The 72,089-nt window shown below is 38.6% G+C and overlaps 1 protein-coding gene across 2 annotated transcripts; it reads left to right on the plus strand.

The window, feature by feature from the left end:
* Positions 1-18,785: 18,785 nt before the first annotated feature.
* Positions 18,786-59,444, plus strand: BTC (betacellulin). 2 transcript variants are annotated; one of them, XM_033105306.1, is made up of 6 exons: positions 18,791-19,225; positions 40,571-40,669; positions 49,373-49,490; positions 54,380-54,526; positions 56,080-56,175; positions 57,541-59,434. In XM_033105306.1, exons 1-5 carry the CDS (start codon positions 19,162-19,164, stop codon positions 56,171-56,173), a joined length of 522 nt encoding a protein of 173 aa, XP_032961197.1. In that variant the 5' UTR covers positions 18,791-19,161; the 3' UTR covers positions 56,174-56,175; positions 57,541-59,434. The 2 variants fall into 2 exon arrangements, with proteins under 2 accessions (XP_032961198.1, XP_032961197.1); XM_033105307.1 differs by lacking the exon at positions 40,571-40,669 and having other exon boundaries at positions 18,786-19,225; positions 57,541-59,444.
* Positions 59,445-72,089: the final 12,645 nt, after the last annotated feature.

Raw genomic sequence — 72,089 nt, forward strand, 5'->3', positions numbered from 1 at the left:
TAGCAATGTATTATTTGCACATTTAAAATGCTCATCTTCTCTACTAAAGAACAAAATTGTAGGGGCACAATCTAACTCTAGTTCATTTTTTATCCTGAGTTCTTGGCACTATGCTATATATATAGTAAATGCTGAATATTCACCGGATGAGTAAATAAACTTATTCAGCTTTTTATTATAGTTATTGTGTATGTGTGTTTTCTCTTACTTGACTAAATTCACTGTCTATTCTTGTCCTCTCTACCCTCTCTGTATTTTGAACAATTTTGTGTATGTGTCCTTTGTCAATGTTCAGTAATATTTAATCAGTTGAATTAGAATCTGAACGTTGTTAACAAAAATGATGACTTTGATTTCAAACACGTAACTGAAGCCACATGAGATGATGATATTACCATGAAAAAAGAAAAGACACTGCTCATGACGTATAATTTTCAATGTATTGGAAAAGTTTAACACTAATATCTCCCCTATGATTTTTTAAAAATATGATTTCTTTGTGATCGTAAAGGTAAACACCTGCCAAGTCCATGCCTAAATGGCAACAAATTCTAGATTGGTGGGGCTTAAGTTAATAAACTTCCATTGAATTCAAAAGACTTGAGTAGTGATTGCTTCAGCAACACACGTACTAAAAGACTTGAGTAATCTGGAGTTAATTTTGGTTATCAGAAAAGTATTTTTTAAATTACATCGATATATGTAAAACTTTACTATTTGTAAAAGGTTCAGGAACAGCAAAACTGCTACCTCTTCATATCCTTTGTGGTTTGAAAAATTATTTTGGCCACACAAAATGAAAAGCTCTCCAATAAAAACATGGTATGCATACCTTACGTTAGTGTTCATACCATGTTGCTCACTCTATATGTGTTTTAGTCAATGTCATTTTCCCCCATTTCTAGATGTTTTAATTTAAAAAAATTAATCCTGTTAAATCTGGTTAAAAGGTTGAATTTTGGGAAAAAAAAATACTCAACTGATTGCTACATAATCCTTATTTTATTCCTCCAGTTTTCACTTTTTTAAATGTCTCAAAGCTTTGTCAACCACATAGTCTTAGTAATCATTTATTTAGCCATTTGACAGAGTCCCAAACAACACATTTTTTATTCTGCACACATCTTACAAGAAAAGCTACACTTGCCACAAAAAGCAACATTAAGGAGTTCTGTGTTTGTGCAGAATTTTGTTTGTTTGACTTCTTTTAAACAAAATGAAGACAGGGGAAAACAAAGAAAACAACTCTTGAAGTAGCTCAGTTGCACATTTTTTTGGTAACTTAAACTTGACTAGAATAATAAAATGTGGAGGAAAAAGTCTTTAAAAACATGCTTAGTTAACATTTCTTTAATAATACAAGTACTAACTGTAATTATAGATTAAATATTCCTAGATATCCACATCCTAAATAGAAGAAACATTCCTAATAATTTGTCTCTTGAAAAGAATTGCTGAAGTAGTTTTTGGAGTTATATAGCTAGTTTAGTTTCCTAATATAGAATTTCAGACTACTTCAAACACTAATGGCTGACAGGTCCTGAGTTTACAGAAGTGCCAAATAGATGTTGTTATAAGTTACACATTCCCAGGAACCAGTAACGTTAGCCAACACGCAAGAATAGACTATTGCACGTTGTGTTCCAGCATTAACGCTCAGCTGCCAAAGATGATCACATGGGAACAGGTTCCTTTGCAGAAAAATGCTTTGAAGCATAGAGGATTCTTTGAAGAAGAACAGATGCCCAAATGTAAAACCCATAGGCATCAGCCATAGCAAAATAAATAAATAAATAAATAAATAAATAATACTCCAAGACTTTCATACCAAAGAAATATAGTTATACATTTTTGCTCTTAATGATTATTAAAATATGTAAATTATTTGGGGTCAAAGGAAACCTGCTGGTCTTACCTTATACTGAGTTCTTCTGTCAGTGCCCACCTTGAGTTAGGATAAGTTAAAAGTTTGATGACAAAGTCATTTGGGTAACATTACTTCTTGGATTAGCCCTATTATAAATTCTATGACATGAAAGATGATATCCATTAAAATATAAGCTCCATGAGGTGACAGATTTATTTTAAGCATTTTGTTCATTGATAAAGCCCTATTACCTAAGGTACTTGGGACTTAGTAGGTACTTAGTAAGTATTTTTGAATGAATTCATAACTATGAGCAGAATGTACTAAAATGTAGGTCTCCTTAAGGCAATAGCTTGGTCTTAAAAGCCATAGGCACTGAAATATGGCCTGACCTTCCCTTCCAGAATTTTGCACAAACCAGGGCCTAATCCAAATAGCAAGTTATCCAACCCAGCCAACTCAATTTAATAAACAGACTGATAAGAATTATATAGTGTGCAAATATGACATAGGACAATGTGAGAACAGACATAAGAAAACCAAGTGAGCCTCTGGATATGTTAATTAAGTGGTCAGATCCATTAAGAAATATGCTAGATCTCTGGAGTGCAGTCCAGTTTCTCAAAGGATGAATTCAAAATTAATAAAACAGACCATTTCCTAGTTCAGGCCAACCTGGCATTATAAAAACTCCTTTCAGCCATAAAGGAGGTAAAATCAAAAATTATCTTTTAGTTTTATAGTTAAAAGACGTCCTGCAGATTATGTGGTATATTCCTTTCATTTTCCAGGAAATGAAATTAAAGGTTTAAGATGTTAAGAAATTTGTGCAAAGTCTCAGAGGTATTCAATGGCAGAGCTGGGACAAAAATCAGACTCCCAGAAGCTCCTCTAGTGTTTTTCTCCCTTGAAGGTTGTGGAGAAAGGAATCATGAGACGCCCTCTTCTGGTCTGTACCACAGCCCAGAATCAATTGGAACAGTTTAGGAGGCTGCACTCGCTTCTCAAGACGAGAAAATAGCACTTGAAGAAAATGCCTTTTTAGCATGCTACCTGGAATTCTGGTTTTATAAACAATTTCATGGGTTTCCCAAAGAAACTAACTTCAGAATTGTACCAAGCCATCTGTCTCAGAGAAAAAGCAAGGTGTTTCTTGAGTCCCAAAGTTATGGTGTATAACAAAAAGTAGAAGACAAGAAAAAGAGTGTAAATAGCTTTTGTATATGAAATTTACTATTTTAACATAGCCAAGGAAAAAATGTTTTGTTTGTTTGCTTCTATTTTTCAAAGTTACTATGTCATAGTATAGCTTAAGGAAATAAAAGTCTCATTTACCCTACCAACAAAATCATATAAAATATGACTGACTTTAGGACTAAATAATTGGCTTTTTATAAATTAGGAGACTTACATAAACTTTGTTTCAAATTACAATAGTTGTGCTCACTAAAACAACAAATATCATGTATCATGGGTTTTATTATAATAAATATTTCAATATAAATGATGGCAAAACTGGAAGAGTGATTTATTTAAATCAAAGCAAAAAGGAAGAGTAAAGGTAGGGAGGAGGGAAGGAAAGAAAAGAGTCAGTAAGACATAATTTCTCAGATTTACTTAAAATTAAATTTAAAAATACTGACAAGTGCAGACACCAACAACCAAAATGATAAAAGTCACCATAATTGCTATCAAACAAATCACCCAAATCTGTCCTGTATCTCCTCTTAGGTTTAAAAAAAAAAAAGTTAACTGTCACACATCTTGCCCTAGCAAAGCCCTCATCACAGCTGGAAAAATAAAGCATGAAGGTGGCAACATGGTAAAAAACACAAGACTTTTAAGAATCTCTACTATTTCCTTTTTGAAGAAACTAACATTCTTTTCATTACTTGGAATTAATAAAGGACATACTTCCCTTAAAAAAATTTTAAAAGCTGTACCGCACTATATTCAGGAGTAATTTCTCTTTCTTTGCTTTGCTGAAAACTTGTCATCACTTGAACATTATCAGCAATATGTCTAATTTAAATGAGCAGGGATTTTTGAAAATTTACTAAAATTTAGTTTGAAATTTTAGATTCTGAGTTTGAAAGACAGGAGATTATAAAATTCCCTCCACAAAATTGGATGCCAAGCACATCCAGGACAAGCAATTCAAAATCTCTAGGATTTCCCATTTCATCGTAGGACAATATGAACAGTTTCAGTGTGCCCAAGTTCTCCTATTATATTTTAAAATTATATGATCAAACATAGTGATATGTGTGAAAGTTTGTAGATAGGTGCCTACACATGGAAAGATCCATAATTGTTATTCATCAGGATTCATTTCTGTCTCTCTCCCTCCATCCTTCCTTCCCTCACCGCCTTTCTCCCTCCTTCCCTCTTTCTTTCTCCCTATAACTTCCACTCATCATTTATTCTGCTTACAGGAGTCACAGATTAAGTAACACCCTCTTCTATTGCTATTCTAGTCACCACCTCCCCAACTACATCACCCAAAACACAACAGGTCTTATCCTCTCTGATTCAGGTTTCTGGTTCCTCTTTCTCATCCTCTAAGACCACATTTTCAGATCTGGACACCACTCCCTCTACTCTCTTCTAAATGGCCTCCCTTTCTCCATGGTCTTCATGGAGCGGTGCAGTGACCAGAAACCAAAAGTTCTTCCAATGGGGAACTTTTCCCTCATTCCCTCCATTCTCTAGCAATACAGTCTTAGGATTCACCTCAGCTCGGTGGGTGCCCCAAGTCTTAGGTTACAGTTAAAGTGGGTGTCCCAGGAAATAAAATTAAAGGTTATGACCAAGCCAAGATTTTTTCTGAACCATGCTCAAGGAGCTCAAGGCTCAGTTTTTGGGGGACGATCCATAGTATTCTCTGAATTGTGTCAAATATAATATTTAAAGATATGAAAGAAATTTGAGGACATTTAAAACCAAAATTATATGTAGTAGTATCAGTACCTTTGCATTAACAAATATTTTCTTTTATCTCCTCATACTCCTTCAAAACACAAAGAGACAGTTGTCATGCATATAATATTTTAATCTCAAAGAAAGGAAATTCAACTTCTTAAAAATATTTCTGTGAAAATTCTGTTTTTTTTTTGTTGATGGTGTAGCTTATTTGATTTTTTGTTTTTAAGAATTTTATTATTATTATTATTATTATTATTATTATTATTACTATTTAAAGAAGGGCTGGGAGAGAGATCCAAGATGGTGGAGTAGATACACACTGTGCTTGCCTCAGCCCGTGAACACATCAAAAGACAACTAAATTATAGAACAATCAACCTGGAAAACCATCTGAAGTCTAGCTGAACAGAAGTTTTATAACTAAGAATATAAAAAATAATCCACTTCGAGACTAGTAGGAGGAGTTGAGATGTGAAACCAGCTGACCCCAAACCTCCGTGTGGCAGCTGAAAACTGGGAGGGATATCTCAGCCACAGAGGTTCCCCATGGAGAAGCAAGCGACCCCAGCTCCACACCAGCCTCCCCACCCCAGAGTACTGGTGTCAGGAAGAGGAGCCCTGACAATATCTAGCTGTGAAAAAACGTAGAAATTCTGACCATCCGGGTAGGATGGAAGGCAGCAGGAAAATCAAACATCCTCATAAACAGCCCATGTACAGATTCATCTGCTCGCAGGCACTCACCTTAGGCTCCAGTGGAGGGATGGTGACTCGGGGGGGTCTCAGAAGCATACAGGGGCAGGCTGAGGTGTGTGGCTTCAGGACAAGGGCTGGAGGACAATCAGCATTGTGTGGCATCCTTCTCCAGTGCAGCCGTGCAGCCAGAAGGCAGGCGCCATCTTTTCTGTGTTGAGCCCACCCCCTCACGGCCAAGTCTGAATCTGATTGGTCAGGTGAACTCCGCTGCACCATCCTTCTGACTGGGACCCCGCCCCACCCAACTTCCCCAACACTGGAGGCACTTTCTCCCCAGCAGCCAGCCCTGCCCACATTGAACTCTTTCTTGGAAAATGCTCCACGTCTGAGGGCCCCAGGTGGGCAGTGACTGGCCTCGGTGTGCTCTGAGACTTTTGCTGAGTAGCTCCAGATTCAGCACTGGCACCAAACCACAGTCTACTTTAACCTGATGACAGCAACACTTCCCACTGTACGGATTCCCTGAGACCCTGCATCACTCAACACGTGCATTGCACAAGGCTTTATCAGTGGCTGAAACTTAAGGGAGCTGGCAGGTGGCAGCAGGCCTCGGGATGACTTGGCTTTTTGCAGAGGTACCCCAGGCCCAGTACTGGTGGCAGCCATCCTCGGTTCCCAACATGGCCTCGCCCAGGTGCTTCCAACTTTAGCACAGGCAGCGAATAACCACTGCCAGCGAATAGCACTGGCAGCGAATAACTACAGATTGCTCTGTAGCTACTATCAGGTAGTCCCCAGGCTACAGGTGACCTGGACCTGCACCAGAGCCCCTCCCAAGAGGCCTCAGCACCAACGTGCTTGGAGGTTAGCTTCAGACCACAGCAGAGCACTACTCAATTAGCTCCACAAACGGCACACAAAAAGGGTGCTCTCAACAGGCACTAGAGCCCGCTGGGACAAATCCCACTCAGTCAGGTATACAGTACATAGCACAGCAACACAGTCAATAATATTGTCATAACTATGTATGGTGTCAGATGTGTACTAGATTTATTGGGGTGATAGATGGAAGGGGGTTGGGGAGCAGGGTAAAAAAGATGAAGGAAATAAGAAGTACAAATGGTAGTTACAAAATAGTCTTGGGGAGTAAAGTAAAGCATAGGGAATATAGTCGATAAAATGGTAATACCTATGTATAGCACTTAGGAGAGTACTAGACTAGTCAGGAGGATTACATCTTAAATTATACAAATGTCTAACCACTATGCTATACACCTGAAATTAATACAAAATAATATTGGATGTTAACTGTAACTGAAAATGATAAAAGGGGGGAAAGGTGAAGGGGAATAAAAGGTTCAAATTTTCAGGTATAAAACAATCGTGGGGATGTAACTTACAGCATGGGGAATATAGTCAATAATATTGTGATAACATGGTATGGTGCCAGATGGTTGCTGGGCTTATTGTGATCACTTCTTTAGATATATAAATAATGAACAAGTACAGTGTAGACATGAAACTGATATATTGTATGTTAGTTATACTTTTTAATAAAAATCTTTAAAAAAATAAGAGAAAAAAGAAAGGGTCAATTGCCAGGCCATTCTATAGTATAAGATTGACAAGAGCCAAAGAAGTTAATTCCCACAAAACTTATATTTCTCAAGTAAGGAGATCTCTTAATGCCAATACTGTAGCTGATAACAAAACAAAACAAAAAAACAACCTCAGTCACAAGCACGAGTTGAATATTGAGGCTGAATGCAAGTACAGGAGAAAGACACCTAATGCCCTCTATTGCAAAAAGACTCCACGATATAGTAGGAAGAATTACTTCCTGCAAGAAAGCTAGATATCTTCATTGCACTGTTAAAATAAAAGGAAGAGAGCTTAGAAATATCTTGAAATACCAAAAATTCGTTGCACATAAGACTGTGACTGGTGGCAAAAGCACTTTGAATTGCATAAGTGAGATGAAGATTTTTTTTAAAATCTTCAAGGTGATAATTAAATTCTTACAAACATTGTATCTTTCAAATAGCTTATGTGTTTGTGTAACAAATTTACTAAAAATGACATTTTTAAACAATAACTTTGTTCATAAAATATACAGCAATTCCTTCTGCTCATTTAGAATGTTTTTCTAATTGTAAGTTCTGGGTTTATTGGCTTCGCTATGCTTTAGTTGAATTTCTCAGCAGTACTTTCTGCGAGATATAACCCAAGAAGACATGCTAGAAGGTAAAACCTTAACATAACCAGTTATAATGGCTCTCAAGTTATTTGACTTCTCATTCAACTAATACCCTACATGATGATGGTCATTTCAATGGGACAGAAAGAGACAAGATGTTTAGTAAATGCTAAATAATTGAATAAATGAGCTTTTATGTAACAAACACTTTATAAAATAAAATTTTAAATAATTTTTAAAGGTGCCCAGGAACCTTGAGGACTCTGCAAAATCGAACTTGGGATCACTTTTCTGAAATAAAAACCAGACAGCATTCTAAGAGTTTCATAAGTGTTAACTCAATTAATTCCTAGAACAACCTTTTAGGTAGGTGCTATTAGTAGCCCATTTTAAAGATGGAGAAACTGCAATATAGAGAAATTAAGTGAGTGGGACTAGGATTCAAATGAAAGAAGTTTGGCTCCCAAGTTTATGCTCATCCACATGCAACACCACCGAAAAGAACTGTGCTGCATAAATGAATAAAAATTATTCATCTGGAAACAAATCATCTCCATTTCAAGAACATACTGAGAAGATTAATGCAGGATTGGAGTCATTTGAAACTACTCTATTTTTTTAATGTAGTAACAGGAACCCACAAACTCCTGTGATGCCAAGAAGAAGGAGATATGTCTGGTTCCGAGGACAGCACAGGACACGGGCAGGACAGTTTTGACTGAATCCGGGCTACACCAAGGCACCTAAAGTTCAAGCCTAGGTTCAGTATCTCCCACTCACCTCATGTACATTTTATGGAACACCTACTCTATGCTGGGTACCATGATAAGTATTTTTGCTTAATATATTTATTTTGCAACATTTTTAACACTTGAGAGGAAGCTATTATGCTCCAGAAAGGTAACTGACCCATTGTTAACACTGCTTATAATTGGTGGAAACATCTTAACTTATGTCTATCTGATTCCAAAATCTGTGTCCTGACCCTTGTTCTTTTCCCATTGATTCTGTATCATTCCCGCCCTAAGAAGGTGTTCCTGGTTCAGATTGAAGCCGTGCTTTTGAAACTTAGCATAGCATTAGGTAGACTGTGATAGAGGGACTTAGTCACTTATTCATCAGTCATTTCATGAGCACCCAGTAAATTCAGGCACTGGACTTGGCACTGGCACACAAAAATGGAGAAACCGTGAGCCCTGCCCTATCCACCTGCACAGTCACAGAAGGGACATTCAAAGAAAGAGACGTTTGTTCTGCAGGGGAAATGTGTTGTCATAGAAGTGGGACGAGGTCACAGAGAAAGGACACCTGACTCACACTGGTATGTGTGTGAGAAGAGGGAAGTTAATGCAGGGGTCCAGGGAGAGGGGATGTTTGAGTCACATCGTGAAACACCAGTAAGAGTAAGCTTTGCAGACTATGAGAAGAGGTTGAGTGATAAACCATGCAAAGAAACGTAGGCTTTAGAGGAACATTTGGGACTGTAATAAGAGATATGATTAGAAAGTGAAGCCAGGATCCCAGGAGCTATGGAGGCCAAGGAAGTAAGTTTTCACCTCAGATTGAAGGGGACAGGCTGCGTATTGATCTCAGGCAGGTAGATTACACTGTGGTTTTCATTTTAGAAAGCAGCAGTGTTAAAGAACAATAAATCTATAGACATGGGACCAGTTAGAAAAATGCACTAGGTTAAAGGGCATTCATATTTTAAAAACTCAATATGTTCTCCCAAGCCAGTGAGCAAACTAAATGAAATTTTTTAAAAAATTAGTTCTTTCTCAACACACACTGAGGCACATTTTCCTTGCATTAACAATTCTTAGCCCACTCTAAGTTTTATCCACGTATATTTATTTTTTTAATTAAATTTAAATATAATTAAATTTTAAAGAAGTCCATGACTTTTAAACTTTCCACACTTTCCACTAAGTTAAGGTTTGGAGCCACTGTTCTGAGATACTTATATTAAAAATGTGTCCTGGGGTTACTACACAGAATTTAATAATTCTCTGAACTGGAGGTCAAAATTATACTTTGAAAATTGCTTTGCTCCTCTATGAGATAAGGTCTCAGAGCACTTTGGAGGGACATCTCTATAAAAGAAAATGAATATTTAAAATATGCAAAAAGGTTATTTGTGCCTGGTTAAATGAAACTTGAACTCCTCATTTACTATGCGTTTGGAAAGGGAATTTTTCTCCCAGTTCTATGCTCTATTAACAAGATTTAGAAATCTCCTTTAATATAAATAGAACTGGTTTCCTTTCACATAATTGACACCTGCAAAAGTAGCTTTTAATTTGGCAGAAATTCCTTCATAATTAAATTAATTACAAACCACACAACAAATTCCAGAAGGATCCCTTTCCATTCAAACCACATGGGAGATGAATGAGCTTCTGAAAGTATATTTAACGCTGGGCAGAAAGTTTTGCTTGTATAATCTAGCAGAATGTGCAGCCTTGCCTGCAAGCAGGTGGGATGTGCGTCAGTTCTGCGAAAGAGCTGCCGAAGCAGCCCCTAAAAAGTGCTGGGGCAGGACCAGGGGAACTATGTCCTGACAGATGGCTTCAGATGGCTTCATTAGCTCAGACTTTCCAGTCCTGCTGAGTCTCAGGCCAGCACCATTCTGCACCCCTTTGGTTGCTGGCTCAGGGCACTCCACTTACAGGCATGAGGGCGTCTGCAGGGCCACCACGAAGCGACATCTCCCATTGATGCAGTAATGCTCATATTTCTTGGGGCACAGAGGGTAATGGCCACTCCACTTTGTGTGGTGGTAGTTGAAAAATGAGAATAAGTTCACTAAATCAACTCACTTTAAATACACATCTGTAAGTAGAATTTAAATTAATATTACTATCTTTCCTCACAGTTTTTCTGTACAACATACTACTCCTTTTTCCTTCTCTCTATACTGGAACGTCAGGCATTTGTGGCCCAATAATAGCCCTAGAGATTGGGTCATTGATATTATGGTGGGGATATTTCATATTTTAACTAAGATTTATACGCAACGTACCTCCCAGAAGCATTAGTGCTGTTTAAAGAGTAAAGAATAGGTGTCATGGTAAAAGCTATTCTTTCTGTGAAGATGGTCAGAGCCATGGAGCTGAAGGCATTGAAAAGATAGCAGAGTTTATTCTTTTCCTGTGTGCGTGTGTGTGTGTGTGTGTGTGTGTTTAACTTAGACACTTGCATAGCATATACTGAGTGTCAGATGCTGGTCTATGTACTTTATACATATTAACTAATTAAAGGCTTGTAACACCTTGTCAGGTGAGCATCATTCTAATCTCCTCTTGATGGATGACCAAAGCACAATACGTAAAGGCTAAGGCCCCTTCCAGGATCGCACAGCAGGGACGCGGCAGAAAGGGGACTCAGACCCAGGCAGTCTTGCCCCAAGTGTCCGTGCTCCTGACCGCTCCACTCTGGTGCTCTGTCAGGACAGCTGTTCAGCAGGTCCCTGTCATCCACTTCCAGCCTGAGGCACCCAGAAGTTGTCCTTGCCTAAATGGGAGAGTCTCCTTCTCATTTGACCCTGGGAGATGTCTCTAGACATGAAGAAGGAAGAAAATACTGGAAGCTTCATATCCAGGATTTCAATCCTACATGACTTTCTTGTCTTACCTTTTACAGTCTTGATTGCCTAATTGTTCCCCTGGGGACAGTAATATGCAACCATTTCCTCATCATTCACACATAGAAAGTTTCAATAAGAAAGGATTGTCAGGAGGAACAGTACAGAAACACTAACTGGGTGTTCCCTGTGTTGATTCACGACAGACACGTGTCCAGCCAGAGAAAACAGCTAACCAGCCAGCACCAGCCAGGTTGGACTTTTCCTATTCATGGTATGACCAGCAGCTTGCAGGCCTCAGACACCTGCGGAGCCACAAAGACCACGGTGATCACGTGATCACGTCAGGAGGGCATGACACACCAGGTTTGGTATGGCACCTGGCACCCCAGTGAGATCAAACAATCCTTTTTTTCATAGCAGTGGCTACTCAACTTCTTCAATATTATGAAACGAGTGCGTATAATTGCTCAGGGCCATCAGAGAGAGGAATCGCACAGAGCCCTGGATGATCTATACACAGCAAATGCCTGTGATGCCAGGTCACATTTCTGGGGGTGGCAGAATGTTGCTGAGGAACTGGCTGACCTGGTTTTGTTGGTGACTTGATTACCAGCCATGCTCACTGCTTCTACGTGCCAGGGATTTGCTCCCATGCACGCCAGTCCATGGGACTCTTGTTGAAACTTCTGCCAGAAATAAATGCAAAGTGCCTCAAAGGCAACAACCTATGTATTGTGGCAAATAGATGGATCAGTCAGCTTCCATTCCTTGAGCACTTTCTATTTCCAGAGTCCTGTAGCAGGCATTGCAAAACATCAAAGAAATAAAGGATGTCCTAGCTCTCCCTCCAAATCGGTACAATAGAACAAATTCAAGACACCAGTGAGCAACCAACCGGTAACAACAACCATAGTAACTGTATGAGCAGTTGTGGTAAACTGGAAACAGTGGAAAGAACACTGGATTAGGAGGAAGGAAATTCATGTTTCATTTCCAGCTCTGCCTTTCATTAGCCAGACGGGTCTGGAAAACAAATTAAGTTACCTGAGCCTCAGTTTCCTCATCTGCAAACCGAAGATGATAACATCTACCTTAAAGGGATGCTGAGATACTCAAAGAAAAAATGCATGTGGAATTTCCCAAATGCAGAGTGCCTGGGATAATTAAATCCTCAGTAAATGAGCTGATTCTAAAAGCTAGAGAAATAATTCTAATTGAATTAAAACAACATTCTGGAAAATATAGATTTTTTTTTTTTTTGAGAGCTAAGCAGGCAACTGAATATTGAGAATGTCAAGAGCAAAAGCTCAGGGTCAGGAATATGCCAGCCTAATGCAGGGGCTGAGAGGCATACTGCATGCCAATGGAAAGGACATGGAAGGGAGCAGCCAAGGATGGCTGTGAATGGGAGTTAGAGACCTCAAATTGTCAGCCAGCTGAGAATGTACACTGAAATTCAAGGCAGGAAAGAGCTGAAGAAGGGTCTTGTGGATTAACTGCAGTAGTCTGTGTGAAAACTAAACTGGGTAGCATTTTATCAACATATTAGATAGGAGAGTGCGGGCTGTAGTAGAGCAGTGAGAGGCTGGGGCGGCAAGGAGAGAACTAAGGTCCACCAGGGCCATGCAGACATGTGTGATGTGGGCCTGGGGCAGGGGGGTGGGGGCCGAGGAGAGGAATTTAAGAAGCGATAAGACTGAATGACAGGTCTGCTGTGCTCCACAAAGGTCTTTATACTTTGCAAAACACACCTGACTTTAAATATAAGCTGTATGGCTCTGTATCCTGAATTCACTAATTGCTCCAGCTGTTGTGCCCCTTTCGATGTAGCCAGCCTTCTCATAAACACCACATGACGAGCCATGATGACAAAAAGCACCTTAACCAGCAGCTGCTGGATGCAGTGGTTTGATCAGCCTGGGTTCACCCAGCAGCACACACCCATGCCAGGGAAAAGGTTGCCAGGCCCTGTTTTGATGTGTCGCAGAGCTCTCTCCTTTGCCAGATAAGCATGCTCTTAAATATTCCCAGCATTATTTGGATTTAAAAACACTTCCATGCCACCGAGCAGAAAATGTCCAGTGATATCTCTATGGGAACTTCAAAACCTGGGAGAAAATCAATCACACATACTACCTTCCAAAAGCCAGATAGGATCCCATCTTCCTCTCTCACGGAAAGTAAAGGCTTACTAGCATTTCCCCTTTGGAAGTGCACCTATAATTCCAGTCACTTTCATCTAACTTCACCAAGGTCACATTATCTGAAAGTTGAACAACCATGAACTCTAAATTCTGCGCATTATGAGTCCTGACGATTTACAGCAGGGGATGGCAAAAGTCTACCATTCCATTCCAGGGATGTGTCTCAAGAAGGAAAGTTGATTTTATGATAAAAGAATGTTTAGTCTTATGAATTATGTTTCTATGTTCAGTCTTGAATATGTAACAGGCCTGAAGATTCCTCTGATACTGGCGGTGGTGAAATTAATTGATCTTTTCCCCGCCCACCTTACTCTTTTCTAACCCACATCCCCAAAATCACAACATTCTTCTGGGAATGAGTCTGTCCCAAAAAACTGCAGTTGGAAAACTACAACCACCAGTGGGCCAGGTCACAACACAATCTCATACAAATGGATGGGCACCCCAGATAATATATCTCAATCTCTTCAATGACACACTATATTCCAAAGATTGTAAAGTCAATTAATTAAGAAACCACAAGGGTTATTGCAGGTCAGTGTATGTCAAAATCTGATTATAAGAGTTAGCAAAAGGGAACAGAAGTAAGAATATCTGTCTTCGGTCATATGGGCAGATAGACAAGTAGTAGTCATCTTCCTTGGGTCATATCATATGTATAGTTAGGAGAGATATGATGGATTCTCTTGAGCCACACTCAAGTGGAGGAATACAGCAGACACGCAAACGACTTCGTTTAAATATATAATAGAATTTCCCTCAATTTGATAGATGTGTTGATTAAGTAGCAATGTTCCTTAGTCTTTCTGTACATGATACTGACGCTCAAGTCAAATAGGCTTTGTGATACTTCTATGTCTAAAATTCTCCATATTGAAGCATTAGGCTTATTTATTATAAAACCTTCTCTTACTTATTCCAATAGTGCTCATTACAAATCTATGTAATGGTTTTGGAAATGATATTAATATCAGCTGCTCTTCTGAAATCAACTCTAAGGGTAATGTACTATTATTATTGCAATTCTTTTTTTATAATCATTACAATGTTTATAGCCACATAGTCTCTAAGCCATAATTAGAAACATAGTTAAATCTCTACGTAACATTAAAAGTGGTCTCAGCAGAGTTTGGAGAATAGTTTCTTCCTACTCTGTGAAGTAGAGGCTAAGGCTTCAATCTTCTGTCCTTGGCTTCTAGGTTTCTTCCCAGTAGGAGTTTCCTCATTTTACAGCTTTCTTAAGAGGTTAGGAAAGAAGTTTTTCATTTTTAAGTTAATTATCCTTCTTGCCAACATCTCCCTGAGACAGAGATTATAAATTCAAGATACCCTTGAATAAGTGCAAAATTTGACATCTATTGTTTTTGAGGAATCCCGTTTGTCTTACATCCAAAGCCATTTCCTATAGTAAAGTGAAAGGATAGGCTACTTCAGAAAAAGAAGAATAGATCTCACAGATGTTTCTGTTATGCTTCCTGTGTTACTAGAACATGCTTGTAGTACAGGGGCTAGTAAGACCTGAGCAGCACGTCTTTTAATCTGGAGGGCTGTGCCAACCATTTCTAGGCTGATAGGAGAGGGCCTTCACTTATTCTCCTTTTTCCATTCTATACTTTTCAAGGTAGAAAAAAAAATCCAGTGTTGAGTGTGAGTGTATTTGCATATGTATCTAAAATTATTCATAGCTGATGGGGCAAACAAAGAACAATGGACAGAAGGAAAACTTGTATTTCTTTTGTTTTCCAAGAGTTCGCCGTATGAAATTCTTATGCCTATGATGCCTCCTTTGCTTGTTTTTTTTTCCATCTCCCCCAACCTCTAAATTTTGCAATGTATTGGGGCTTAATGCTTTCTCATCTCTTCTCCTCTCTTCACTTCGTCCCTTGGTGTTTCTTGGCTTGAAAAATCTTTATGGTAACAATTCCTAAATTTATGTTTCCATCCTAGATTTCTCCTCTTACTTCCAGCTACCCAACTAATATTCCTGAGACTTGGATGTCTAACTGGAATTTCAACTTAACACTTCCAAAATGAAACACCTGATTTTTCCTCTCAGATCTGGTCTTCATGTGAGTAAATGGTATCTATATTCTTTCTGTTATTCAGGCCAAAAATCTTGGCCTCATCTTGACTTCCTTCTCTTATACTCTACATCCAATTCCTTAGATAATCCAACTGGTTGTATGCAAATTATATGCAGACTCTTTCCTCCATCTCTACTACCCTGGTCTAACTCTAACATCATCTCTAGACTGGAAGTAGTCTCCACGGCAACAATCCCTAACCAGTTTCCCTTGCTACAATAATACAACAACTAAAATACACTGAATAATTTCTAATCTGCAAAGGTTTTGCCGTAGAGATATATAACATGGTGAATCATGAAAACTGTGCGAATCATTACCATCACATTTTATAGATGAGGGAAGTGAAACTCGGAAAGGTAATTTGTGATTTAGGCATTCTGTGACATAGCTCCAATTTGAACAGACTAAACAGACTCCAAAACCAATTGTATATAATAGCCCACCCCTGTTTTCCCACCCAGAGGATAGTCTACACTGAGGGAAATCTGGGACCATGTAGGAGAGGATGAAGCCACCATGACGGGCGTATTAGGTAAAGGTGTTTAGAGCCTTGTCATATTATAGTATTAAAATTATGACACTTAGCTGCTTGCCTACATAGTCTACAACTAGGGCCAGTACAAAAGCCCAGACTTATTTTTAAAAATCATAAGTTAAGTTTTTGGAGTATGTGTGAATATGGTCAAAGAAAAAGATCATAATGCTGATCTGAAAGTAATAGCAATAATATTACAGGAAAGATTATCTCTGAAATTTATTAAAGTTCTATCAAGCTGCCACTTAAAAAAGTGAGCAAGTCAAACAAATTGAGGCCTAACATTAAAAAAAAAAAAAATGGATCCATAAAAGATTGGAAAGGAAAGTTCAATAAAAATTGGTAACAAAAAAAGAAAAAAAAAAATCGCTTTCCCCCAGAAAAGCTAGACTGTAAAACCAAAGCATTGGAATATAGCTTTTCGAGCAGTGATTTTTTCACTGGTTTTCCTTAGAGACTAAAAGTTCTTCATCATTGATATTTCTTTCCATTCACCCACTCGTACTGAATTAAATAATGTTAATGACCATGAGGAAATCTTCCTATATTACCGAACACCTTAAAGTGATAATTTGAAGAATACAGGCTTACCTAGAATGAATACATTCCAAAAATTTCCTTTCTACCACCACATGCATCTGTTTACATGTTGTGCCCCACAAATAACCACAAGCTTACACTGCACAGAGGAAGGGGGGAGAATGTTCCTGCTGAAGACTGCCCTGTGTAGGAAGGAAAAAGACGGATGCTTACAGGCCCTCCAAAGGAATTCATTTAAGCTTCATACCAGATTTGGGAGGGCTGGTTTTACCTGCCTAAAGTTGGCATAGGCAAGACACCATTCTAGCAATCCCTAAGTTGAGTATAGTGGGCATACAAGTTCTACCGTGTGACTCCAGTGTAGCTTTGACCCATTCTTCTCTTAGCAACAGTTCAACTTACAACAGTTCTACTTAACAATCTAAAACATTGAGACACACCTCGTTATGTGAATGAGGCCCCAGGAAGGTCAATTTTTACCTTCTGCTCTTCCACAGTTCACAGTTGGATCCCAGATTTACCTTCCCCCACAGTGAATGAATTGAGAGAGAGAGAGGAGGGAGAGGAGGAGGAAGAGAAAGAAGTAAAGGAGGGAAAGAAGGAGGGAGGGAAGGAGGGAGGGAGGGAGGAAGGGAGGGAGGGAGGAAGGGAAGAAGGAAGGAAGGAAGTTGCTTGACCTTGAAAAGATTGGACCTTCAAGGGTCAGGAAATTTGGAAGGCATAGTCTCCAGAGCACTTATTTTATTTTTGGTAGTAAATAAAGCCCTTAGGGAAGATTATTAATTATCTGGCCTATTTAGTATATTAAGCTATATTATTTCTTACTCTAGTGGCCTGACAAATTAATTTAACATTTGAATGGCATGAATAATGAATACTTACACCAAGTCCTGGCACTTTACAAAACTAGACAAAGATTTAATATGTTTTGCTTAGGTGTGCTTTATTTTTTATCAGTATCAATGGAAAAGAAAACTAAAAGAGTAATATTCTATTAGGGATATTAGGACTGCTGCTGGCTAGGGTGTCATCTCAGAGTGAAAGATGCCGTAACATAGGGCTCTGATCAGAAAGGAAGAGGGAGATGGTGACAAATCCTTGGCTTCTTGTGCTCCTCTCCTTTTTATCTGGGTACAGCAATGGTCTATCCCACAAACTTGGTTTTCTCGAAACCCCATACCAGTCCTCTATCTGTCATGTGGGGGCTGGCATGGGATTCTGAAAATTAACAGCTGATTTTTATTCCTCTGGATACATCAGTGGCTTGGAGCACTAAAATGATGTGGATCGGTTTTGAAATGAAATGTCATGTGTGCAAGAACAGTGCATAATAATTTGTTTAATTTAAATAATTGGGAGGAAGGGGCAGAATTCTGAACTGCCTTTTATAGGTAAATGAATGTTTGTTGGACTTTTGGATGCTATGGAAATACTATTTCTGAGGATGCATGATTCTACATACTGATCTTGAAAAAGGAATATATATCAGGCTGTAAAACATCCATGCCCCTTAGTTATTTTGGAGGCAATCACAAGTATATTAATCATGTATGGCAACGATGGATGCTTTCTGTCCTTGAAAGTTATGAGGATGTCATTGTGTTCGAGAAAGTGCTTGGTGCACAACCATCAGATTCCATCTCTCCATCAAAGAGGAGGTGTGATGAAGTAGAGACAGCACGTGGCAAGCCACAAGCCAACAGCATTCTCCTTATTTTTACAGATCTGATAGAGTAAAAGAATTAAATTATTTACTGAAAACATAAAGAATAAACAAGTAAATGGATAAATAAAAATATAAATGAAATTTCTGAAGTAGCTCTCGGTGAGCCCAAACCCCCATATATTCAACATATTGTATCTGTAAATGACAGACTTGTAAATTGTCAAATGCCTGAGGTTAACCACAGTGAATGCGCGCTCTCCTCCCTCCAAGCAATTGGCTGAAATAAGGGAAGTTAGAATTCCAGGGCTCCTTTGGGTCTCTGATTCTCCTTGTGGGTTCCTGGCGTTTTAGCAGGCTTTTTTTCCATGCTGCCTGCAGGCCCTGTAGGGCAAACCTGACACCTCTCTAGTGCATTCCTTCCCTTCTCCCTTCCCACCTGGTTACTCCCCAAGGCGGAGGGACACTAACAGTCAGGTGCGACCCAGCAGGTGGAGTGGCTGAGCCGGCCCTAGGGCAACCCCAATATGCACTTGGCTGTGGGTGTGGGGTAATTTGGGTGGGAGCAACCTGGAGACTACCACCCCCGAGTCCTGCGCCTCGCTGGTGGGGTGTGTGCAGAAAGAGCGAGAATAAATAGGAGGTTTCCTCCGCCCAGCGACACTCACGGAGCCGGCGGCCGCCGCCCTGGGTGTTTGCCTGCCCTGTAGTCGGGGTTCCAGCCTGAGGAGTAGTTTCGTTTCCTGCTGGCTGCGGGATTAGTTTCCAGGCACTCCCGCGGACGCCCGAGGCCTGGAAAAGGGGCGCAGGAGGAGACGGGAGACTCTTCTAGGGGCTGCCTGGCCCCGCAGCGCGGGGTTGATGGAACGGACCGCCCCGGGCAGCGGCGCTAGCTCCCAGCCATTGCTCTTGGCCTTCGCCCTGGGTAAGTGGCCGCGCTGGGCTCTGAAGACCCAGGAGGAAAGTCTGGGGTGGAGTCGCCAGGAAGGCGAACCCTGATCCGTTCTTGCATCTGGACCTGAGGGCACACTGGTGCTGACTGGGGCGGGTCGGAGAACTTGGACGACTGGGAGAACGCTAGGTTAAGGGTCAGCCAACTGGGCACCTGTTGGGGCTGTCCCTGAGCGAGTGGGAAGACCCGAGGGCGGAAGCAATCCCGGGAACCCCGTCGCGGGTGCTGCAAACGTGGGCGCAGAACGGAGGACCCGGTGCGTTGGGCTGGGGGGCCTTCCAAGCCTTAGGGGCTCCGTGGGGGCGCCGTGTCCGCGAGTGCGTAGGAGGGAAATCCGCCAAAGAAGTAGCATGGGAGACTGGACCCAGCTGGGTATCCCGGGAGGAATTGGAAAGGGAACTCCTTGGCTTAAGATGCAAGCGGGAAGCACCCCTCAAGGTGGAGGGCAATTTGATTGGTGTTTGCGTTCCAGAGGTAGGCGTATGACCCCTGGAGAGACAGAGGAGCTGGCCATAGCCTGGGAAGGAATTATTACACCTATTTCTTGCTGGGGCAATTGGGAGGAGCTGGAGAAAAGAAGACAAATGCTGAGACCTGAGTCTCCTGTCGCTGATAGGGAAGAGAAGGAAAGGAAAATGGCATGTTTCACTTAGGGAACTATCCGTGAGACACATCGATGCTTTTCTTGGAGTACAGTCATGTGCCACTTAACAAGGGGATGTGTTCTAAGAAATGCCACCTTAGGCGACTTGCTCATTGTGCGAACATCATCGATGTGCTTACACAAACCTAGATGGTAGAGCCTACTACACACCTAGGCCATACGGTGTAACTTATCATTATCAATATTATGTACTGTACGTAATTGTATGTGTTATATTTTTATAAGACTGGCAATGCCGTTTTATTTACACCAGCATCTGTATATTATTTCCTGTTTTAAGGAGAAATGGGGCCGGGGGGGGGGTGCTTTTCTTCTCTTTGAAGGTTTAATCTGGTTTGTTAAGGACCATTAGGTGTGGACACCTGGTATAAGGGGAGACTGGCTGGTGGGAGGAGTAGCAGGATGCTGGAACCCACTAGAGGCCCTCCTAACCACCTTGGGTGTCGGCGGCGCTGGCAGAGAGAGAAATGGAACTTCGGGTGCTGGGCAAGGTTTACGCAGCTGGAAGCAAGGCTCCCCTCGCCCTCCAGTGTGGTAAGGGAGCAGGAAAATCCTACTACTTCAAGGTACCCCCTCTACATCATGGTCATTTTGTAGAGGGGGGAAGGGAAGGGAAACTGGCAGTATTTTGTAGTCTTAGATGGGCTGGGCTTGAGGCACTAACGTGGGAGGAGGAAGAGTCTTCACAGCTGAAATGTCTACAGCTTAAAGCCTGGGTAGGGCTGGGATTTCCCTTATGGAGGTAAAATAAATGGAATCTAAATGGGAACTTTTATTTGGCTGTGTCCTTGGAGTTAGAGAGGTGGCTAAAATGGTATCGTGATCTTGGTTGGAAGTGGATGAGACTTAGAAGCACGGTTAGAGAGAAGGGACTGACGTAACAAATCCTGCAGAGGAAGAAGTGATGTGGAGCCTAAAGAGCAATGGGTCTGAGAATTAGGCCCAGAAACAGTACTGATGCTTTGCCAGTACTGGATGAACGTGGCATTCTCTCCCTCCACCTTGTCTGGACTGTCTAACAGTCAAAGTACGTATTTACTGAGAATCTGCTACAGTCAGCAAGATACTAGAGTACAGGGGACAGGGGTGGGATGAGAGCTCAAGAAATTCCTAAGACATAGTTTCTAAGACGTGATTCCTGCCCTAAGAGATGCTATGTTGAATTTGGGCATGCAAGACTCACAGCTATGACACAATTAGAGAAAAGTCGTGAAACCAGGGAAGGGAGAGCTACCTCCTACCTAAGCTTCCACAGTGAGGGATGGAGTAGTTGGGAACAGCTGCATGGAGGATGGGAGTAGGTGCCTTGAAGCTTTGGTAGGATTTGAAATAATAGGGAAGAGAGACATATGATAGAAAAGGGGAAAAGCATTTAGTGAAGTGCTGGCGATGGAAATAAGACTGCTTTACTGGAGAGACAGGTAATCAGCCTGCCAGAAAGTAGAATTTATGGGATGCAAAGAGATTTTGAAGAGCCAAAAAAACCACATTAAAATATTTGGACACGAATCAATAAACAGTTAAACACACACCATCATAGTTCTTGAATACAGGAGTGATATGATGCAAACAAAGATTTAAGGAGATAAATCTGGTGTGGGGGCGGGGGCAGGTGCAGTGCAGGAGGAAGGGAGGGCAGCTGTGGGCCAGAGGACCTGATTGTCTCATAGGTGTGATCCAGGCATGAGCTAGTCCAGGCCTAGATTAGGATGATGTGCCAGCAGAAATGTTATGGTAGAAATGATTATTCCAAGTTGATGGACATTCTTTCCCCTTTACTATCACACAGTGCTTTATTTTTTTCTCAAAACCGGTCAAAAGGCAGGAATGAAAAAATAAAAATCTTTAAATCTAGTACTATTGTATACTCAGGGTAACCTAAATGTAAACTGCCCCGTTGAATTGAATCCAGTCTTTTTAGATCCCCTAAAAGCTCCACTCCTTGCAAAATGTAGTTTGTTGGCATCAGTGTTTCAAGTGGTCTTCTTTCTCCCATGCACACTTTACTTTTAATTCTCATTCTTAATTTAAATCTCATGTTATTTTACTTATTTTTTGAAAGGAATGTGAGCAATGTGCTGTGTGATCCTCGTGTGTGTGTGTGTGTATGTGTGTCACAGTGAAAAGTGCCTTGAAAATCGGCACTGAGCAGACATGAGACCTGGTTCCCACTCTGCACTCCAGAACCCTAATATACATGTAAATTATAGCTTTCTGGGCATTGTTTTTCTTATTTGTAAAATGAAGGGGTTGCTTTAGATGAAACTAAGGTTCTTACCACTTGACATTCTACTGATCTTTAACCAACATTTCTATTGGGAAATTTAAGAGAAAACCTTTTTACAATAGTATTTAGCTTCCATTTACTTTGTAATGGGATCTTTGTTTCATGCAAATGTTTTCATCACAGAAAGACTCATGCATGCTTGATTCTTTAAGAAATATGGTAACGGTGAAATAACTTTGTTTCAAATGGTTTTTTTTTTTTTACCTTAAAGAAATTGGATCATTCACTGTAATTCTGTTTTTTTGTGTTTTTTTTTTTCAGTTTCTCCCTCTCATCCACTTGCTATATAACACTAAATCTAAAATTATAACCAGTGACAAAGGGGGAAAATGTTTCTTAAAAAAAAGTGTGAGTTTTAAGGTCAAAAATATGTTTTCCTTATTAAAATCTAGGACATCAATGTTTGTAAGTTGGTTTTAAGTTCTGCTTGAAAACATGAATTCATTCATGATGTAATATTTAGCTCTCAAGTTTCAAAGCAGGTGGTGGCAGCAGGTAAAATTCCCATTGTTACAAATGAAGTAACGGAAGCCCCAAACTCTGAAAGATTTGCCTCTTCAGATGTAATTTTGGCTCAGAAGAGCCTTGGGAGTTGTTATCTTTTTCCTGTTCAAAAACCTTAGCTGTCACAGGCCACACTTGTATATTCTAACAACTGTTACAAATCACTTTTTGCTACTGCTCCATTCCTACTTGTTGTGTGGAAATTCCCAAATAATTCTGGAAAACCCCAATACTGCAGGCACAACTTTGTGGCGCCCTCTCAAGGTGTCCTTCTGATGCTTGGCCTTCCAATGTCTGTGCCCAAATTGAAGATGCAGAGGACAGAGAGGACTTACAACTGTCCCACGGGCCCAAGCCTCTGGCACTGCATCATGTCTGTGGAGACTGCCCACCCCAATCTTCCTGTGCTCCTTACGTCCACAGAGAGCCCAGTGGGAAAACCTAATCTTGGTTTTTTTCGCCCTTTTATTGTAGTCAGCTCATGTCAGGACATAGACATGAATGTGACCCGGAGGCTGGGCCAGGGGATGGTCAGAGGGACAGACACTAAGCTGTACCCCGTGTCACCCCTCTGGTCCATGAACCATGCTTGTAAGCGTCATCTTTAGAATCAGTGTCTTCCCAGGAGGATCCAGACAAGCCAGAATACGGGCAGCATGCAGTTTACGTGTAAGCCCTGATCGTGATACACTTCCAAAAACTGCTCTGACAGACCCCTGGATCCACACAGAATTCGTAGTCCAGTTGGTCAGGAGTACTCCAAAGTAAATAAGAGGAAAGCAATCTGATTAAAATAGGTATGCTTTCTACTGCTCATTACTGCTAGTTTTCCCAGGCATATTTGTATTTTAAAATAGGGATCTCAGTGTCTCAAATGAATTTCTAGTTGTCAAATTCAAAGAAATAAGGAGAGAATTTTTTAGATGGTTGAGGAGAGATGGGGTATTTAATCTTAATTCCCATCAGTTAGGTAATGACCTACTTTGATTATCAGCAAGGCTGAATCAAATAGCCATGAAATGCTTAAATTCATTCTTTACATTTTTTTTGAGGCTATATAGTATATTATTTACCTGACCTATAGACTAGAAGTATTAATTCCAAAACAGTGACAAAAAAGTATAACAATGTTTGTGTTCAGCCTTCTTACCGGGATTTCAGAGTACCCAAGTTGGTTGTATAAGAGCCTGACTTACTAATACAAACTTTCCCTCTGCAAAATCATGGATTTATTAATTCATTTAGCCTTACTTAATAATGTCATGCCAGGGGGCCTTTTCTTGGGAGTGTAATACTCCTGGATAATGGGTAGCTGTTGTGGTATTTTTCAATATGGGAATATTACAGATCATGCAGTGGTTTAAATACTGGTTTTACTGTGCAGAGTGGATCAGAAAAAGAGAGATGAATATAATAACAGGTAAGGAAAGAGAAAGCTGCTGTTAACCAGCCCAGAAAGTCTGAACCAGGCAACAAAGAGAAGGAAACAAATTCAATATATGTTTCCAAGCAAGAATTTATAGGATAGAATGACAAGTCCAGCGTAAGTAAGGAAGGGGAAAGAAGAAGTAAATCTGTTTCCAAGACTGATAAACTGGGAGAGAAAAGGAATTCATAGTATCACATGTGAATGAGAGCTTTTTTTTCTGCGGGTATGTGAATTGTTTTGGAGACATTCAAATGTCCTGTGAACATTAGGAAACATAGAAGTTGACTTCAAATTACAGCAATAGAACCCAAATCTGATTGTTCTCCCGAGGAATGTAAAAAGTACAGGCTATTGGGCCTCTCCCCAGACCTATTAAAATCTGGTTAACATGTTCCTATGAATCTAACTGTTTAAAGACTTTCCAAGAGAAGAAAAAACTTTCCTTACAGAATAATGGCAAATAATATATGTAGATAATGCCTCTCTAGGAGGTGGAGCTTAATTCCTTGCCCCATTTGAATGTAGGCTAGATGTGGTGACTTGCTTCCAAAGAACAAAACATGAAAAGGGAAAAAATAGTACCTTGACAGTGTAAGAATCTGGCAAACACTACTTTACCCAGGTGCTAAGGATTAACATCACCAATGATATCGTGTGGATATCATGTACCTCTCGTATGCGACGAGAGGAACTCTCCTCTCTAGAGTTCACTCTAAAAACCGAAAATCCAATCATTATAAAAACATTAGAAAAACTCAAAATTGGATGCCATTCTACAAAACGCCTGGCCAGTACTCATTAAAATTGTTAATGAAGTCATAGAAAACGAGGAAAGACTGAGAACCTGTCACAGACCAGGGGACACTAAGAATCTTGACAGAGAAAAAGGACATTCATGGAAAAGTTGTGAAATCAGAATCAAGTCTTGTGTTTGGTCAATGGTAATGCATCACTGTGGAGTTTTAGTTTTGATAAATGTACCACTGTAATGTAAGATGGTAACATTAGAGGAAATGGGAGTAGGTGAGGAGTATATCGGAATGCTCTGTACTTTGCAACTCTTCTCTACAGGCACCTCTTGCTTTTTAAAAGTTCGCTTTATGCTACTTCACTTTTATGAAAGCTCTAAATTAGTATTAGGTTGGTGCAAAAATAATTGCGGTTTTTGCAATTATTTTTAACCTTTTAAACTGCAATTACTTTTGCACCAACCTAATACCTGTTTTCGCTAAGTGAAAAGAAATCTGTAGAGGATTTGAGCTTTTGTGAAAACAGGTAAAAGGTGAAAATAGCGTTTGTTTTGTAGCAGCTGTTATAGAGGCAGTGCACACTCTGAGTGCCACCAAGTTCCTTCCCCAGGAGCTACATGTAGCATCTCAGCATCAGCTTGCCGTAACTTTGAACTGTGTCTGTGAGCATCCGTGCTTTATCTCGATTTATTTTGCACCTCTGTTAGCAAGACGTGTTCTAAGGTAATTGCTTCTTACTTTATGCCATTTCAGCTTATGAAAGATTTCATAGGAATATTTTACTTCTGGATAGTGGGGAAAACCTGTATCACAAAATAAAGGTTATTATTTTTTTAAAAGGCTCTACAGGAGATTCTAATAACTAGCCAGTTTGGACAATCACCTAGTTAGAAAACAGAGCTGAAAATATAAATGAATAATTTAGCCGATTATAATTTCGGCATCTAGCACATGATAAATCCTCATTAAATATTTGTTCAAATACTGAGTCCATGAGTATTTTGTGAGATTGAATAACATTATAAAAAAGGATACAGAAGCAAAATCATAGAGACAGAAAATAGAAAGAAGGTTGTCAGGGGCCAGGAGAGGAGGGATTGAGGGGTTATTGTTTAGTGGGTATAGAGATTCAGTTTGCAAGCTGAAAATAGTTCTGGAATGCATGGTGGTGATGGTTGTACGACAATGTAAATGTTGATTAACAATGTACAACAATGTTAATTCTTCACCATTGGTTTCCCAGGTCTCCAAGTGACTGGAATTTGACTTAGATGTGAGATAAAACTACACATAAGAATAATAAACTACACTTGTCATTTGCCTTTGCAGAAGCATAACAAAGGAAAAGCGTTCCATTCTTTCTTACTGATTTCTGTATAAGAGCTTTCCCACTATTAAATGTTTACTGAGTGGTTTTCTAGACTAGTCAGACTCTTTATTGGGTCTCTGACTTTCAGGATGAGGTGAACGGACATTGCAAAGCTTCAGCTATTTCTTAATGAGTCTTATTCTCATAGGTTACACAAGGGAATCGTTTGAATTATTTCACAGTTATACCGTGCATATCAAGAAGGCCTTTGTTTCTTAATTCTATGTATAATTCTTCACTGTAGCTGGACAGCTTTACCCTGTCTTCCAAACACCAAGTTCACTTCTGTGGGACTGCCTTTGGTCCTGTTTAGTTCCCAACTTCTGTGAAATTTTTCCCAATGATCTCTTCGCTTAACGCATTGACTCTTGTTGGAATTCCAGTAGAATTTATTTCCTATATACCTGGCACTTAACATATACAGCCTGATATTTATTTGTTTGTTTGTTTATATATCTTGTTTCTGCAAATGGTTTTTATCAATAAAGATAATGATGGATTAATGTTACGTTGGGTTGGCTTATCCTGACTCACTGTAAGGGCCTAAATTCTGGAGTTTCTTTCAGGTCGGGTAAGCAGCTACTCCAAAATGCTCTGTTCTTTTCTTTACCATTATTAAAGTTTGATGACTAAACGTGGATCAAAGGCTGTGTTATCGCTAGATCCAGAGGCCAACTCCACCATTCCTCCTCACTTTGCACTCAGGTAATCCTCCCTGATAAGAAATTGTTCGTTATTCTTGATTCCTTTTGCCTCCTCTCTTTGAACTATTATGGAAATTCAGTGAGCCTCAAGGTTTTCATTTAAAGTATTACAATGTCTGACTGTCTGATCTGGTCTTATCATAAAGGAATGGGAATCAAAAAGTCAAGTTTTGACAACTGATGATTTCTAAATGGGTAGCTATAGGTTATTATGTGGTCCCGTTCAATTTAGCCATTGTTGTCACAGATGAAACAATCATAGTGAAAAATAAAAAGGTTGATTTACTAGCAAAGGTATTGTGGTGTTGACAGGTTTCAGATATATGAGTTAGTTTATGTGTGACAGGTTGTTAAATTGCTTCCTTCTTTAGGCTTTAAAAATAATAAATTTGTGCAGTACTTTTATGAGCTAAGAAAAAGTGTTATCCATCATTCTTATCCTTTCTTAAATAGCAAGCTATTGTTTCTGCCATTTGGAATATAATACTACATTGGTGGAGAAAGGAGTTCATATTATATTATATTTTACTTTCCTAATTTTGACTGGACATAATCTATTTGTGAAGACCCTCTTCTTGTTTCTCTGCTCTTGTCTCTGTCTCCCCTCATGGTCCTGAAGCCTGTCTTTTAGTTTTGTAGAACAGGCAGTTCTCCAGGTGATTTGAGAGACCTTGGAAAAATCCAAGGTCTTGTCCTGGAACATGGATCTCCATGACATGTCCTGATGCCCCAAATCCTCTGTATTGGGATGCAAACATTGTGCTCCCCTTAAAACCTCTTAAACTGCCTCCTTTGTCTCTTGCTGATCTCCCCACTCATACCGGGTCACCCATCTTTATAGACTTGGATACAAGATCGTGTCCCAGGGCACGAGTTCTGGCCTCTCCCTCACCAAGGGGCCAGAGAATGAGGGAGTTAGCACCCTGTAGGGGGTATTTTGTCCATTCAAAAATGGGTGATGAAAATGATTGGGACAAATTCCTCCTTCATTCTTTTTCCAAGGACTCATTCAAGATGCAGCTCCTTTTTGAACACTTTACATAGCCCCATATGAGGGAACATGTCACAGAGCAAATTTCTGTGTCTCTGTGGCTCACTTTGGAGCTGCACCCAGCAGGATGGGTACACACTTTACATTGCTGTGCCTCTTTCTATTCTTCATTTCTTTTTTTCTCTTCTCATGGCCTAGAGCTTGTACCTCCCAAATAAAGTGATAAGTCCTTAATCTGTATCTCGGGTTCTGCTTTCTAGAAGACCCAGGTTGGGACACTTGATTCTAGTATATTTCTTTTGAGTTAAGTAATTTCTCTCCTTGCAGATCTGCTTTAAAATCAAATCCATTTAGAAAGGGAAATATGTTAAAGAATTATGTTCTATCTGGGGGAATGTTGAAGTAGTATGAGGATACTAGTTTATAGGAGGGTGAAAACAACGACAATAACAACAAATACAAAAAGAGTCAACAAAAAAGGGTGGAGAAGAACACCAATGTCAAACTTCACCTTATTTCACAGTGTTTGTCTCAGCCAACTACAAGCCCAATGTTAAACATCACTTCCACTCCCTAATATTTTTTCAACTCCATATTACATGTCATCTCTTTTTGGACTTGGAAAATGCTCTGTGTATGGGATGCATACTCAAGGTTCCGATTTTATTCTTGACAGTAAAGATACAACAGGAAAATTGCTCCCAGATGCTAATAGTTTTTACTCTGAATGTTGAGTTAAACTTTTAAAACTTTATTAACTCTATTTTTCCAAAATTAGAGATGATTTATAATCTACTTTGTTTTCAAATACTAGTACATATAAGATATGACTTTATCTGCTAGATTTGCGTCACTGAATCATTTAACCAACCAAGTGAATCAGTAATCCAGTTTGACATAAACAATACGCTGAGTCACTGGCAGAACTGTACTGAGAATACAAAGAACCATACATATAGATAATGCCATATTTCTGTTAATTAGTTGAGGCACATTTCATTTCAAAACTCTTTTAAAAACATTGAAAAGAAACAGCATGTGGAAAGACCAACATACAGTTTTGCCTCACTAAGTACATATATATAAGCACACTTGCAGTGGTGTGTAGTATGCACTGTGTGTGTGTGTATATGTGTGTGTGTGTGTGTGTGTTTTGTAATTTGTTTCATAAACATATTTTATACACAAGTCAAATCACACCATAAATGTAGAAATTCATCAATATCTATTTATGAGAGTGGTAATGTATTCTACCAGAGTAATTAGAATTCTTGTTTTACTTCAGGCCTCTTATACCTGCTATTTTGTTGAGTGACTTACCCTGTGCAAGGCATTACCCAGGTTAATAATTCATATCTCACGTTTTTCATTTCTTTAAACACATAGCTAAATCTTTAGCACGTAAGTTACATTTTATGGGCCTAAGTTTATGGATGAGGACCCTGAAGTTCAATGTTGAATAATTTAATCATAATCACAAAGCTAGTGATTTAAAGGTACATCCAGGATTCAAATCCAGCTCCATTTGTCTCCAAACCTATCCTTTACCCATTAACCTATACTGCTTCCCTCTAAAATAAATGAAATTTCAAGGATTTGATCATGAAATACTCTTCCAATTTCTGCTTATATTTATAGATTAATAAATTCTCCTTTGATTTACAGTTGGATTTTTTAATGGGAGATGAAGTGAGGTTCAGATCCTAAAATAAGATTGATAAGATATCATAAAAAATCACTGAGTTCAGTAGACACAAGTAGATGTTAGGATATCTAAAACGATATACTAAATCATCAGAATATAGATGAATGGACATTTTGTGATAATGTTATATTTATTTTTAAAATATAAAATGCACTTGGCTCTAAAAATGGAAAATTCAGCTCAGAGATGAGGCAAGTACAACGTACATAACTGTTTAGGTTGGTCACATTTGATCTTTTTAAATAGTTGACTCAGCTGGTGTATGACTTACCTCAGCATTAGCAGTAACTTTTAGACAGTGGGTCATGCTCCTTGTCATGTGTTTCTTTCAATGCTTGTATTGTTCCCAATGATCTCATTCCCCATGATAGCTGACAGGGAGAATACTTTTAATACATTCAGTAATTTTTAATTTGGGAATCTCAGCGTGTATAAAAGTAAGTGGAGCTGTGACTTAATAAGCAGAAATTAGTTCTTTTTCCTTTTTGTCTTTAATTCTATGTGTGTGAAGTTGATATTTAGAAACTAGCCCTGGAAATACGGACTCAATTTTCAATCACTTAGCAAATATCGCTAATCTAACATTATTTCGTTTTATTTTGTTTTTATTGCTTTAATGCATCTGAGAAATTCTTCAGGTCACGTGAAGCAGGGAAGTGTGGTTGAATGAAAGGATAAGAGATAGAAAAATTGTGAAATATTTGAATGATGGGTGAAATCTAACACAATAACATTTAAAAGGGCCAAGTGTAAAAATCTCTTTTTTTAGGTAAAAAATAGAAATTAAGCAAAACAGAATGACAAAAAATAAGAAATAAACCCATCAATACACTGCTTCTCAGTAGTACATAGGATTTAGGAACTTTATTTTATTGTAAGCAGAATAAAACCCCAGTATTTAATGGGACAACTGAAAAAAGCTGATATACTATATGGCTGCATTACCAGAAATACAAGTTCTGATAATTAAGTTCGCGAACTTGTTGCAATGATGTTGCTAAACTTTTTTGTTATCAGAGGGATTATTCATTATGAATTTGTACCAAATAGACAAATGGTTAACCAAGTTTACTATTTGGAAGTGCTGAAAAGGCTGCGTGAAAAAGTTAGACGACCTGAATTTTTTGCCAACAATTCATGGCTCTTGCATCACAGCAATGCACCAGCTCACATGGCACTGTCTGTGAGGGAGTTTTTAGCCAGTAAACAAATAACTGTATTGGAACACCCTCCCTACTCACCTAAGCTAGCCCCCAATGATTTCTTTCTTTACCCAAAGACAAAGGAAATATTGAAAGGAAGACATTTTGATGACATTCAGGACATCAAGGGTAATAAAATGACAGCTCTGATTGCCATTCCAGAAAAAGAGTTCCAAAATTGCTTTGAAGGGTGAACTAGGCGCTGGCATAGCTTTCCAAGGGGAGTACTTTGAAGGTGACCATAGTGATATTCAGCAATGAGGTATGTAGTACTTTTTCTAGGATAAGTTTGCAAACATAATTGTCGGACCTCGTATGGTACCCACAGTGTGGAGGCTAAGAGTCCTGCTCTATTCTGTCTTTGCCAGGCCCTGTGAACTGGCACTTTATTTTGACTTTGCACATAGAGGACAATGACAATGTTTATGAGGGTCTTGAGGATGTCAAGTAAAATATAGTTGAAGAAACCAGGATGTTTAGCCTGAAGAAGATAATTTCTTTCAATAAAACTTGATGGCTGGCTTCAAATAAAATCTATCATGCAAAAGAGATATTAAACTTATTCTAGGTGATTCTAATGAGCAGAGTAAAATTTCAGAAAGGCAAAAACCAGCTCAACAACAAGAAACATTTGCAGAGCTTTAGAAATAGGTGCTTAATAATTTTTGGACTGAACGAATGACTGTGATTGAAAGAATGGTCTCACTGAAACTGGATGCCTTAAAAGACAATGAAGTCTCTCTACTGAAATTTTAAAGATGGGATTGATAAATTCTCCCAAGGGAAGATTTTGGGGAGTTGAGAGTTGGTGGGTAAGAAATTTTAATACCTTTAAGGTTCTTACTAATTCTGAAATATATGAGTTGTGACCCTTTTGAATAAAAATCTTATTATTATAATTACATTTGCGATAACCCTATACCACATAAGGCCATTTTCTGAGACAGTAAGGGTTAGGACTTCAACATATGAATTTGGGTGTGTGTGGGGGGTGGGGTACGGTGACACAATTCAACCCATTACATGGTCCTAGTAGTAAATTGGTGCTACTTAGAATATTTGTAAATAAAGATAAATTTGTAAATTTGTACTAATTATTATATTTATTTTCAAAGTGCAGAAAGACTGTGGCAAATTAGCACTAAATAAGCTGGTTACTGGGGAAAAATTGTAAGGAAGTCAATGTTTTACGACTATCTTGTAGGGTCATACATGACACCGTAATCTTTGTCCTCTAAGTGATGCGTGGGACCAGTGAAAGCCCTTTAGTCAAACATAGGAGCTCTTTTCTCTATTCTTTTGTCATACTTTGTTTTTATTTGTCCCCTCTGAGTCTCAAAGAGCTTGCGTAGAAAAGACCATACATCTTTGTATTCTAGTATCTAGCACAGTGCTCAGTATTAGGAGCTCGACAGATACCACTTTTATTGTCACCAGAAGTTCCCTAAGAAGAGTGTAGATTAATCTGAGCTGCATTAACATTAGTCACCCAGACCCTACTTATCACTTGGAGATGTGAAGTGATGAGGACAGTAGAAACCTACACTATTTGAATTAGATAAAACACATTTTATCAACGAATGTTACATGTTCACCATGGTTTCTGACCATCTATTAACCGATTTCTTTTTTTGAAGGAAGGGGGAGTAAGGTAAAATTTTTTCTTAAGGGAAATACACAAATATCTATCTATCTATCTATCTATCTATCTATCTATCTATCTATCTATCTATCTATCTATCTCCACGACACTAGATTATAAATATCTGGCCTATGGTAGGCACTCAGTAAATAGTTGAAGGAGAAAAAAAGAGAAGGACTAAGGAGGAAGAAGAGGTAACGGAAGAGAGAGAAGAAGAGGTGAAACAAAGGAAGGGAAAGAGAAGAATAACGAGAAAGAGAGGGTAGAAGAAAGGCAGAGAACGGAGGAAGGGGCATGGGGGAGAGAGAGAGAGAGAGAGAGAGAGAGAGAGAGAGAGAGAGAGAGAGAGAGAGAGAGAGAGAGAGAGAGAGAGAGAAATGCTATCAGTGATTAGATTGCCCTGTAATTGGTACAGAGGGTTGTAGGAATTCCCTGTCATGATTAACGCAACTTAGTCTGAGATGGTTCCATAAAGATAGACTTGATTCCCCCACCCATCAGCCACTGCTGATTCATTTGTTATGTGAGTTTTATGGGGACTCCCTTTATTTCATGTGCACAGTCATATAGGAAGGTTTTCTATATATTTGTCCAACATTTCTAGGCATTTGAAGAAGGGTTTTGTTTTCCACATCTAATTGCCATATTTTCTTTTATTTTTCTCTAAAATACAATCCATACTTTTTCTGATGAAGATAATGATTATTGCCTTTCTGCAATGTGAGGATAAAAAAGAACATGACAGTCCACATGCCAGAAGTGGGCCCTCAACTAAACCAGGCCATGCTGGCACCCTAATCTCAGACTTCCAGGCTCCAGAACTGTGAGAAATAAATTTCTGTTGTTTATAAGTCAAATAATAATAATAATAATGATTATTATAACAATGCATTTTTCAAATTTTTACTATATTTTTTCATTTGCTTTTCATGAACAATTACAGGATGGGCAGGGAACCTATTATCCTAACTTTTCTTGAGGAAAAGGTCAGGATAGTTTGTTAATTAACTCAAGGTCACATAGTGAATTAATGACTGAGTCTGGTGATTTTTCCACAATATAATGGTACTTGCCCTAAGAAATTTTTTTAAGAAGTCAAAATTTGAAACTTTGAGCCTTTGCAATTGATTTAGATGAAAATAATGGATTCAAAATGAAAGCTGTATATTGGATTAAAAAATATTAAAACAGGTTGGAGAGAATTACATTGGTTTTCAACCAGAAAAATTTTCCTCCTTGGAGACATTTGGCAATGTCTAGAGACATTTTTTGAGCATGACAACTCAGGAATAGAGGGAGAGGGTGGTGGTGGGATACTACTGGCATTTAGAGGGTAAAAGCCAGGGATACTACTAGACATCCTTTGATGCACAGCCTCCCACAACAAAGTATTAGCCAGCACAAAATATCAATAGTGTAAAATTGAGAAACCCGCTGGGTGTTTCCCATTCATTAAACCAGAACTTGAATTTCCTTGAACAATGAGGTGAGATGTATAGAATATAAAATACCTTTAAGCTCTCATTTTCTAAAGACTTTTCATTCATTTAAAATAAAGTTATATTTGCCAGAATTACTAACTTTGACTGCAAAGGATTATACAGTAGTCCCCCTTATCTACAGTTTCATTTTCTGTGGTTCCAGTTACCTGCAGTCAACCATAATCCGAAAATATTAAATGGACAATTCCAGAAAAAAACAATTCATAAATTTTAAATTGTGTACCATTCTGAGTAACACGATGACATCTCGCATCATCCTGCTTCAGGGAAGTGAATTATCTTTTTCTCCAGTGTGTCCACGCTGTATAAGTTCCCTGCCCTTTAGTCACACAGTAGCGATCTTGGTTATCAGATCAACTGTCACGGTATTGTAGTGCTTGTGTTCAAGTAATCCTTATTTTACTTAATAATGCCACATTCATGTAACTAGTCTATTGTTATAATTGTTCTATTTTATTAGTTCCTGTTATTAATCTCTTACTGTGCCTGATTTATAAATTAAACTTTATTATAGTTGTGTATGTACAGGAACAAGCACAGTATGTAGGGGTCGGGACTATCCGTGGTTTCAGGCATCCCCGGGGAGTCCTGGAACTTATTTCCCACAGATAAGTGGGGACTACTTGTAATTGTAGAAGAGGCCCTGCCTTTTGCACTAAATTTGCAACTTTTTCTGCCTCTATTGGTATTCATCCTTTGCCTCTCTACTATACCTTTGGCGTCTTCCTGTCAATTTTCTCTCACATTTAAAACAAAACAAAGCAACTTTCTTTTTTTCTGTTCATGTTGACTAATCTCATCCCTCTTTTTCTCAGTTCAACATCTTTGAAAAGTAATCTGCAATAATTTACGTACTCTTCACACTAATATTACTAGTGCTTTCTGCTTTCCAGTGTGTGTGCTTCCATTCTTATCTTGAGTTCTCCATCATTTTTTTTTAATACTGTTGATCAAATTCTTCCAGAAAAACTCTTTCCTTACCTCTGTGGTTGCACCTTCTCAGTCACTTGAGGACATTTCTCTTTCTGCTACTCTGTTTAATTGGTATGCTTCAGGATTCTGTCCTTAATCAGCTTTCTCTTTTCACATGGCACTTTCTAAGAAACCCACTTCCATAGCATGAAATATGAGTTTATTTGCCATGATTCCCAAATATAGAACCTGTAGCTTTGGCTTCCCTCTCGAGTCCCAGACCTAATATCCATGTTACCTCCTAGATAAGCCACAATCCATTTCAAATCTCATAATGTTCAGAATTGAATTTTTCTCTCTATGCCTGTCTTAACCACTTTTGGCTGCTATAATAAAATACCATAGACTGGGTGGTTTGTAAACAACAAACATTCATTTCTCATAGTTCTGGAGTCTGGGAAGTCCAAAATGAAGGCGCTGGCAGATTGAGTATCTGGTGAGAGCCTGCTTCTCAGTTCATAGACAGCCATCTCTCTGTGTGCTCACATGGCGGAAGGTACAGGAATTCTCCATGGTCTCTTATGAGGGCGCTGATTACATTCACGAAGGCTCTATGCTCCTGACCAAGTGACCTCCCAAAGGCTCCACTTCCTAACATCATCACATTGCGATTTAGGCCTCAACAACAAAAAAAATTCAGTCTGTAGCAATCCTCGACTTGTCTTTTTGTATGCCTAGTATCTGTGATTGGTACCACAACGCAGCAAGTCACTCAAGCCACAAACTCTGGAGTCCTCCTAAGATTCCTTTTTCCTCACTTCTTACCCTATTCCCCTATCCTACCAGTCACTGAATCCTTTATGTTTCACATTGTAAATATCTTTTGTAGTTATTCCTTTTTTGCACATCCAGTGCCACCACCTTGGTTTACGTGTGTCTGAAATCACCTATATTGGTATTAAACTTATCTTTTCAATATATATATATATATGTGTGTGTGTGTGTGTATATATATATATGTGTGTGTGTGTGTGTGTGTGTGTAATTATCTTTTTTCTCACTTAAAACTTTTCAATGACCCCATTTTACCTGTACAACAGAATTCAAACCAATTAACATGGCTCTTAGGATATTTGTTCCTTACTTGCTCTCCAGCTTCCTCTTCCATCACAATCCCCACCCACCCTCCAGACAAGCTAGACAAGTTGTATTAGTCATGCCATACCTTTTTACAAGCTGTCCTTTTTGTTTAGCATGCTCTGATTAATTATAACTTTATTTTTCCTTTTCTTAAAAATTAATTTTATTTTTAATAATGTATATGGATTTTTAAAAATCATATAGTACTAAACGGTTTATAACAACAAATAGCAGATCATCACACCGTGCCATCCTGCCCCTGTATCTCCCTAGAAGCAGCCACTTTTGATTCTTTTAGGTGTTTCTTCTGCATTCACCTCTGTCTTGCGAAATAATTTGCTTGTAACACTATTTCTTGACTTGTCAAGTTTAGGCTTTATCTAGTAAGTTTCTCTTCTCTCATAATTCCAGTACAATTACTACGGAGGTGACACTCAAAACATTTCACCAGCACAGAACAGATATTGATTAATCACAACCGGTTTTCCCACATGGTGTATGTGGGCTAATTACTGGCTCTGGTTTTTACGACAACTTTTTGTTAAAATATCAGTATTTACATTATTATTACCATGTAAATATTGTCCACTGCTGAAACAAATAATACACTATGATTATGTTATCTTGCTTACACCATTTTAATTTTCTAGAAATTATTAATTGGTACTTCAAAATAACCATTTATTCCTCATTAAAACCTCACCATCTTCTCCATGAAGTCTTTGCTGCTGGGCTGAGCTGATTCTCTATCCCATGTTACTACCTCTGTTCTTGTGCTTATTACACTGTACCTTGAAGATTTGCGTGTCTACCTTCATTACCAGAACATGAGCTCCTTGAGGTCAGTGAAAATATATGTTATCTTTGAACCATCAGTGTCTTGCACCAGCATCAGACACATACTGCTTAATATTTGTTGAATGGTGGACAGGACAGTAGTGTCCTTTCTGTTTGAAGCAGTCCTGTGTATTGAGTAGATGGTTTTGTGAGCATTTCTCTGATTTCTGAGTCACTTCATACAGATTACAAGATGCAATGCCTGTCAGGGTCTGGGCAGTTAAAATAAATGAGTGCAGCAAGCCTGATGGGGTCTGGGGCACTTAAAGGCATCAGCTGCTAGTTAGCTCCAGCCAGTTGTTGGCATGGAGGCGTTTCAGACCTATGTTGCCAGACTTTCTGCTTTTTCAATGGAACCAGGAAAATCCACGTTTAATATGGACTGTCCTGATTTAGTTTTTAAAAACTATGCAGACTGAGAAAATGGTTCTTCAGGCTGGATTTGGTTTATGGCCACCAGCTTATGACATGAAGATAGTTAGATGGGAGGAGAAAGTGCACGCTGCCCCAGTGCCCTGTAGGTGGGGTCTGGTTTACCCTTGGATGCCTTCTCTCCAGGGGCCCTCTCCAGAGGCTCTTCCTGGCGGCATCCCTTCACCAGCTGATACCAGCATGTGGAGTGAGCCTGAGCAGAAGGGAGCCTGGGCACAGGCCCCAGCCTGCCAGAATGTTTGGAAGCCTAGGGGAGGGTTTCAGTGGACTCAGAACTCCCTCTGTTAGGTGAAAGTGGAGCACGATGAGCTAAATTATAAGTGATGGTAGGAAGCGGGTGAGTAGATTCAGTGTTGTGTACTATGTACCCAGCCATGTGCCTTTTCTTATGTTACTTCATTTAGTTTTTACAATAACTTGAAAAGGAGATATTGTCGTTGCCAGTTTGCAGATACTGAATCTCTATGAGATTTAGAGTTGTTGTTGTCTTAATTCCCGCCATTATAACAGATTAACTCCAGAATTAAAGCTTCTTGATTCTTCCCGTAAAGAAAACCCACGTAAGGGATTTTAAAAATGAATTAAACCTGTTTTATGATAAATTGATTAAAATTCTCCACTAAATATTGATATTGGGAGTTTTAAATTTGAATTTTGATTTGTTTATAGATTAATTTATTCATTCTTTCAACATTTATTGAATATCCGTTGTGTTCTATGTTAGATACCAGGATTACAAAGATGAGTAATATAAAAGTCTTGTGCTTGAGGAGCACAACACAATGATTGTTTCTGGTTTGCTCTAAGTGTGAAAGGAGGGGACTAGGTGTTGGGATAAAAGATATAAAAAAATCTAGACATTTGGTGACCAAATTGAAATTTTAAAAAAAATTTGAGTATTTTTTTTTCTTATTGGAAAAAACAAAACACGCTAATGGCAAAATAGAAAGTGCAAATAAGGAATATTACGGGAAGTCTTCTTCTAACCAGTGTAAGCAATACTCTACTTACTTAACTACCTTTTTCACTATATATTTTTTTACACTTATCACATACACACAGATAGACAAACACACACAGATCACACTACATTTCTATTCTATAGCCTGCTTCTCTTACTTAGGAATATAGCAAATGTATTAATATTTAAAAATCATTTTTATGACTGAGTAACATTTTATTACATGAAAATAGTTCCATATATTTAATCAATTCTCTATTATTGGATATTTATGTAATTTCTATTTTTTACAACCCAAGTCATATGGAGAATTTTTCTGGCTAAATCTCTTTATGCATCTTGATGTATTTGCTTAGGCAAAATTACTAGATATGAAATTATTGGATTTAAACATTTGTACATTTTTTTTTAGCATTTTTGTTTAAAGCACATACAATGCTAAATTGTCCTCCAAAAAATAGTACAAATTTACCCATCACCAATGCATTACTCTTCAGTTTCCCATGCTAGTTACCATCTTAAAATAAATAAATAAATAAATAAATAAATAAATAAATAAATAAATAAATAAATAAATAAACAAACAAGCTTTTCTAATTCAATTCATGGAAAAGAATCTCTCTTTTGAAGGATTCTTTTTGAAAACTCTTGTGGCCTTTGAACTTGCTAAATACTATTGTTCTCTGGTATAATACTATCATTTTATATTATGGTTAATTGGTTGGCTGATTACCTGCCTTAGTAACTTTGGGCAATTTGGGGGTAAAATATTTCCTATCTACCTGTGTGTTTCTGGATGCTCACGGATATTTGTTGAACTGAATTGAATTGGAGAACATCTGTAGTTGAGCCATTGACTAGATATGTAAATGTCAGTATGACCAGTTGGCAAATTATTCTATTCCTTCCTATTGCATAATAATGAGCAATTTAATTGAGCATAGATTACATGCCAGCATTGTGTGAAGTGCTTTGCATGCTTACCTGGTTAAATTCTCTCAACAATACCCTGAAGAAGAGATAATAATTATCTCCACTTTGTCAAAGATAAAACTGACAGGTTATGAAACTTGCCAAGCCACATGGCTGCAAAGTGGCAGAAACTGGTCATCTCAGGACCAGCTAACTCCGAAGCCATCTTATCTCTCCTCCCTGTTTTCCTTTGTCCTCTCCAACTTCTTAGAATAGAATATGTGTATATATATTCTTATAATATATATGTGTATACATATATATTTATATATAAAGATATATAGGTATATATATCTTTATATACATGTGTATATGTAGATATACATATATATCTTTATATATGTATATCTACATATATGTATATATATAGAGAGAGAGAGAAAGAGAGAGAGAGAGAGAACAAGTTAACCTTGATATACCCTCACCCAGCTTCAACAATAATCAATATATGACCAGTCTTCTGTAATCTATAACATTCGCTCACTACCTTGTACCCCCTTCTCTTGTTGGATTATTTTAAAACAAACTCAGATACATTAATTTCATTAGTAAGTATTTAAATCTCAATCTCTAAGATATATGGACTCTGTTGATTAACCTAAACCACAATATCATTATCACATTTTACCTATAATAGGTCCTTAATATTGTCTAATGTCCAGTGTCAAATTTCTTTGATTATCCCATAAGTGATTTTTTACAGTTGATTTGTTTGAATCAGGTTCTGGCAAAAACTATATATTATATTCTAAACTGTTCTAACCACAACACTGTGTTCTTCTATCCCCCATACCTTTCCATTGAGGCCTGTCTTCAATGGATAAGGTAAGTCGCTGGAGGAACCTGATATTTTAAATAATTCCCATAAGTTGAATATCTAGTTCACATCTTCCCAGAAGTAAGGACACTCAATAGTTAATACCTGAAAAACACTGGGTCTGTGTGGAATGGAGAAAGTATATTGCTATATGGGTTCATCATCCGTTCTCCCTAGAAATTCACCAGTGAATTCATCCAGTGGCTCAGAACTTTCATTTTCTGTTTGTATGATAAAGTTCCATCACAAGTTATGGTCAAGTTTCCTCGCTTAAGACACATAGTTAGACATAAATGATACTAGCCTGAAATTTTTGCCTTTAGCATTGAGCTTAAAAAATGAGACATGCAAACCTGTGTACCCCTCCCTCACTGTGGGAGAATGAATTGGAAATGGAAACCATAGGCTTGTTAGTTTTATAAATGGGTCCTAACTTTGACAGAGTCTCGCATTGAGGACAAGTTTTCATGTTTGTTTTGGTTCTGTTTTGAACTTGAAGGTCTAGTGATCCTCCACTGTGTTGTGGCAGATGGGAATTCCACCAGAAGTCCTGAAAATGATGGCCTTCTCTGTGGAGATGCCGGAGAAAACTGTGCAGGTAATGTTTAACAAGTGATGCGTTTATATTTCATCAGCTTCATATTCAATCTTAGAAAGTTGTTTCCCTAAATTTAATTTTTTGATAATATAATAAATCTTAAAACTAGGTAGTATTTTGAACACATACTAATGTATCAGGCACTGTGCTAAGAAGTGCTTTTCATATAGTAATTTAGTCATTCTTCACAAGAGCCCTATAAGCTGGTTACTATTTTAAACTTTACTCCAAGGTGAAGCCTAGAAAGATTAAGTAAGTTTCCAGAGGTTGCACAGCTGGTAAATAGCAAATCCAGGATTCACACTCAGGCCTGTCTGATTCTAGTGCTTCCATTCTTAATCATGATATTCCTTTAGGTGTCACAGATGTGTGCTCCAGACCCTAGCATGTGCTATCTTGGACTCGACTCATAGAAAGTTGGCATATTCTATTCAAATTATTTTTTTTTCTATTTCATAAATTAAACGATGGGAAGAGGCAATCATTTTTATATATTTTACCTTGGAGATGATTGAAATAGTATTCTCAAAGTTATTAGTCTAAGGCAGAGGTTGGTCTTCATAAAAGGCCAGCTAATACGTATATTAGGCTTTGTGGGCCATGCAGTCTTTGTTGCAACTACTCAGCTCTGACATGGTACTGTGAAGGCACCATAGACGCTATGGAAACGAGTGGCCCTGGATATGTTCCAATAAAACTTTATTTAGAGAAACAGGCTGTGGACCAGATTTGGCCTTTGGACTATAGTTTGCTGACCTTCGGTCTAAGGTTTTGCCTGTACTTTATAGATTTTGTGGTCTGGTCTTCTACACCAGTTTTATCTGATTTAAAACAAAACGAAAAAAACAAAACAAAACACATACCAATTCGAAAAGTAGGGTGGAGTGAAGAGCCTCCTGTATTCCCTGGAAACTTTTCCAGGCTGGGAGTGTGGTGACTTGATGGTAAGTGCTCCTTTTCTAACACCCCAGGGAAGTTGTAACTGAGCCAGGAACATGCTGAGCAGTCATCCTAAAATGAGTCATTAGTTCCAGCCAGTCTTCTTTTCTTCCCTGACACTAGTGGGTGGTCTGGAGACTGCCCATCGGCTGTGAGTGCACTGGTGCCTTAGGTCATGCTTGTGTGGGTCTAGTCACCCATGGAGGAGGCAGAATAAGGCCAACGTTATGTGTTTCTGTGCTTCTCTTCAGTCAGGTTTCAAATGTCTTAAATGATGGCATTTTCACATTTCCTGTGGGAGATTATTCCATAATCTGATTATTGGCAGTGTTAAACAATCTGTTTCATCGTATCTTAAATGTGTTTTCTAATTTTTTTTTATTGTAGAAAGATCTCATTTAACATGAGATCTACCCTTTTAACGTATCAGATTTTTAAGTGTACAATACAGTACAAACTATAGGCATGATATTGTAGAGCAGAGCTCCAGAATTATTCATCTTTCATAACTGAAACTTTATAGCCATTGAACAACTCCCCATTCCTTCCTCATTCCCCCTCTCCCCGTTCCCTGGCAACCATCATTCTACTCTCTACTTCTGTGGATTTGGTTATGCCTTATATTAGTGGAAGCATACAGTATTTGTCCTTCTGTGACTGGCTTATTTCACTTAACATAATGTCCTCCAGATTTATCCATGTGGTTACATGTTGAAGGATTTCCTTCTTTTCTAAAACTGAATAATATTCCACTGTGTGTGTGTGTGCATGTGTGTGTGTGTGTGCGTGTGCGTGTGTGTGTATCACATTTTCTTTATCCATTCATCTCTTTATGGGTATTTAAGTTGTTTCCATATCTTGGCTATTGTTCATAATGCTTCAGTAAATATGGAAATACAAATACCACTTTGAGATAATGATTTTAATTCTTTTGAATAAATGTCCAGATATGGGATTACTGGATATGTTTGTTGTATTTTTAATGTTTTGAACAAACTCCATACTATTTTCGAAAGCAACTATAGGTTGCCTTTTCAGTCTGTTAATTATTTCTTTCCTGCACAGAAGATTTTTAGTTTGTTTAAGTCACCCAGTAACCAGAATAGCCTATGGGCGGGGGGGGGGGGTTCAAAAAAGAATTTTCCTTCCATCTTTGTAAGTTCTTCTGGGTGGGCTAGTAATCAAATTAACATGAGACAGATTAACAGGAGAAAATAACCAAATTTAATAAGTATGTACATGTGGGGGTACCATAAGAATATGAGACCCAAAGTCAGATCCTCCAGCTGAGGCTTATATGTGTCATTCTGGAGCTAAGGAGAAAAGGGGTTGTGGTTTGGGACTTCAGAGGGTGGGAAGGAAATTCACATGGGGATGGAAAAGCAAGTGTTTGGTAAATAAATGTTTGCTGGGTCATCTTTAACGATGGGACACAGAGAGGACTTTGATCAAATGGGCCTTGCTAGGTAAATTGCTCTCTGTCTATCACACACTAGTTTATATTAAATTATAATTACTGGGATATCTTCCTTCCTGGAGCAGGTCTTCTACCTAAATTCCTGTTAGGCAGGTAATGGGGAAAGGTCAAAAGTTCTTCCTGAGTCTTTTGTGCCTTAACCAACTTAAAGTCAATATCCCAAAAGGCATATTTTGGGTTGGCAAATCTTTGGTCCCCTTCACTGACATGAATTAGGGGAGAATGGTTCTAGAATGTGTGTTGTTAATTCCCATGCTAACTGCTAGAATCACAAGGAAAGATCACAAGGCTGAGTAAATGAATGAGGGAAATTCTGAAAAATAATTGAATTTTGAAAGTAAAGTCCAAATAAGGACCAAAAATAAGAGACCAAAGATTCTTGAAAATGGAATTAATGTGCAGCAGGAGCAGTTTGTCTCTACTGACTCCCGTGTGACCTTGGGCAAGTCAAGGCTCAGTTTCTAACCTGTAAAATGAAGAACTGAATCAGATGATCTTTAGGAGTTGTACCTGTTTCTAAATGATTTTATGATTTTATTTTTAAATAGCTCCAATCTCTAAGCATTCTATTTTTAGTTTGTCATTTACTCTCTTGAGTAAGGAATTTATTCATTCCTCCAATACTTGTGACCAGGTGTTGCAGCAGGCTGTGTTCCAGGCACCAAGGATACAGCAATGGACAAAATGGCCAAAGTTGGGGTCCGAGAGGTAATGGGTCATGTGTTGCAGAGCCTTGCCAAGAATGATAAGGCCTTCAACTTTGACCCTGAGTAAATTTTAATAGCATCATTCTGGTTTCTGTATGCAGACTACACAGTTAAGAGGACAGAAACAGGGAGACTAGTTAGAACTTGTCTACTTCCAGCACAGAAAAGATGTATGGCTTAGACCAGGGTAGTGGAGATGGAGAGATGATTCTGCATATATTTTAAATATAACCAATAAGATTTCTGAAGAATTGGAAGTAGTGTAAAAGAAAGAAGTCAAGATGACCCCAAGATTTTTGGCCTGAATAACAGGAAGAACGTACATGCCATTTACTAGAGAAAAGACCAGATTTGAGGGAAAAAATCAGGTGTTCCATTTTTGGAAGTGTTAAGTTGAAATGCCAGTTAGACATCTAAGTGGAAATGTTAATTGGATTGTTAGCATTAAGGAAAGAGATCTGAGATGGAAATATAAACTTGGGTATTGTTACCAGAAAGGTTTTTCAAGCCAAGAAACACCAAGCCTAGAAGTGGAGAGAGAAAAGATGAGAGAGCATAAAGCCCCAATACATTGCAAAATCTAGATGTTGTGGGAGCTAAGAAAAAACAAGCAAAGGAACATGAGCAAAGAAGGTATCATAGGCATAAGAATTCCATAGTGTGCACTCTTGGAAAACAAAAGGAAATACAGGTTTTCCTTCTATCCATTGTTCTTTGTCTCCACTCCCCCCACCAGCTATGAATAATTTTAAATATTTATGCAAATAAACTCACACTCAACACTGGATGCTTTTTTCTACCTTGAAAGGTATAGAATGGAAAAAGGAGAATAAGTGAAGGCCCACTCCTATCAGCCTAGAAATGGTTGGCACAGCCCTCCAGATTAAAGGACATGCTGCTCAGGTCTGACTAGCCCCTGTACAAGCATGTTCTAGTAGCACACGAAGGGTAACAAAAACATCTGTGAGATCTATTCTTCTTTTCCTGGAATAGCCTATCCTTTCACATTACTATAGGAAATGGCTTTGGATGTAAGACAAACGGGATTTGTCAAAAATAATAAATGTCAAATTTGCACTTATTCAAGGGCATCTTGAATTTACATCCCTGTCTCAGGGAGATGTTGGCAAGATAAGAAGGAAAATTAACTTAAAAATATAAAACATTTTCCCTAATGTCTTGGCTTAAGAAAGTTGTAAAATGAGGAAACTCCTCTGGGAAGAAACCTGGAAGCCAAGGACAGAAGTTTGAAGCCTTAGACTCTGCTTCACAGAGCAGGAAGAATCTTTTCTCAAGACTTTTCTGTGATCAGTTAAACTAGTCTTTGCACTAGCTGTTTCCTTTTTTTAGGACAGATATGTGGGACGATAAATTTATATGTCCTTGTATCCCTTTCTCTCTCTCTTTGTTAGCACTTGTGGGACTTCTGTCTCAGCATTTAGCATCCCCTTTTAAATCACCTACACAGAGATTTAACTGTAATATATATCTAGTTGGGGGTTAGAGATATTATGAGGTTGTAAATATTGTAATGAGATTTACAAAAAAAAGTATTATAATAATAATAGTGCATTCTCCATATAGTTAATTTCAGAACAGCTGCTGATATTAATATCATTTACAGAATCATTACATAGATTTGTAATGAGCATTATTGAAATAAGTGAAGGTTTTATGAAAAATAAACCTAATGCTTCAAATAAGAAGAGTTTTAATCACAAAAATAAGAAGAGGTTTAATCACAAAGCCTGTTTGGACTTGCGAATCAGAATCATGTACAGAAGACTAGGCAACAATGCTGCTTAATCAATGCATCTATCAAACTGAGGGAAATTCTATGTTTAAACAAAGTCGTTTGCGTGTCTGCTGTATTCCTCCACTTGAGTTTGGCTCAAGAGAATCCATCACATCTCTCCTAACTATACATATGATATGACCCAAGGAAGATGACTACTACTTGTCTATCTGCCCATATGACCAAAGACAGATGTTCTTATTTCTGTTCCCTTTTGCTAACTCTTATAATCAGATTTTGACATACACTGACCTGCAGTAATCCTTGTGGTTTTTTACTTAATTGACTTTACAGTCTTCAGAATATGGTGTGTCATGAAGAGATTGAGATATATTATCTGAGGTGCCCATCCATTTCTATGAGATTGTGTTGTGACCTGGCCCACTGGTGGTTGTAGTTTTCCACTGCAGTTTTTTGGCACAGACTCATTCCTAAAAGAATGTTGTGGTTTTTGTGCATGTGAGTTGAAAAAGAGCAAAGTGGGCGGGAAAAAGATCAATTGAGTTTCACCACCCCCAGTATCAGGGGAATCTTCAGGCCTGTTACATATTCAAGACTTAACATAGAAACACAATTCATGAGACAAATCTTTCTTTTATCATAGAATCAACTTTCCTTCTTGAGACACATCCCTGGAATGGAATGGTAGGGTTTTGCCATCCCCTGCTGTAAATCGTCAGGACTCATAATGCGCAGAATTTAGAGTTCACGGTTGTTCAACTTTCAGATAATGTGACCTTGGTGAAGTTAGATGAAAGTGACTGGAATTATAGGTGCACTTCCAAAGGGGAAATGCTAGTAAGCCTTTAATTTCCGTGAGAGAGGAAGATGGGATCCTATCTGGCTTTTGGAAGGTAGTATGTGTGATTGATTTTCTCCCAGGTTTTGAAGTTCCCATAGAGATATCACTGGACATTTTCTGCTCGGTGGCATGGAAGTGTTTTTAAATCCAAATAATGCTGGGAATATTTAAGAGCATGCTTATCTGGCAAAGGAGAGAGCTCTGCGACACATCAAAACAGGGCCTGGCAACCTTTTCCCTGGCATGGGTGTGTGCTGCTGGGTGAACCCAGGCTGATCAAACCACTGCATCCAGCAGCTGCTGGTTACGGTGCTTTTTGTCATCATGGCTCGTCATGTGGTGTTTATGAGAAGGCTGGCTACGTCGAAAGGGGCACAACAGCTAGAGCAATTAGTGAATTCAGGATACAGAGCCATACAGCTTATATTTAAAGTCAGGTGTGTTTTGCAAAGGATAAAGACCTTTGTGGAGCACAGCAGACCTGTCATTCAGTCTTATCGCTTCTTAAATTCCTCTCCTCACCCCCACCCCCGTGCCCCAGGCCCACATCTCATATGTCTGCATGGCCCTGGTGGACCTTAGTTCTCTCCTTGCCGCCCCAGCGTCTGCTCTAATACAGCCCGCACTTTCCTATCTAATATGTTGATAAAATGCTACCAAGTTTAGTTTTCACACAGACTACTGAAGTTAATCCACAAGACCCTTCTTCAGCTCTTTCCTGCCTTGAATTTCAGTGTAAATTCTCAGCTGGCTGACAATTTGAGGTCTCTAACTCCCATTCACAGCCATCCTTGGCTGCTCCCTTCCATGTCCCTTCCATTGGCATGCAGTGTGCCTCTCAGCCCCTGCATTAGGCTGGCATATTCCTGACCCTGAGCTTTTGCTCTTGACATTCTCAATATTCAGTTGCCTGCTTAGCTCTCAAAAAAAAAAAAAAATCTATATTTTCCAGAATGTTGTTTTAATTCAATTAGAATTATTTCTCTAGCTTTTAGAATCAGCTCATTTACTGAGGATTTAATTATCCCAGGCACTCTGCATTTGGGAAATTCCACATGCATTTTTTCTTTGAGTATCTCAGCATCCCTTTAAGGTAGATGTTATCATCTTCGGTTTGCAGATGAGGAAACTGAGGCTCAGGTAACTTAATTTGCTTTTCCAGACCCGTCTGGCTAATGAAAGGCAGAGCTGGAAATGAAACACGAATTTCCTTCCTCCAGTGTTCTTTCCACTGTTTCCAGTTTACCACAACTGCTCATACAGTTACTATGGTTGTTGTTACCGGTTGGTTGCTCACTGGTGTCTTGAATTTGTTCTATTGTACCGATTTGGAGGGAGAGATAGGACATCCTTTATTTCTTTGATGTTTTGCAATGACTGCTACAGGACTCTGGAAATAGAAAGTGATCGAGGAATGGAAGCTGACTGATCCATCTATTTGCCACAATACATAGGTCTTTGCCTTTGAGGCACTTTGCATTTATTTCTGGCAGAAGTTTCAACAAGAGTCCCATGGACTGGCGTGCATGGGAGCAAATCCCTGGCATGTAGAAGCAGCAAGCATGGCTGGTAATCAAGTCACCAACAAAACCAGGTCAGCCAGTTCCTCAGCAACGTTCTGCCACCCCCAGAAATGTGACCTGGCATCACAGGCATTTGCTGTGTATAGATCATCCAGGGCTCTGTGCGATTCCTCTCTCTGGTGGCCCTGAGCAATTATACGCACTCGTTTCATAATATTAATGAAGAAGTTGAGTAGCCACTGCTATGAAAAAAAGGATTGTTTGATCTCACTGGGGTGCCAGGTGCCATACCAAACCTGGTGTGTCATGCCCTCCTGACGTGATCACGTGATCACCGTGGTCTTTGTGGCTCCGCAGGTGTCTGAGGCCTACAAGCTGTGGGTCATACCATGAATAGGAAAAGTCCAACCTGGCTGGTGCTGGCTGGTTTGCTGTTTTCTCTGGTTGGACACGTGTCTGTCGTGAATCAACACAGGGAACACCCAGTTAGTATTTCTGTACTGTTCCTCCTGACAATCCTTACTTATTGAAACTTTCTATGGGTGAATGATGAGGAAATGGTTGCATATTACTGTCCCCAGGGGAACAATTAGGCAATCAAGACTGTAAAAGGTAAGACAAGAAAGTCATGTAGGATTGAAATCCTGGATATGAAGCTTCCAGTATTTTCTTCCTTCTTCATGTCTAGAGACATCTTTCAGGGTCAAATGAGAAGGAGACTCTCCCATTTAGGCAAGGACAACTTCTGGGTGCCTCAGGCTGGGAGTGGATGACAGGTACCTGCTGAACAGCTGTCCTGACAGAGCACCAGAGTGGAGCGGTCAGGAGCACGGACACTTGGGGCAAAACTGCCTGGGTCTGAGTCCCCTTTCTGCCGCGTCCCTGCTGTGCGATCCTGGAAGGGGCCTTAGCCTCTCATTCATAAATAGGATATTTGGTTGTTCATAGTAGGATATTAGAATGATGCCTAATTCCCAAAGCTGTTATCAGCATTGGATGAGTATAATAATATAAAGTATGCAGACCAGCATCTGGTACTCAGTAAGTGCTATGTAAGTGTTTAAGTTAAAAAAAAAAAAATTAAAAGAAAAGAAAGGAACAACATGCTTCTCTCTTCAATGCCTTCACTCCCATGCCTCTGATAATCTTCATGGAAAAAAACAGCCTCTTTCTTATCACAATTATCTTTACTCTTTAAACAACAACAGTGTTTCTAGTTGGACACAAATCGTAATCAAAATGTGAAATGTTCCCACTAGAATCCTCATTACCCAATCTCTAGAGCTCTTTTGGGGTCATGAAAGTATGACTTTTATCCCAACCCAGTGTAAAGATAAGAAGAAATCAGAGCTTGGAGCATATTCTACAGAAACATTCACGGCAAGGATAGGAATATGATTCTACTTACAAATGTGTATTTAAAGTGATTTGATTTACTGAACTTTTTCCTCATTTTTCAGCTACCACCACACAATCAAAGTGGAATGACTACTTCTCTCTGTGCCCCAAGAAATATGAGCATTACTGCATCAATGGGAGATGTCGCTTCGTGGTGGCCCTGCAGACGCCCTCATGCCTGTAAGTGGAGTGCCCTGAGCCAGCAAGCAAAGGGGTGCAGAATGGTGCTGGCCTGAGACTCAGCAGGACTGGAAAGTCTGAGCTAATGAAGCCATCTGAAGCCATCTGTCAGGACATAGATCCCCTGGTCCTGCCCCAGCACTTTTTAGGGGCTGCTTCGGCAGCTCTTTCACAGAACTGACGCACATCCCAGAGTCCAGATTTGGTTGCAAGCCCAGCTGTGTCCTCTGCTCCCTTATGCAAGCAAAACTGTTTCTGCCCAGCGTTAAAGATACTTTTAGAAGCTCAATTCATCTCCCATGTGGTTCAAATGGAAAGGAATTCTTTTGGCATTTGTTGTGTGGTTTGTAATTAATTTAAATATGAAGGATTTTCTGCCAAATTAAAAGTTCCTTTTGCAGGCATCAATTAAACGCAAAGAAACCAGTCCTATTTATAAATAGAGATTTGTGACTTTGTTTATTAGAGCAGGGAATTGGGAGAAAAGTTCTCTTAACTCATAGTAGATTAAGAGTCCAAGTTCCATTTTACTCAGGCACAAACAATCTTTTTGCATATTTTAAATATTCATTTTCTTTTATAGAGATGTCCCTCCAAAGTGCTCTGAGACCTTACCTCATAGAGGAGCAAAGCGATTTTCAAAGTATAATTTTGACCTAAAGTTCAGAGAATTATTACATTTGGTGTAGTAATAACCCCAGTACTCATTTACACATTTTTAAAATAAGTATCTCAGAACAGTGGCTCAAAACCTTAATTTAGTGGAAAGTTTAAAAATCATGGACTTCTTTAAAATTTAATTATATTTAAATTTAATTAAAAAATAAACATACGTGGATAAAACATAGAGGGGACTAAGAATTATTAATGTAAGGAAAATGTGCCTCAGTGTGTGTTGAGAAAGAACTAATTTTTAAAAAAATTTCATTTATTTGCTCACTGGCTTGGGAGAACATATTGAGTTTTTAAAATATGAATGCCCTTTAACCTAGTACATTTTTCTAACTGGTCCCCATGTCTGTAGATTTATTGTTCTTTAACACTGCTGCTTTCTAAAATGAAAACCACAGTGTAATCTACCTGCCTGAGATCAATACGCAGCCTGTCCCCTTCAATCTGAGGTGAAAACTTACTTCCTTGGCCTCCATAGCTCCTGGGATCCTGGCTTCACTTTCTACCCACATCTCTTATTACAGTCCCAAATGTTCCTCTAAAGCCTACGTTTCTTTGCATGTTTATCACTCAACCTCTTCTCATAGTCTGCAAAGCTTACTCTTACTGGTGTTTCACGATGCGACTCAAACATCCCCTCTCCCTGGACCCCTGCATTAACTTCCCTCTTCTCACACACATACCAGTGTGAGTCAGGTGTCCTTTCTCTGTGACCTCGTCCCACTTCTATGACAACACATTTCCCCTGCAGAGCAAACGTCTCTTTCTTTGAATGTCCCTTCTGTGACTGTGCAGGTGGATAGGGCAGGGCTCACGGTTTCTCCATTTTTGTGTGCCAGTGCCAAGTCCAGTGCCTGAATTTACTGGGTGCTCAAGAAATGACTGGTGAATAAGTGACTAAGTCCCTCTATCACGGTCTAGCTAATGCTATGCTAAGTTTCAAAAGCAAGGCTTCAATCTGAACCAGGAACACCTTCTTAGGGCGGGAATGATACAGAATCAACGGGAAAAGCACAAGGGTCAGGACACAGATTTTGGAATCAGATAGACGTAAGTTAAGATTTTGTTTCCACCAATTATAAGCAGTGTGAACAATGGGTCAGTTACCTTTCTGGAGCATAATAGCTTCCTCTCAAGTGTTAAAAATGTTGCAAAATAAATATATTAAGCAAAAATACTTATCATGGTACCCAGCATAGAGTAGGTGTTCCATAAAATGTACATGAGGTGAGTGGGAGATACTGAACCTAGGCTTGACCTCTAGTTGCCTTGGTGTAGCCCGGATTCAGTCAAAACTGTCCTGCCCGTGTCCTGTGCTGTCCTCGGAACCAGACATATCTCCTTCTTCTTGGCATCACAGGAGTTTGTGGGTTCCTGTTACTACATTAAAAAATAGAGTAGTTTCAAATGACTCCAATCCTGCATTAATCTTCTCAGTATGTTCTTAAAATGGAGATGATTTGTTTCCAGATGAATAATTTTTATTTATTTATGCAGCACAGTTCATTTAATCTTTTTTTTTTCTTTTTTCTTTTTTAAGGAAGGCACAGCTCACAGGGTCCCATGCCCACAGAGGATCGAATCAGTAACCTTGGTGCTACCAGCACCTCGCTCTAACCAACTGAGCTAACTGGCCACCCCTAGCACAGTTCACTTAAGCGGGGTTACGTGTGGTTGGGGTATGAAGTTGGGAACCAAACTTCTTTCATTTGAATCCTAGCCCCACTCACTTAATTTCTCTAGACTTCAGTTTCTCCATCTTTAAAATTGGTTACTAATAGCACCCATCTAAATGGTCATTCTAAGAATTAATTAACACATAAATTTCTTAGAACCCTGTCTGGTGATTATTTCAGAAAAGTGATCCCAAGTCCGATTTTGCAGAGTCCTCAACATTCCTGGGCATCTTTAAAAATTATTTTAAATTATTTTAAAAAATATTTTAAATTATTTTATGAAGTGTTTGTTAAATAAAAATCATTTATTCAGTTATTCAGCATTTAATAAACGTCTACTAGGATCTTGCACAATTTGCCTCATTCTCTCTCACTGTAATGGCCATCAGCTGGTGGGTTATTGATGTGATGAGAAGTGAAGTAACGTGAGAGCCTCTATAACCGGCTATGTTAAGGTTTTTCACCTTCTAGTGTGGCTCCTTGGATATTATCTTGCAAGAAGTACTGCTTAGTAAAATTCAATTAAAGCCTGGTTAAACCACTGAATCCGGAGCTTATAATTAGTAAAACATTCTAAAATAACAGAAGTAATTGCTGTGTATTTTATGAGCAAAGTTATTGTTTTAAAATGCCACACTAAATTTGTAAGAGCTAATATTTAATCCAATATTTTAATCCAATATTTAAGCTAATTGGATGAGACCGTATTTGTAAGGTTTTAATTATGACCTAAAAAAAAAGACTCAAAAAAAATCTTCAATTAAATATTTAAATATTTAATCCAATATTTAAGCTAATTGGATGAGACCGTATTTGTAAGGTTTTAATTATGACCTAAAAAAAAAAAGACTCAAAAAAAAAAATCTTCATTCTAAGTATGCAATTAAAAGTAATTTTTTTCCCCAGTTCCATCCTATGTGCAGGAGATTTTGGTATTTCAAGATATTCTTAAGCATTCTTCCCGTTATTTAACCTTGAAATGAAAATACCTAGCTCACTTTCAGGAAGTCATTCTTCAAATACATCCTGGGGTCCTTTTGCAGTAGATGGCAACAGGTTTCTTTTCTCCTTCTCTTGCATTGACCTTTACCTTTCAATTTATGGTTGTGACTGAGCTTGTTTCTTTTGTTTCTGAAGCATTGTATCAGCTACAATATTGGCATTAAGGGATTTCCTTTCTTGAGAAATATAGGCTTTGTGGGAATTAACTGCCTAGGCTCTTGTAAGACATAAACTATAGAAAGCCTGGCAATTAATTCTTTCTTTAAAAAAAAAATGAAACAAAACAAAACAAGAAGAGATTGCACACAAATCTTTTCAGAAGCAGAATTTCCTTTTTTTGAGATTTAAATAATTATGTGTATGACCAATATCTCTTGGTGTTTTGAATGAATCTGAGGAGGAAAAAAAGGGAAATATCTGTAGGTGATATTGCAACATATACATTTGGTTTTAAATGTTCCCAAACTTCTTATGTACCTTTTAAGCATTGACACAATTCAGAGAATACTGTAGAGAGTCTCCAAATCATTGAGCCTTGAGCTCCTTGAGTGTTGTTCAGTCTTGGCTGGTCAAATGGATTTTTAACTGTAACCTGAGACTTCCTAAGACTGTATTGCTAGAGAGTGGAGGGAATGAGGGAAGAGTTCCCCATTGGAAGAACTTTTGGTTTCTGGTCACTGCACCGCTCCATGAAGACCGTGGAGAAAGGGAGGCCATTTAGAAGAGAGTAGAGGGAGTGGTGTCCAGATCTAAAATGTGGCCTTAGAGGATGAGAAAGAGGAAACAGAAACCTGAACCAAAGAGGATAAGACCTGTTGTGTTTTGGGGGATGTAGTTGGGGAGGTGGTGACTAGAATAGCAATAGAAGAGGGTATTACTTAATCTGTGACTCCTGTAAGCAGAATAAAGGATGAGTGGAAGTTATAGGGAGAAAGAAAGAGGGAAGGAGGGAGAAAGGCGGTGAGGGAAGGAGGGATGGAGGGAGAGAGACGAAAATGAATCCTGATGAATAACAATTATGGATCTTTCCATGTGTAGGCACCTATCTATGAACTTTCACACACATCACTTGTTTGATCATATAAAACAGTATAATTTTAAAATATAACAGGAGAACTTGGGCACACTGAAACTGTTCATAAGGCCCTCGATGAAGTGGGAAATCCTGGAGATTTTGAATTGCTTGTCCTGGATGTATAAGTGCTTGGGAATTTTATCATACCCTCTCTTTCAAACTCAGAATTTAAAATTTCAAACTAAATTTTAGCATATTGTCAAAATCCCTGTTTATTTAAATTAGATATATTGTTAATAATGTTCAAGTGATGACAGGTTTTCAGCAAAGAAAGAGAAATTACTCATGAACACAGTGGGGTACAGCTTTTTAAATTTTTTTAGGGGAATTGTGTCCTTTATTAATTCCAAGTAATGAAAACAATGTTAGTTTCTTCAAAAAGGAGATACTAGAGATTCTTAAAAATCTTCTTGCCTTTTTTTTTTTTTTTAATGTTGTTCTCTCCTTTTATTTTATTTTTCTAGTTGTGATGAGGGCTACGCTGGAGCAAGATGTGAGAGAGTTGACTTTTTTTACCTAAGAGAAGATACAGGACAAATTTTGGTGATTTGTTTGACAGCAGTTATGGTGACTTTGATCATTTTGGTGATTGTTGTCTGCATTTGTTGTCAGTAAGTATTTTTAAATTTAATTTTAAGTAAATCTGAGAAGTTATGTCTTGCTGACTCTTTTCTTTCTCTTTCCTTTCCTTCCCTCCTCCCTACCTTTTCTCTTTCCTTTTTGCTTTGATTTAAATAAATCACTCTTCCAGGTTTGCCATCGTTTATATTGAAGTATTTATTATAATAAAACCCATGATACATGATATTTGTTGTTTTAGTGAGCACAATTATTATAATTTAAAATAAAATTTGTATAAATCTCCTAATTTATAAAAAGCCAATTATTTAGTCCTAAAGTCAGTCATATTTTATGTCATTTTGTTTGTAGGCTAAATGAGACTTTTATTTCCTCAAGCTATACTATGACACAGTAACTTTGAAAGATAGAAGCAAACAAACAAAACATGTTTTTCCTTGGCCATGTTAAAAATAATAAATTTCATATACAAAAGATATTTACACTCTTTTTCTTGTCTTTTACTTTTCATTATATACCATAATTTTGGGACTCAAGAAACACCTTGCTTTTTCTCTGAGACAGAATGGCTTGGTACAATTCTGAAGTTAGTTTTTTTGGGAAACCCATGAAATTGTTTATAAGACCAAGATTCCAGGTAGCATGCTAAAAGGGCACTTTCTTCAAGTGCTATTTTCTCGTCTTGAGAAGCGAGTGCAGCCTCCTAAACTGTTCCAATTGATTCTGGGCTGTGGTACAGACCAGAAGAGGGCGTCTCATGATTCCTTTCTCCACAGCCTTCAAGGGAGAAAAACACTAGAGGAGCTTCTGGGAGTCTGATTTTTGTCCCAGCTCTGCCATTGAATACCTCTGAGACTTAGCACAAGTTTTTTAATATCTTTACATTTCATTTTATTTTCTGTAAAATGTAAGGATTAAACCAGATAATCTGATTCCTTTTAACTATAAAATTAAAAGATATATATATATGTATATATATATACATATATATATATATATATATATGTATATATATATATATTTTACCTACTCTGTGGCTGAAGGGAGTTTTTATAATGCCAGGTTTGGGCCAGAGCATCCTTTGGGCCAAGCTGGGAAATGGCCTATTTTATTACATTTATTTTGAATCATACTTTGAGAAACTGGACTGCAGTCCAGATATCTAACACATTTCTTAATGTATTTGACTGTTTAATTAACACAAACAGAGGCTCTCTTTGTTTTCTTATGTTTGTTCTCATATTGTATTATATCTTGTTTATGCACTAAATAATGCTTCTCAGTCTAGTTCTAGAATAACTTGGCTTGAAAAGTGTTCTTGTGCTAACCAAGCTCCATCAACAATCAGGTACCATATTCTTTCTATTTAGATATAACTGCACTCCATCCAGACTACTGCCTATCGTAGCTATCATTGGAGCCTAGATAAAGAGATGGTTTAAGAGAGAACCTCCAATATTTAAGGAAAGAAGTACCCTATGCATTTCTAACAGTCTAGAAATAAGATCATAGACTCTCTTGATGATTAATTTTGTGTTTGCACGAACTGCCAGGCTCATGCTAATTTCTAACACTGTTTTCCAAGTCCTCTTCGAAAGAAGAAGAAAGAAGAAATGGCAAATCTGGGTAAAGATCTAACTCCTGCAAATGAAGATACTCAAGAGACTAGCATTGCTTAATGGTGAGTGTGATAAATTTGGTAGATAGGAAACTATTCAGGTGACTTTTACCTGGTGAAACAGAGCTTCACTGCATCTAGTAAATCATTGACTGGAGTTTGATTACGTTTAAAACCATCTAAAAATAAATTGACTTTTTAAATAGACTTTGAAACCAAATAAAAAACTTTCTCACATCTTTCTTGCATATTATCCTAGTGACAGGCATGTGGGAGAGTGGACTTCTATATACTTTTTCTAATGTACCCACATCAATTGGCTTTCTAATTTTGCACAGTTGTGGTAGTTATTTTATGATTTTTTTCTTCCTTATTTTTGGACACAAAGAAGAGGTATTTTAGTTGAGACATCTCACATTGAAAGGAAATAACAATCATAATGTGGTAGTAATAACTTCATTTATGGAGCATTTTTCATATGCCAAATGCTGTTCTAAGCTCTTTAACTGTTGTATCAGTTTGGATCCGAGCAGGAATCACAAATCCTCTGGGATGATCCAATAAAGAGATTCTGATGGAGGGACCTGGGTGTGGGTCATGGTTAAGGGAACCCAGAGGAAGGTGGTAGCTCCCAGAGTCTAACAATGGCAGGAGGCTGTTCCCTTCTCCTGTGTGATAGGGCTGGGGGAGTGTTCCTTTGCCATTGAGAGGGGGGCTGCCAGAGAGCCCACCAGGTAGAAGCCATAGCTGTGGATGAAAATAGCCACTGCTGGACTAAACAAGTAGGAAGGCAGGAAATGGAGGAAAATACCCTCCATTTTTATTCCTTTTGCCTTCAAATCTTCAGGTAACTCAGAGGGCATGGGAGCCCTTGTGATGCAATCTGTAGGCAACCTCCTAGAGGGCACAGCAGGAAAGAGAAGAGGCTCCAAGCCTCTGTTTGAGAAGAGGCTCAAACAGCATAGCCAGCATCATCAACTAGGGTCATTTTGGCTGTAATAGCATCAGACACAACCAAACTGTATAAAGTGAAGGAAGTGTTTTGGTTTACATGGACTGGTAGTCCACAGGGAATGTAGTTTGCACACTTGGTTGAACCAGAAACTCCCACGGAGGGAAATATTATTCCTCTCTTTCTTCTCACTGTCTGAAGAGGTGGTTTTGTCCTTGGCTAGTTCCGCTTAGGTCATAGCAGAGGCCCGTAGCAGTCAGGGCCACATGCTCCCTTGTAGACATCCGGCAAGAGAGAGGTGGTGACTTTCTATAACTCTCCCAGCAGCACAAAGAATGGCCTTTCCCAGAAACTCCCAGCAGATTAATGGGGTGTAACAACTAAAAATAAAAATGCTGGCTTTAGATTTTGTTTGTAATTGTATAGTACATTTCTTTTAAATGGCTTGCTCTTTTTTTTTCCCCCTTTTCCTCCAGTCTATGAAGATACCACCAGGCTGGTGGCAAGCTACAAAATGCCTTGCTCATTTGAAAAAGGACAGACTATGTCTCAGGAAAACAGCACAATGGATTTTAAATAATGTATTTACCTTTTGTTTGTAATAGTTTGTGTTATTTACTATTGTTTTTATAAAAATTAATAATAATAAATTTTATTATTGATTAGTAATTGGGAAACACCCAGTTAAGAAGGGAAATTTTAATAAACTTTCACTTAAGTTTTGCCACCTGGATTACTAGTCAAATAAAAAAGAAACGTAGGAAGGCATTTAGAACTTAGAAATTGAATGAATAATAAAACTACTATTTATCCAACACTAACCATGTGCTAAGAGTTTAAAATATATTATTTCCTTTAATCCTTTCAAGAGCCTTTGAGATATCGATTATAATCCTCATTTCCCGCATACAGAAACAGGCCCAAAGAAGTTAAATAATCTAACCCAGATTTACAGAGTTAGGAATTGGTGGAGCTAAAACTGGAACCAAGATTTACCCAAATTCAAAATTTACACAATTAACCATCATTTTTGTTGATCAGAGTTGGTATAATCTAACTCAATAGTTTAACCCAAGTCTTTCTACCGAACTGTGTTTTGCCATGACTCTGAGATGCTGGGGCCAGTTTCCTGCAGAAACTCTGCAGGGTTCTAAGTATGTTACTGTTACCACCATGTTTTCTGTATATATAAAGTCAATATAATTGACTCTTATTACATTTCTTTGCTCCTTTATAAATGCTCAGTGATATGAACAAATTCTTACATGAGAAAATCAAACAGATTTGCTCCCTAGCTAGAGGAATGAATAGAGATATGGAGAGTAAGTGACTGACAGTTTCGAAGCCCCAGGTAAGTTTATGCTTACTAAAGGATCGATAATAGCACTGAAAGAGGCTGTTGATCCCAGAGTCATGGTCAGTGACAGCACAGCAGAGCCCAGGCAGAGACTGGTTGTGACAGTATCTTCATTTATTTCTTCTAATAAGCAGTACCTGTGATTGCTCTCAGGTGAATACTGTTGCAATGAAATCATGACCATATATCTATTACTTGGGACCATCTTGCCAAATGCTCTTTAAACTCCATAGTATCATTAATAAGGACTCTTTAAAAACTGAAAAACCAAAATCTACATTTAGCTAATCTTCCATAAAATATGAAACTTTTCTACATTGTCTCAATTGGATCTTTTACAAAAACAAATGGAGGGTGTCCCCAAATTGCTACACTTTGGTTATTCTGCATGTCAGCCAAGCAGCTTCTTTCCAGAATCTATAAATTTTGCTTTACAGTGTAGACTCCATACACACAATGAAGTGGAGAATTCAGACAAAAGGTGAAGTTGTCCATCACCCATCACACATCATGTTTGGAGGGAGACTGAGACTGTGCTTCTGCATAACACAGATAAAGCTCTAATATCAATGAGAGCTAGGTCACACAACTGATGGTTTTCTAAACCTGTTTTTTTTTCTCTTGACTTAATACCTGTCTTTGAAACAGGATTATATACAACTGATTTGTGTTGTATATGGTTTATTTCGCAAAGTCTCCTAGACTCATTTCAGGCCCGTTCTCTTTCTCAGTCTTCTATGATATTCAGAGCCCTTGAAACAAACACTTATTTGAGCATTTAAATACAAAAAACAAACAAACAAGGTATAAGTTTTTTCTTTCCTGAACTGATGTTAGTTGACCAATGGAATCTCTTAAGACAATCCAGGCTGGGGAATTTTGTTTTGATCCTAGAATGTCAATGGTGTCTCTTGAAATTTGGTAGGTCTGATGTCAAGAAAGAACTTCAAAGATTTTCATAACGTTTCAATATGTATTTTGTAATTGTTTTGCATATACTGAATGATCTTGTTTATGTAAACTGTCAATATTATCATATAATAAAATTAATTTATTTTAATACAATGTATACATATATATGTATACATTACCTTTGTGTGTGTATATGTATATATGTATATACATATACACACACATATACCAGTGCATGATGAGATTGTGAACAATAGTTTCTTAAAGCAGAAATAACATCCTCTATGAAACAGAATATCAAACTATGGTTTTTACTTAGTGCTTCAATTGTATGAGAGGGACATTTCTAGCAATTCCATTTTCACATGTAGCCCCTCAAGATGATGACCGCAGGAAAGCGTGGAGAGGGAGAAGGCAGCTCAGCGAGCACTGACTGGGCATCTACTGTATTCTAGGCACCGTGCTACCCACTATGACAAATGCTAAGGAGAATGAAGATATGGTCCCTTAGGAAGCTTACATTTTAGCAGGAGAAACAGCAACTTACAAATCATTTAAATACAATTTGGTGCTCTGAGTAAGGCTGAAGGTATTATGGGATCAGAGAGGAGGATGACCAAGCCAGCTTGGGAGAAATCAGGGAAGACTCCTGAAGGAAATTACATATGAACTGGACTGGCTCTGAGAAATCAAGGTCTCTGCCCCAAATCTTGGATAAGGGCAGATATTTCTTGGATCCTTGTCAAAATCTACAGAATTTATCTTAAATTCTATCAGTGGAGGCACCAGCAGATGTTGTTACAAGAGAATAAAAAAGAGAAGGGATCAGGGCTTCATACTTTATTCTAGAATGCCCTGGGTATGACGGGATAAAGTATATGGGCATGTGAGATGTTCCTGGTTCCAGTGATGTTACAGTATTAAGTGATGGGCAGAGATGGAGGAGAGCTTTTTATTTCTTTCCTGAAGTGGATTATTTGCGGCTTTCACATTTTCCACTTCATATAATGGCTCATGATGTAGGCAAGTTACATAGAGAGTGGAGTAAAATGTTCTGAGCCAGATAACTTGCTATTTGGTTAGGTCCTGGTTTGTGCAAAATTATGTGAAGGAAGTTCAGGCCATATTTCAGTGCCCATGGTTTTAAGACCAAGCTATTGCCTTAAGGAGACCTACATTTTAGTACATTCTGCTCATACTTCGTTATGAATTCATTCAAAAATATTTACTGAGTACTTATTAAGTCCCAAGTACCTCAGGTGCTAGGACTTCATCAATGAACAAAGTTTTTAAAATAAATCTGTCACCTCATGGAGCTTATATTTTAGTGGATACCATCTTTCATGTCATAGAATTTATAATAGGGCTTATCCAAGAAGTAATGTTACCCAAATGACTGTGTCATCAGATTTTTAACCTATCCTAACTCAAGGTGGGCACTGACAGAAGAACTCAGTATAAGGTAAGACCAGCAGGTTTCCTTTGACCCCAAATAATTTACATATTTTAATAATAACTATCAAGAGCAAACATGTATAACTGTGTTTCTTTGGTATAAAATTCTTAGTTTATGCTTTTTTTTTTTTTTTTTTTTTTTTTTTTTTTGCTATGGCTGATGCCTATGGGTGTTACATTTGGGCATCTGTTCTTCAAAGAATCCTCTATGCTTCAAAACATTTTTCTGCAAAGGAACCTGTTCCCATGTGATCATCTTTGGCAGCTGAGCGTTAATGCTGGAACATAACGTGCAATAGTCTATTCTTGCGTGTTGGCTAACGTTACTGGTTCCTGGGAATGTGTAACTTATAATAACATCTGGTTGGCACTTCTGTAAACTCATTCTTCCCCAGGACCTGTCAGCCATTAGTGTTTGAAATTCTATATTAGGAAACTAAACAAACTACATATCCAAAAACTACTTCAGCAATTATTTTCAAGAGACGAATTATTAGGAACATTTCTGCTATTGAAAATTTCAAAATGTGGATATCTAAGTATGTTCAAGCTACAATTATAGTACTTGTATTACAAAAGAAATGCTTACTAAATGTGTTTTTAAAGGCTATTTCTTCCATGTTTTATTATTCTTACTCAAGTTTAAGTTACAAAAAAAATGTACAACAGAGGACTTCAAGAGTTGTTTTCAGTTTTCGTCTGTAGTTCATTTGAAAGAGGTCAAGACAAACAAAATTCTGCACAAACACAGAACTCCTTAATGTTGCTTTTTATGGCATCTGTAGTTATTCTTATAAGATGTGTGCAGAATAATAAAATATTTTGAAACTTTGTGATCCAAGCTAGAGGACAATTTGTGATATGCTAGTTTTTCGTAAGGAGAGAGAACGTTTATCTGACTTGTTCTGTAAAACCATTTTGAAATACTAATTTTAATAAACCTGTTTCTAGCATATATAATTTTTTTAACACCTTAGGAACATTTGTTTCCTCAATGAACTAGAACTAGCAATTCTAAAGAAAAAAAAATCACTTACATACTGTGTTTTGTTGGTTGGTTGGTTTTATTCCTAAAGTGAATTTAGTCTTGGGTGCTATACCGACACCACTCTGCTTCTCAACTCCAGCTGCACATCAAAGTGTCTCAACTCTTAACCACACCAGTGATCTTCATCATTCTAGAAATGGCATAGGGATGGGCGGCAGGGAGGGCGGGAATTTGCTTCTAAACTATTATAATGCAAAGACTATAAGCACAGAATCTTTATTCAAACAACTCTGGGCTTCAATCCCCGGTCTGTCACTTACTGGGAGGTCCTCGGCAAGTTTCTGAACAATTCTGTTCTCATAAACAAGGTGACAATAAATGATAAATAGGGTAGGCTGAATGAATTAGATATCACCAACAAAATGCTTAGCTCAGCACCTGCGATATTTTCAGTACTCTCTAGATAAAGATTCAATTAATGTTAATTATTAGTAGTAAAATCAATAATAAGAGTGGTGATGATGATGATGATGACAGTGAGGTGCTCTATTAAGTCTTATGGAAAACAAGGAATTCTGTTCTGACCTAAGTCATGGCACTAATACAGTGAAAGAGCTCTGTATTTTTAAGGCTTCATGATCCTTCTGGAAAGAATGTCTTCCTACTCTTGTCTGAACAAGCCATGATAAGGTGAAGAATTCCAACCCTGTGAAATTGCCTCAGTTTTCTCCCTATATTCTTCTTCTCTCCCTCTCAGCTTCCCCCTTCAAAGTACCCAATGAGAAAATTGAGGAAGAATTATTACATTGCTATTAAAAATAATTAAAGGCCTAATCATTTTTGAATTGTGCTGAGATAAATTAGCTATTTGGGGAGATAGAGTTGGACTTTACTACTTATACACTCAACATCAGTAGTTGTATTAAAAATAGTTTGGGTCAGGGACTGGGAGTAACCCCTCATATTTGTTATTCACAATGTGCTTGCACAGTAAGAATTATCATACCCATTTATTTGATGATAAATCTAAGCCTAAGGAAGCTTAAACCTTTCCAAATCATATTACTAGTAAATGATTGTCATCTGCTTCTTAATTCTGGTATCTCAGACTTTGAAATAAAAGTACACTGAAATTAAATACTTTCCAAATAAAAAGAAACATAAATGAATGTGTTGTTCCAGACTCTGCCAGTTGGCTAAATAAGTGATTACTAAGTCTAGGTAGCTGACAACTCTTTGAGATATTAGAAAAAGTGAAAAATTGCATTGGAAAAAATTAAGAGGATTCTGTAGCAACCAGCTAGTAAGTGTTTTGTTTGCTTGTTTTTATAATTTGACCTTTCAGCCAGATTTAACAGGCTCAGCTGTATTTTCTTAAGTTAAAATATTTGAAAATAGGAGAAAAGGACATTGAGTAAAACACATATAGAATTAACAACATGGCATGCACACTAATGTAAGGTATGCAGAACCTGCTCTTATTGGAGAGTATTTAATGTGACCAAAATAATTTTCCAAACCACAAAGCATGAAGAGGTAACAGTTTGGCTGTTCCTGAAGTTTTAACAAATAGTAAAGTTTTATACAAATTGATGTAATTTTAAAAATATTTTTCTGATGACCAAAATTAACCATACATTGCTTGCGTCTCTTGAATTCAATGGAACTTCATTACTTAAATCCCACCGGTCTAGAATTTATCACCATTCAGGCATGGACTAGCCAGATGTTTACTTTCATGATAATTAAGAAACAGCATTGCTTAAAAATCCTAGGGGAGATATCAATGCCATAAACCTTTTCAATACACTGAAAATCACACTACAGAAGCAGCATCTTTTTTTCATGATAATATCATCACCTCATGTGACATCAGTTACGTGCTTGAAATCAAAGTTGTCATATTTGTAAACTACCTTCAGATTCTAATTCAACTGATTAAATATTTCCAAAAACTGACAATAAGCACACACATAAAAGGGTTCAAAGTTCTAGGAGATAGAGAAGAAAACAAGAGACAATATTTTCAAAGAGAAAATACATATACACAATGGCTATAATAAAGAACCAAATATGTTCATTCATTCATCCAGTGAATATTCAGCATTTGCTATATACATAGCATAGTGCCAAGAACTCAGGATAAAAGAAGGATCTAGACTGAATTTGTGTCCCCAAGAATTTTGTTCTTTAGTAGAGAAGATGAGCATGTCACATGTTGCTAGTATGGATTAGGGAACACTCCGAAGAGGTGCCATTTATCTGGGCCTGACAGAATGAGTGGGATGTGATATGCAGGTGTAGATGAGAAGATATTTCAAGGTTCAAGCTGAGATCAAACTAACTCTTTTCCTGCTGAGTCACTGTCTGTGTGGAGATGCTCCAGGGCACCTCAGTAGGCCACATTGAAGATGTGACCAGTCAGCCTGTGACCAGGAGATGGGGGATAGTCATTCTCTCCCTGCTCCAGATGCTGATTCCCCTACTTCTCTTTAAAGTGACTCTTTACTAGACACATCTATAGTGTACTCATTTCATCTCTGAAAATATTTTGGGAATTGTTTCCAAACCATTCAAGTTAAGAGCAGGAAGGGAAGAATTTGGACCCAATCACGGTCATCCCAGGCCTTCAGAGGGACTCCCAGACTCTAACTCTCTTTCTCTCTACTTCCCCTCACACAGCTTTCCCCTTCAGGTACCCTCTCCCGTCCCTGTTCCCTGGGATCAATTCCCAATTCTTAATCAAATCCCAGTCTCCTAAGGACCTTCTGGTGTCTCACATATTTAGCAGCCTTAGCCTTCGAATACCTTTGTCTTTTCACAAAAGGGGAAGGTCTTTGTCTTGGGGTCTGCTGGTTTCTTTTCTATCCCCTCTTTAGGCAAGGTGGAAAGATATGGAGAGCTTCTGCTTTTCCCCTGTGAAGTATCTAATCAAGCAAACCTTGCCACTAGGATTCATTCCCCACCTTGCCCTTGCAAAAGAAATTTGTGTCCATTTTATTAGTGATTTTTCTTATTAATTTCTTAAAAACTAACTGGCATTATTATGCTGGCAAAGCATTTCTGCCTTTCACCCCGATCCCCTGAGTTACATCACTAAGTTTCTTTCTTAATAAAGGGTATCTTTAAAAAGAGTGAGGGAAAGTCTTGAGTTCACCACACCACACTTCATAGCTTTAGATAAGGTTCATGTCCCAGGATCAAAGATGAGCTGATCTTTCTGTTGGTAAAAGATTTATAGGATGGATGGAGATTAATATATGAGCGAGTAAGGTGAAGAATTCCACTTAAAGAGAACAATAATTACAAATAAGATCACGTGGGCTTGTAACATGAGGCACGTTTGGAGAAGGCTGTATGGAAAAATATTACCATATAAGAGAAAGAAACCCAGTCAAATGTGAATTTCAGATAAACAAAAAATGAACATTAAAAAAATATATATGTTCCAAACATCGCTTTTTAAGTAGGCATTCTATAGTTTTACTTGCTAAATCTGATAATCCTAGTTGGAAAAAATGGAGCAAAGGGTGTCGAGGGGATTATTTTTGAAAACAGCTGTCAGGTAGGGGCTGGACAAGACAACAGTATAGCTGATACATCATGCTAAAAATTCTTGGACTTTACTGGTTGGGAAAGACAAAATGTTTTGAGCTGACATGATCTATCATTTAAGAAGATAATTCTGCAAGCATTGTAAAGGGCAAATTGGAAAGCTGAGACACGAATAGCAGGAGAAATGACAAGAGCTGGAATTAGAGGTATAAATATAAAGGCTGCAAAATATTCAGAACGTTTTGGCGACAGAATCAGCAGGATTTTGTGATCTGTTGAATTCGGTGATGTAAGAGAGGGAGTAAGTAGAGCAGACTGCAAGTTCCAAACTGATGCCCAGAAAGCTCCTGGTGTGCTGAATGGAGATGTGGATTAGAGGAGGAGGAGCGGACGGGTGCTGGAGGTTTGGGTGAGGTAATAGAGAGAAAGATTTTGGTTAAAAAACCTGGATTTGAGGACTCTAGAAACATCTTTGTAAAGGATCCAGAAGTAATTGGAAATGTAGATCTGAAGTTCAAGGAAATCCAGGTCCAAAAAAAGATGAGCTTCGAGCAGGGGAAAGACATAATGAAATCACACCTTAATAAGATGCTCAAGAGTACCAGAGCTGGACTGAAGGGCGCAGGGGCTGAGGGAATGCGGAGAAGTTTGTATCTTGACTGCAGTATTTTTATATGGAATAACAACGTGAAACTGGGAATGGAGAGATAAGGGGTAAACCTAGATCCACTTCACAGAAAACAAATAGCAGGATTTGACATCAGCTACAGTTGGGAATAAGTGAGAAAGGGAGTAGACAGCGGTACCTTTGGCTCTGAGCAAGGGGACTGGAACACGGAAATGCATGGTCATGACAGCAAGAGCAAGGTGAGATGGGAGCTGACTTTAGGGAGAGAAGATGCATCCATTGAGTTTCAGGCTGCCTATAGAACATCTAAGTTAAGAGGTCTTGCTAGTGGTTGTAACATATAAATTATACGTAAGGGTTGAAAATACAGATTTTGCCAAGTGGTGGAACCGCACCAATAAATGGTATCTCTGAACATATGAATATAGAGCAGGAGTCTTCAACCTCAGAGAATTTGTGAACTTTTTGAAAAGAAATGCAAATGTGTGTGTGTGTTTCTGGGGAAAAAAATGCTAGTCACACACCAAATTGGCTGGGCAAAAAAAAAAATCTAATGAATTAATATAGTCCACTACTAATTAGTTTTTTCTCCTGAATGCTCATATACTTGTAAGTGTGAAAGCAAACTAATTAAACTCCAATCTGATTTAAACCTAGCCCAAGTGAGTAATGTAAATAGTCCCTTCCAGAAATTTCCTGTCTCCTTTAGAATACAAGGTCAGGCTCTCCAAGGTTCTCCATCTCCCCTGTTTCTCTCACTAAGGTGGTGTGCAGGGGAGGAGGAAAGGGATTTAGGCCTCATGTGGGCCCTTGGATTGTTCTGGCAAGCATCCACTGTCATCCAGGGGTAGGCCTCCCAGCCCACCTGCTGGGTGTTCGCTGGCTTTTGATGATGAAATCTAAAGAAGGTGACCTCATGGTCCTAACTTTAGTCCGAGGCAGGACCCCAGGTAACAGTGACCATCCTGTCCTGCTGCATTGACTGCCCCTGGAATCTAATGGGCTCCTCCTCCATCTGGCCTCTGACCCGATGGTCCATCGCAGCCGCCATGGTGTTACCTCACTCTGCTGTGGCGGCCACTGGTAGTGGCCTAATTCACAATTCAGCTTCCAGACCACGAAGAAATGGATGCAGGGAGGGAACCTAAGCTTCCTGCTTGGTGGTAGCTGACTATCATGTACAGAAAAACTAGGGCAGCGTTGTGTGTTCAGTGAGGTAAAAGGAGAAAAATAAAATGAACACCCCCCCAGTACATACCCATGCATTTTCCTGGGTTGAGAGTCTTTATGTTTCAGAACCTCAGAGTGATCCGTTATGGCCTCCAGTGTTAAGGACCTCCACAGAGTTAAAGGTAGGAAAGTTTGGGTGCAAAGACTTAAAGGGAGCAACCAGTTGAGAAGAGGAAACAGCCATGGACAGAAAGAAAGGGCAGAGATGGGAAGAGAACAAAGACAGTGCATCTTAAGGAAAACCACAGGAAAAGAGGAAGGGAATGAGCAGGAAAGGGTGACCTGCGGTGGCATATGCCACAAGGATGAAACTAAGAAAAAGTGAGAGGTTTCAATGAGTCAGAAACAATGATCTATTTTCTGGAAAATACAGAAAGTTGCAGTTTCCACTGATTTGCAGATGGGCCCATTGGAGTAAAGCTTGTAAGAGTCAGGTCTTCACAGCTGAATGAAAGTATATGCACAAGTGTTTAGTTATTACCCTGGTTTAACCTAAATAGAGAACCTGAGGGGAGGAGCAGGATGCAGGCGTCAGGGGGGCTGGTGGCCATAGAGGGACAGGGCGGTGAAAAGGAAGATTTGGGAGATGTTTTGTAAAAGCTCGGCTGAGAGGCCTAGGACACTGGAGCAGCCAGCGTGACTGTGTATGTAAGTTGAGCACGGGCTGGTTGGGAAAGTCTCTGATTTTACTGATTCAACTGAAACCTCTGCGTCATTACATTATGTCAAATGAGATGACATATGGTGGTCCTCATGGAGTCTGGAGAAGGAGAAATCGGGTAGCAAGAGTTTGTCAGTGTCTATGCAGCACTGCCCGAGGTCAGGCTTCTGGTGTGTCCAGGACATTCTGGAAAGCACATACGTGTGTGTGTGTGATAGAATTACCTGCTATCATCTTAGCATGACCACCTCCTTTCCTACATTCCCATCTGCAGTGAAGGGCAGAGACCTGGAACCCTGCTTTCCAAAGTCCTTTTCCTCTTACACTTCTAGATGACAATCTGCACAAAATTTCGAAGGTGTAAGAGAAGAGCAGCTGTTATTCTCCAGCGGCAGGTATAAGCTGATGTTTGACAGAAGGCAGACACGAGATTTTTAGGTGCATTCCTGAGAATCACATGCTGCTAGCTGTAGCTTTCCTGACCTTTGATTCCCCAGCTCTTCCAGTGGTTGTACAGGGCTCCGGTTCCCTGCAGTAGACTCCTCTCCATGGACTCCCAGGAAGGTTCTAGTTCCCTGACGGGACCCCGAATGAGGAACTGGGGCAGTGTCAATGCTTACAAATACCACTTCTGCTTTAATTGTTAATAATTGTTAGCATTAATTAACTTAATTATTAATATTATTTCTCACATACATTGGTGCCAAGAAGGGGACCCCTAGTGTCTTAGGTTCCATGCACCTAAAAGCACACTTTGAGATGAGTACTTGGGGGTAACTGTTTAGTTGGGAACTGGTTCCAGGATCCACAAGTGAGGAAGTGGGGAAATTGATACAGAGAAGGGGGAGATGGTCCATAAAGGTAGGTTACAGAGAGAATTACCGCTGTGGACAACTGAGCTTATTTCCACTGGGGTCCGTTTGAGAAACCATGCAGAGTGCCCCTTAGAAGTGATCCACCAGTGCTTGTGTCAAGATGCAGTTTTTATGCACAGACACTAGCCTCTTATTGATTGAGAGGTATCTCTGTGGGTGGCACTAAATCCGCTGTACTTTTGGGCTGTCCTGCTCACACATGGAGCAATCCCCTCTCTATGGAGAAAGCCCTCAGGTGGAGAAGCAGAGAATTAGAGGCATGTGAGGTGGGGAGGTAGCATTTTGAGATCTGTGGAACTGATGTCCAGGTGGTGGTGGTGGTGGTGGGACATGGGCTCCCTGCAAGTCAGCCAGCCTGTCTCTTCTGCTTCATTGAAGTGACAGGAGCAGAAGTCAGAGTGCAGAAAGATGAGAGAGGTGGAGTGGAAGTAGGCAAATGCCCTAGGAGTATGATGGCAAGCAATGAAAATAGCTAGAATTTAGATAGGGTTGTCTGAGAATAAGCACACAGCACACTTGTGTTTATTCTCTTTCTCCTGCCCTCCCATCTTCCTTTTCATCTTCTCTTCCTCTTTCTCCCTCTCTTTTTCCTCCTATTCCTCTCCTTCTTATAATTGATTTTTATTTATCTTTCAGCTAATGCTTACCACAAAGTTAAAGAAATAAACTCAGTTTTCTTTTCTTAAGACTTTAGCCTAGAGTTCTCCAAAAACAAAACAAGATTCCTTCTTCTAAATGACCTCTCCAGACTCCTTTCTCCCTCTTTAGGCTGAGCAAAAGCAATCACTTGCCTTCAGTGAATACACACAAAATTGCCCAATAAATACTAGGTTGCCATAGAAACCAAACCAAAAGAGAATAGAAAGGTAAGGCTGAATACTAAGGATTTTGTTGGCCTTAGCAACTTTTTTCAGATCTGAAATTCTTTGTTCCATGAAAATGTGAACCCCAGTTCCCTGTCCAGAGATATAGCAGGTGAATCCTAAAGCCATCCCTAACCCTAAGTTTCTGTGCATTCTAGTGCTTTTTGACCAGCCTTGCCTCTATCTCCTTTGCTCTCTTCCAGAAGCTCATAAAAAAGCAACTGCAAATGACTTCTGGTGGCAGCATTCTTTGGCGGGACTGGCATGATGGACAGGACAAGACATTTGGAGTCAGACAGACTTGGGTTTGCAGCTCAGCTCTCTGGTGGTTTTTCCCACCTGCATTTTGACACCAGAGTATCTTATTACATAAGGGTATCCTGACAATTTATTATGTAAGTTGATTCTGTTTAAAAAATGAACAGTGCTTCAAGGACCAGAACATTTTTCTCTGCACTTCTAGATGCTCATATGCAAATCTGAGACTTATTTTTTATTAATAAACACAAATTGCTTAGTGCTGTAGTTAGAACATTCTGGTACGAGTAATTTAGAGTGACAAGAATTCCCATCTATTTCCCTACAGCTCAAAAACTTCTCAGGAAATTCATCTTTACTGATTTGGAAAGGGCCAAGGGATAGTATTAGCAATGGTAATATCATTATGTTAATTAGTCAAGAGTTGTTCCTTGCGTTTCCAAGAAGGCAATTTTTACTGGAGCTTAGGGAGACCTCAAGGAGTGAGGTTAGAATCAGAAATAGTGTGTTTGAGTTTCAGATCATGGAATTTGTTAGCTAAGGGAACTTGGGCAGCTACTTACACTTTTTGAGTCTCAATTTTCTTAAACGTCATAGCATAATTTATAAATGCATAATTTGACTGTTGTGAGGTTTCTTTATTCCTAATACAAACTAACATTCATGTAGAACCTATTATGTGCCAAGAGTTGTTCTCAGGCTTCACATAGGAACTCATAGAATTGTCCCAACAGCCCTCTACACAGGTACTTGGTGTCATCCCCAAGGGGAAACTGAAGGACACGAGGTGAATATCTTGCCCAAGATCACACAGCTAGTTAAGTGACAAATCCAGGATCCAACCTTAGGAAGTCTGGCTCCAGGCTGTTACCATCCCTAGAAAATATTTATTAAGTACTTACTAATGTCCTAGATTCTGTATTAAGCACTTTATAAACAAAATCTAATTTATCCCTCATGAGAACTCTACAGTACAGTATAGGGACTCTACAGTCCCTATCATGCAGAGAAGGACATAGGTTCCAAATCTGAGTTCAAGGAACTTGCCCAAGGTCTTACAGTTCATAGACAGAAAATATTTCTTTTGCTCATAATATTCTTCTTTCACTGCTTACCTTCTTTGCCTGTCTAAATTCTCATCATTTTTCAAGTCTCGATTTAAACGTTGTTTCTTCTAGTAGTCTTTCCTGAATTCCTGTACATACTAGGCAAATTTGGACTAAAATGGACAAATATTGTTCAAAATTTAAAAAATTATCTGGGTCCACCACTGTTTATAAGTAGGAAGGCAGCATTCTGAGAAAGCTACTTAGTTACAAACATGTGTGATTTCACATGGAGAATGAAGGCCATCTCATGATGGAAGCAAGAGTATAGGGAGTGCAAGCAAGAGTCGGAATGAGCTCAGGACAAGAGAACCACTCCCTGAGAGCAGAATTTCATTGTAATCAGGGATCACTCCTTTTCGCCATAGGAGAGAAACTTGACAATACATACTCAGCTGGATTTCAGAATTTCTATGGAAAGGTCACTGCAGTGTTGCCCTGTTTCTTCTCTTTTTAAATGAGAGTCTCAGTTATGGTCATTTTGTCCCCATTTCTCCATTGTATGTTAGTTGTCTGAAGAGTAGATATCATCTTATAAATTTAGAGGTCTCTGGATGAAGAGAGAGTGAACCCAAGATACCACACTCTAGGATTTCATCTATATCTGAACAACATAGAAATTAAAAGATATTAGATCTTGATACTGACATCATATTGAATCAGTTTTTGGCACAGTCATAGAGGAGGTCAGTGTATTTTGCATTGGGAGAAATAGAAATAATGGTACGGAGAGAGTGTATTGTGGTAGACTGAAACAAATGGCCACAATGTTTACCAGTTTCTCTCATCAAGAGGTGGAATCTATTTCTCCACATCTTGAATATGAGCTTCCTTATGTAAGAATTCAAAAACTCTCAGTGAGTATTCCTATTTTCATGGCATGTAATTATTTACATAAATTCAATAAGAATCTGTTCTTGAAACAGAAGATTGGAAACACTGATTGTATGACCAATGCTTTGACTGCAATGCCATGTTTGAGAAAGACAAGTATAGTCTCAGATATAATCAGATAGCTTCAAGTAAAAAAGACTGACTTACAAAATCCTCTTTGGAAAAAGCAGCTCTTGCTTACAGGGCTTCCAGCAGCCTTACCTGGTCAACCTAAGAGAAAGCACTTAGCTTTCTCTGCTTTTG

This window comes from Rhinolophus ferrumequinum, chromosome 5 (assembly GCF_004115265.2).
Source record: "Rhinolophus ferrumequinum isolate MPI-CBG mRhiFer1 chromosome 5, mRhiFer1_v1.p, whole genome shotgun sequence".
Taxonomy (NCBI): Eukaryota; Metazoa; Chordata; class Mammalia; order Chiroptera; family Rhinolophidae; genus Rhinolophus; species Rhinolophus ferrumequinum.

Coding starts and splice junctions, on each gene's coding strand:
- BTC (XM_033105306.1), top strand. CDS start 19,162: ATGGAACGGACCGCCCCGGGCAGCGGCGCTAGCTCCCAGCCATTGCTC. Junction 40,670..49,372: donor TGCCGGAGAAAACTGTGCAG/GTAATGTTTAAC, acceptor CTCATTTTTCAG/CTACCACCACACAATCAAAG. Junction 54,527..56,079: donor GTTGTCTGCATTTGTTGTCA/GTAAGTATTTTT, acceptor CTGTTTTCCAAG/TCCTCTTCGAAAGAAGAAGA.